This window comes from Diceros bicornis, chromosome 31 (assembly GCF_020826845.1).
Source record: "Diceros bicornis minor isolate mBicDic1 chromosome 31, mDicBic1.mat.cur, whole genome shotgun sequence".
Lineage (NCBI taxonomy): Eukaryota > Metazoa > Chordata > Mammalia > Perissodactyla > Rhinocerotidae > Diceros > Diceros bicornis.
Window position 1 is genome coordinate 19,826,479 of NC_080770.1, and position 72,089 is coordinate 19,898,567.

At 34.6% G+C, this 72,089-nt stretch overlaps 4 protein-coding genes and 3 pseudogenes across 4 annotated transcripts in view; 6 read left to right on the forward strand and 1 right to left on the reverse strand.

Annotated features, from left to right (window-relative positions):
• LOC131395409 (olfactory receptor 10AG1-like) overlaps nucleotides 1–651 on the reverse strand; it is a 981-nt gene extending 330 nt beyond the window's left edge. Inside the window, exon 1 of the mRNA XM_058527293.1 lies at nucleotides 1–651. This exon is cut by the window's left edge and continues 330 nt beyond it. Within this exon, the coding sequence (XP_058383276.1) occupies nucleotides 1–651 (651 nt within the window).
• Nucleotides 652–13,625: 12,974 nt separating this feature from the next.
• LOC131395732 (olfactory receptor 1052-like) lies at nucleotides 13,626–14,562 on the forward strand (annotated as a pseudogene).
• A 5,379-nt stretch (nucleotides 14,563–19,941) lies between these two features.
• Nucleotides 19,942–20,874, forward strand: LOC131395733 (olfactory receptor 8I2). The gene has a single exon (XM_058527568.1). The coding sequence runs from the start codon at nucleotides 19,942–19,944 to the stop codon at nucleotides 20,872–20,874; it is 933 nt and encodes a 310-aa protein (XP_058383551.1).
• An 8,157-nt stretch (nucleotides 20,875–29,031) lies between these two features.
• Nucleotides 29,032–30,038, forward strand: LOC131395410 (olfactory receptor 5T2-like; annotated as a pseudogene).
• Nucleotides 30,039–42,154: 12,116 nt separating this feature from the next.
• On the forward strand, nucleotides 42,155–43,096 carry LOC131395734 (olfactory receptor 8J2-like). The gene has a single exon (XM_058527569.1). The coding sequence runs from the start codon at nucleotides 42,155–42,157 to the stop codon at nucleotides 43,094–43,096; it is 942 nt and encodes a 313-aa protein (XP_058383552.1).
• Nucleotides 43,097–53,297: 10,201 nt separating this feature from the next.
• LOC131395735 (olfactory receptor 8K3-like) lies at nucleotides 53,298–54,233 on the forward strand. Its single transcript, XM_058527571.1, has one exon. It carries the CDS (start codon nucleotides 53,298–53,300, stop codon nucleotides 54,231–54,233), a length of 936 nt encoding a protein of 311 aa, XP_058383554.1.
• An 8,324-nt stretch (nucleotides 54,234–62,557) lies between these two features.
• LOC131395411 (olfactory receptor 8K3-like) lies at nucleotides 62,558–64,381 on the forward strand (annotated as a pseudogene).
• The last annotated feature ends 7,708 nt before the right edge of the window (nucleotides 64,382–72,089 follow it).

A 72,089-nucleotide genomic window follows, 5' to 3' on the forward strand; every position in this document is an offset into this window, starting at 1 on the left:
AAATATGTAGACCATTATCTCATTCACAAAAATGTCTCCACAAGCCAACTTCAGTAATGGGGGGATGTCACAGAAGAAGAGGTTGAGTTGGTTGGAACCACAAAAGGGCAGAGAGAAAATCTGGCATGTGTGCCCTGTCCCGACTGGAACTCCACTGATCCAGGAGACAACAACCAGCTGGACACAGACCTTGTGGTTCATGACTAGAGGATAGCACAGAGGGTTACAAATGGCCACATAGCGGTCATAGGCCATCATGGCCAGAAGGAAACACTCGGTGGCTCCAAGCATAAGGAAGAAGCACATTTGTGCAGCACAGCCAAAAAAAGAAATAGTTCCTTTCTGGGTCCAAAGGTCCATGAGCATTCTGGGAAGTGTGACAGATACATAACAGATTTCTAGGAAGGAAAAATTGCTGAGGAAAAAATACATGGGGGTCTGAAGGGTGGAATCTACTCTTGTTATTAGAATTAAGATGCCATTTCCCAACAGGATAATCATATAGATGACTAAGAATACCCCAAAAAGAAACCAGTGGAATTTGGGAATATCAGAAAAGCCTAAGAGAACAAATTCCAGCATTATAGTGAAATTTGTTTCTGTAATTTTCAAATTATTTTCTCTCTGTGGACTTACATTTTTTGGCTGCATTTCCCTCTTTTATAATTGGATTGGGACATGAGCTTTGGTCTTTATAATTTCTCAATTACTTTCTGACACTTGTATTCTGTGATTCTGGGAGATCTGATGTGAAACCAGGACCTATGAACTCATCTGCAGAAAAAAAATTAATTCAATAAATAAAAAGTTTAAATGATTTATAATGTTAGATTTGCATTCTACTTAGACCAAAAAGATCCATAAAATTAGACATTTTTATTTGACTTCACAGTGCAAGAAGGGAGAATGCAGATGAGCTAATTCTTCCAGTCAAAACCCAATTATCAATTGACTGACTTCCCTTAATTTGTTTCCAATCAATCTAGTCCATAATATAATGTCTGGCTTGTGAAATCTAACACAATGTTCCACTGACTATTTGCATGCATGTCTTTTCTGCCCTTGACATTACATCCCATGATTCATTCTATAAGGAATATAACACAAGGCTCTCCCCTAATATGTTACTCCATATATGATTCTGAATTAAACTAAAAGTAGAAATTATTATTAGAATTGGTTATTTTCCATGAAGAGAGAGGGTAGTTAAAAATACAATGAGAATATAAAAGCCAAATCTTTAATTTTCAACAGCATGAGGTTCCAGTAATTCTCATTCTGATTTGTTGAATTAAGGTGGATTTTATTGCTTAAAAAACACAACTTTTTGGCATTTAACTATTTTTAATCCTAATAATATTTAGGCATTGTAGGGGAGGAAGACAATTCCTCTACCCTCTAGGTCCTTCTGGCTGGTTTAAAAATCAAATTGACATGAGACAGAATAACAGGAGAAAATCAGACAAAGCTTTATAATGTGTAAACACGGGAGAAACCCAGAAAAACTGAGTAACTCACCAGAATGGCCCAGATTGCACCTTAAATACCACCTTCAGTTAAAGACAAAGGATGATATTGGGGAAGGGGGGGGTCAGTTATGGGAGATTACCAGAAAGGGTACATAAACAAGAGTAAGATTATTATTCAGATTTAAGTCCTTGACTTTCTCATTGATAAGAGTTTCTAGAGATAAGGTCATCCTCCCTCTTCTTGGTACAGAGAGGGAGATTCCTTTACAAATGGAGATTTCCCTTGCAAATGTAAATGTCTCTTTCAAAGGGTAACTTCTACTTGGTTTTCAGAGTTTCTCCCATGTCTGCAGTTTTTTAAAAAATAACCAGCCCAAAATAATCCTCATGCCAAAGAGACACATCTTGAGGTGGCAAATTCTGCTCCCCTACAGGCATATTGCTTTATTTTGAGCCAAAATTAAGTGTTTCTAGGGAAAAGTAAAATCAATATAGAAAATATTTAGCAAATGTAGTCAGATATTTTGACCAAATCCTGCCATGTTTATGGTCTTATTTGATTGGGTAACATAAACAATAATAGGATATGAGCCATAAAGTTGAGCCAAATATTTTTTTCCAGGAAATTATAATTTGGATGAAATTAATGCTTCATATTTCCCCAATAAAAGGAGATTCCCTAATAAAAAGAGAGTCGTCTCATAGAAATTCTTTTATTTATAATGGCACCGGTTATTTTATTATCAGTATAGCAAAATATGTTTAATTAGCTTAAAGGCAATATACCATTCTTTGAATATATTTTCTTAATATGTTAGTTCTTAAAATGAATAATTTTTAACATTATTATAATTGTTAACAATAGACAAGTTAGAAATTTATATATTTCAAATGCTTCAAACACATAATTTAACTTGTAATTCAGAAAGTCCGAAATCTACAGGTGTTTTCTTAAATAATGAATGCATTTTCAACCAACATATACTCATGATTTTAGTTGCTGGGTATTATTTATTAAATCTTCATCCTGAAATTAAAAAATCTTCTTGGATTGTAATAGAATATCAACATATGAATAATTCATATTTACCTTTTTCAATTTTGCTGAAGTTGCTTCTTTCTCATTGATGATGTTTTTATGTTTTTAAATATTAAATTGTTTAGGATATATACGATTTTTAAAGAACAACTTAATTTGGTTTTTAAAGAGCAAGTGCTCTTTACAGAGGAAATATTTACTCCTTCCCTGTGGGAATACCTCTTTTCCCTCTTTACATCTGAATTGCTAGTTAAATACGCCTGTTTGCAATTAATTTGGTGTGATTTTCCAAATAATTCTTCCGTGGTAGACTAGGCTTTCCTGCAGTCTCTCTGTGGAATATAATTTCATGAACTCTTCATTTCCCAAATACAGTCAGAGTATGTGGATGTCCCAGAAGAAGAGACACTCTTAATGGTCTGATATTACCTGCAGGAAAATGTTCTAATTCTTTATTTATTGGTGTCTTAGCTGTCTTATTTTATTTTCTATAATTCTTCTGAATAGACCTTTTCAGCAAATCATACATTGTTAACATCCTGTGGACATGTTCTACTTATTTTGTCATCTTTAAGGGATACTAGTTTGCTTTGTAGAAGAAGACACTTGTGGGTGTGGGGTAAATTTTGTGAACACAAAAGCAATTCCGTATTGTAGAAACTAAGATTACTTTATTCAAATTGATTTTCTCTAAGACACTATGGAAGTCCTTGCATAGACAAACTGAGCTCATTAATGAGCCCTATAAACAAGGATTAAGAACAAGTATTATCTATAATTTTTTTAAAACAAATTAAAAATCTCTCTTATTGCAATGTTTAATAATTTAATATTTCTCAATTTCAACTCTCCTCCATGCACTTTACGGGGAGAATCATTTCAAGCATGGACCTAATGTTTCCAGCCTCAAATTGCTGCTTTACTGTTGACAAGTTTTGTTTCAATATCAATTTGCTATTGTTTCTGTAACAGAGTCATTAACATGCCCGAGACTCTGCTCATCTTGACTCTATTGGCAGGATATTTCTTCCAACTTTGATCATCAGCATTTTTCCTTAGTCAGGAGGTTATAGTCCCTCTCAATTCTTTCACTACACTTGTTTTTGGAGATGATAGGTGCTTCCAGATCTCTGACCTCTACTGGCTGGGACAAAGCACCCCCAACTCCACTGCCAGGGATGTAGAATTAGACAGTAATGGGCAGAACAAGGAATTTGTGCTTTCTGACGCTAAATAATGTGCCCTGCCATCCCCACTGGATTCAGGGCCAGTGCTTATCAGACAGCAGGTACCAATGGGAACCTTATGACTAACTGATTGTGTGATACACCGAGTTTTGGCCAGGAGACTCAATAACATGTTCTTCACAGGAAAAGAATACCTAAATACCCAATTTACACATAGTGAGAATTTGAGGACTGTGAATAGGCTTGACACAAGCCCCCATGGCCAGAAAAGAGAAGTCGCATTTTTTTAATTTTTTTATTTTCCATACACGACACTCCATCAGTGGAAGAAACTTGACAAAGGACTCCTTGCTGAAGCTGGAAACAATTCTTGTTACCATCTGAAGCTATGTTTATTTATGGATGAAGTAGGGAAACAAGATACAGCCCGCCCTCCATATCCCCGGTTTTGAATTTGGGAATTCAACCAACCGCCAACGGAAAGGCCTACCATGGTTGCGTCTGTACTCAACATGTACAGAATTTTTCTTGTCATTATTCCCAACAATACAGTACAACAACTGTTTACATAGCATTTATGTTGTAAAGGTAGTATAAGCAATCTAGAGATGATTTAAAGTATATGGGAGGATGTGTGTATGTTATATGCAAATATTATGACATTTTATATACAGGACTTGAGCATCTGCAGAGTTTGTTATCCACAGGGGTCCTAGAACCAATCCCCAGCAGATACCCGGGACTATATACTATATGTAGTGCATGCTACTGTCTGATACTTTTTATCCCATCTTATTGCTACTTATACATCCGTTCCTGCTTTCAACAGTTTCCTTTGACAGCTGTCTGTGTTACCGCACCAGGTCCATTTTTGCCTGCAGAAAGCCAATCAAGATGAGGAGCTTGCAGAGAGAGAGGGTTTAATCACAAGGCAGCCAAGTGAGGAAAATGGGAGAACAAATCTCAAATCTGCCTCCTTGAAAATAGGGACTCAGGGGTGTTTATGGGGAAGGGGGCAAGGTGGTCTGAAATGATTGGAGGTGAGGAGAGATGAGGTCATTGATGATCTGCACAAGCGTAGTCAGGCTTCATGTTTCTTCGTAGGACACACGGTCACAGAATGGCCGCATCAGCATGCCCTGAGGGTGGAGTTCCAACCTCTTGCCACCAAAAGGGCCCAGTTGATGGGTTGGTGGTCTCAATCTGGCCTGAAGTGGACAAGGGGTTCAGTTCCTGAAAAAAATAGCTCAAACATCCATTACCATGGTAACCCAGGCTCCAGGGATATGTCATCTATAGGAACTGGAACCCAGTGGGAGTCAGATAGCATACTGCCCAAACAGCACGGTTAACAATGAATTTAAGTCCTCGCCTTCCATTCTGATAAGTTTCTAGGTAAGGCCATCCCCCCCTTCTTCCTGGTACAAGGAAGAAGATACCTTTACAAATGGAGATTCTCTTTACAAATGTAAATGTCTCCTATAAAGGGTAACCAGAACTAAGAGTGGGCTTAGCACTACTCACCCAGGTACCCTACCCGGAGATGGCTATGGCGATGGCCTTTTCTGCCGGCAGGCCTCGCATCTCAAACTCCTTTGGTCAGTGGGGGTAGGGGTCAAATGTCATTCAGGCAGAGACATATTTTGAGTTGACAAATTCCAATCCCCCATAGTTACTAGCTGCTGAATCATCAATGGCTGTTTGCCGGTTTCATCGGTGCTTCTGATTTTATTTTTGATGGATGTCTGCTTTATTTTCTACACATACCTCCATGGTCTTCTCCTTATAATCTACTGTATATATATTTTTTCCTTATTCTTTCTTCTTTCATTTTTTTCTTTTTTCCATCCTTGCACATTCAAAAAATATTTAACAACCTGTTATGTGTAAAATATGTAACTTTTTCATTTCTTTTACTTTCAACCTGATTTCATCTATTTATTTAAAGTGCAGGTCAATTTGGCACCATATATCTGTGTTCTGCTTTTTTGTTTTAATGTCTACCTTTTAATTGGACTGCTTAGTCCATAGGTATTTAATGTCATTATGATATAACACTGTTTTCTTTTTCTTTCCAATTTTTTTCTTTTGTTTTGCTACTTTGTTTTCTTCTGCCAATTTGGGGGTTATTTTTTCCATTTTATTTCTTCTCTTGCCTTTTTATATATACCACTTTTTGTTGTCATTGCAGTGATTGTTTCAGAGCTAACAGTTAAAAATACACATCATTGACTCATCAAAGTCTACCTGGGGTTAAAACTGTTCCACTTTAATCTCCGTCCTTCACAACTGATGCTTCCACTTTCCACATTCCACTCCATCCTTCCTGTTTCACAATACCCACTTCCAACCTCACACTCCACAAATGTGATAATCTTATAACAGTATAATGCCATTTCCTCAAGTTTCATTCCTTGTGTAACTGATATCATCTATTTTACTCATATCTACATGATAAACCTCAACTTACTATATCATTATTCTAGTTTTAAGCAGTCAGTTGTTTCAATAGGATGTATATAGATGGATTTTCTTATTCATTCTAATAGAGTTCATTGGGATATGTATACTGATGCTTTCCACTAAATTTGAAAAGTCCTCTTCCATTACTATTTTCTTACACTTGGCTTTCAGTTATGCATATTTTAGACCACCTGATACTGTTCCACCTGTTCTTGAGGCTCTAATATTTTCTCTCCAATCATTTTTTTCACTGATGTCTTAATAGTTTATAACATTGTGAAGTTTTGGTTGTACATTATTGCTTGTCAGCCACCCTATAAATGCCTCCCTTCACCCATTGTGCCCACCCCCCACCCCCTTGCCCCTGGTAACCACCATATGCTTCTCTTTGTCCATGTGTTGGTTTATCTTCCATATATGAGTGAAATCATGCAGTGCTTTTGTCTTTCTTTCTCCGGCTTATTTCGCTTAACATAAGGACGTCCAGGTCCATCCATGTTGTTGCAAATGGGACTATTTTGTCTGTCTTTATGGCTGAGTAGCATCCCATTGTGTATATATATATACGGCATCTTCTTGATCCAATCATCAGTAGAGGGACACTTGGGTTGCTTCCACCTCTTGGCTATACTGAATAATGCTGCAATGAACATAAGCGTGCATAAGCATCTTTGGATTGTTGATTTCAGGTTCGTTGGATAGATTCCCAGCAGTGTGATAGCTGGATCATAGGGTATTTCTATTCTTAATTTTTCGAGGAATCTCCATACTGTTTTCCATAGAGGCTGCACCAATTTGCATTCCTACCAGCAGTGAATGAGTGATCCCATTTCTCCACAACCTCTCCAACAGTTGTTGTTTTTTGTCTTGATGATTATAGCTGTTCTCATGGGTGTAAGGTGATAACCTAGTGTTGTTTTGATTTGCACTTCCTTGATGATTAGTGATATTGAACATCTTTTCATATGCCTATTGGCCACCTTCTTGGGAAAAACGTCTGTTCATATTCTCTGCCCATTTTTTGATTGGGTTATTTGTTTTTTTGTTGCTCAGATGTGTGAGTTCTTTATATATTATGGAGATTAAGCCTTTGTCAGATATATGTTTTGCAAGTATTTTCTCCCAGCTAGTGAGTTGTCTATTCATTTTGATCCTGGTTTCATCTGCCTTGTAGAAGCTCTTTAATCTGATGAAGTCCCACTTGTTTATTTTTTCTTTAATTTCCCTTGTGCGAGAAGACACAACATCTGAAAAGATTCCTTTATGACCAATGTCAAATAGCATATTGCCTATATTTTCTTCTAGGAGTTTTACAGTTTCGGGTCTCACCTTCAGGTCTTTGATCCATTTTGAGTTAATTTTTGTGAATGGTGTAGGCAGATGGTCTACTGTCATTCTTTTGCACGTGGCTGTCCAGTTTTCCCAGCACCATTTATTGAAGAGACATTCCTTTCTCCATTGTATGTTCTTAGCTCCTTTGTCGAAGATTAGCTGTCCATAGATGTGTGGTTTTATTTCTGGGGTTTCTAATCTGTTCCATTGATCTGTGTGTCTATTTTTGTACCAGTACCATGCTGTTTCGATTACTATTGCTTTGTAGTATGTTTTGAAGTCAGGGATTGTGATGCCTCCAGCTTTATTCTTTTTTTTAATGATTGCTTTAGCTATTTGGGGTCTTTTGTTGCCCCATATGAATTTTAGTATTTATTCTACTCTGGTGAAGAATGTCATTGGGATTCTGATTGGGATTGCATTGAATCTGTAAATTGCTTTAGGTAATATAGATCTTTTAACTATGTTTATTCTTCCAATCCATGTGCATGGGATATCTTTCCATTTGCTTATGTCATCGTTGATTTCTTTCAATAAAGTCTTACAGTTTTCATTGTATAGGTCTTTCACCACCTTGGTTAGATTTTTTCCTAGATATTTTATTCTTTATGTTGCGATTGTAAGTGGAATTATTTTTTTGAGTTCTCTTTCTGTTAGTTTGTTATTAGCATACAGAAATGCAATTGATTTTTTAAATTGATTTTGTACCCTGCAACTTTGCTATAGTTGTTGATTATTTCTAATAGTTTTCCAATGAATTGTTTAGAGTTTTCTATATATAAAATCATGACATCTGCAAATAGTGAGAGTTTCACTTCTTCATTGTCTATTTGGATTCCTTTTATTCCTTTTTCTTGCCTAAGTGCTCTGACCAAAACGTCCAGTACTATATTGAATAAGAGTGGTGCGAGTGGGCACCCTTGTCTTGTTCCTGTTCTCAGAGGAATGTCTTTCAGACTTTCTCCATAGAGTATGATGTTGGCTGTGGGTTTGTCATATACGGCCTTTATTATGTTGAGGTACTTTCCTTCTACACCGATTTTATTGAGAGGTTTTATCATAAATGGATGTTGGATCTTGTCAAATGCCTTCTCTGCATCTATTGAAATGACCATGTGGTTTTTATTCCTCATTTTGTTAATGTGGTGAGCACATTGATTGATTTGCAGATGTTGAACCATCCCTGTATCCCTGGTATAAATCCCACTTGGTCATAGTATATGATCTTTTTAACATATTGCTGTATTTGGGTTGTCAATATTTTGTTGAGGATTTTTACATCTATGTTCATCAGTGATATTTGCCTGTAGATTTCCTTCTTTGTATTGTTCTCCTCTGGCTTTGGTATCAGGATGACGTTGGTGTCATAGAATGTGTTAGGAAGTGTTCCATCTTCCTCTATCTTTTGGAATAGTTTGAGAAGGATAGATATTAGATCTTCTTTGAATGTTTGGTAAAATTCTCCAGAGAAGCCATCTGGTCCTAGACTTTTGTATTTGGGAGGTTTTTGTTTACTGCTTCAATCTCTTTGCTTGTGATTGGCCTATTGAGATTCTCTATTTCTTCCTGGTTCCATTTGGGAGGTTATATGAGTCTAAGAATTTATCCATTTCTTCCAGATTGTCCAATTTTTTGGCATATAGTTTTTCATAGCATTCTCTTATAATCCTTTGTATTTCTGTGGTATCTGTTGTAATTTCTCCTCTTTCATTTCTAATTTTATTTATTTGAGCCTTCTCTCTTTTTTTCTTAGTGAGTCTGGCTAAGGGTTTGTCAGTTTTGTTTATCTTCTCAAAGAAACAGCTCTTTGTTTCATTGATGCTTTCTACTGTTTTTTTGGTTTCAATATCATTTATTTCTGCTCTAATATTTATTATTTCCCTCCTTCTGCTGACTTTGGGCTTTGCTTGTTCTTCTTTTTCTAGTTCTGTTAGGTGTAGTTTAAGGTTGCTTATTTGGGATTTTTCTGTTTGTTAAGGTGGGCATGTATTGCTATGAGTTTCCCTCTCATGACCACTTTTGCTGCATCTCATATGAGCTGGTATGATGTATTTTCATTTTTATTTGTCTCCAGATATTTTTTTATTTCTCCTTTAATTTCATCGCTGATCCATTGGTTGTTCAGTAGCGTGTTGTTTAATCTCTATGTCTTTGTCACTCTCCCAGTTATTTTTTTGTAGTTGATTTCTAGTTTCCTAGCATTATGGTCAGAAAAGATGCTTGTTATGATTTCAATCTTCTTAAATTTATACAGACTTGTCTTGTTTCCCAACATACAGTCTATCCTTGAGAACATTCCATGCACACTTGAGAAGAATGTGTAGTCAGCTGGTTTTGGATGGAGTCCTCTGTGTATACCTATTAAGTCCATCTTGTCTAGTTTTTTTATTTAAGTCCACTATTTCCTTATTGACTTTTTGTCTGGATGATCCATGCACTGATGTCAGTAGGTTATTGAGATCCCCTACTATTACTGTGTTGTTGTTAATATCTCCTTTTAGGTTTGGTAATAGCTGCTCTATGTACTTTGGTACCCCTAAGCTGGATGCATATATATATATATAATTGATATGTGTTCTTGGTGGAATGTCCCTTTTATCATTATATATTGCACCCTTTTCTCTCATTACTTGTTTTATCTTGAAGTCTACTTTGTCTGACATGAGTATGGCAACTCCTGCTTTCTTTTGTTTGTCATTAGCTTGGAGTATTGTCTTCCATCCTTTCACTCTGAGCCTGTGCTTGTCTTTAGAGCTGAGATGTGTTTCCTGGAGGCAGCATATTGTTGGGTCTTGCTTTTGAATCCATTCTGACACTCTGTGTCTTTTGATTGGAGAATTCAATCCATTTACATTTAGAGGGATTATTGATATATGAGGGCTAAATCTTGCTATTTTATCACTTATTTTCTGGTTCTTTTACATTTCATTTCTTTTCCCATGTATTTCAGACTACCAATTCAGTTTGGTAGTTCTGTATGATAACTCTTTCAGTTTTCTATTTATTTATCATACGTGATTCTGTTCTGATTATTTGTTTAGTGGTTACTTTGAGATTTGTCTTAAAAATCTCATGAATGTGATAGTCTATTATCTGATGACTTCTTTTTTCCTTTAGGTCGATTCAATTCCTTTCCTCTTCCCCTTCTAAGTGATTATTATTCCAACTTCTTCCATCTTGTGTTGTGAGTGTGTTTAAAGCGATGAGGTTATATTTATTTTTGGTGTTTTCCTTCCTTTGATCTTTGATTTTACTAACCTATTCTGATCGAGAGCTACTATTTTTGTGATTTTGTCTACCTATTCTTCTCCTTGCTTGAAGCTTTGTATTACCTTTCTTTTTTCTTTTTTCAGGCATGAGGGCCTTCTTAAGCATTTCTTGTAGTGGGGGTCTTGTAGCAATGAACTCCCTTAGCTTTTGTTTACCTGGAATGGTTATTATTTCTCCATAATATTTGAAGGATATTTTCACTGGATAGAGTATTCTTGGCTTAAAGTTTTTGTCTTTCAGAATTTTGGATATATCATTCCAATCTCTCCTAGCCTGTAAATTTTCTGTTGAGAAATCTGCTGAAAGCCTGATGTGAATTCGTTTGACATTGTTTTTTGTTTTTTTCTAGCTGCCCTTAGTATTGTTTCTTTGTCATTGACTTTTCTCAGCTTTACTACTATATGCCTTGGAGAGGGTCTTTTCCTGTCGATATATTTAGGTGATCTACTGGCTTCATTTACTGGTATTTCCAGCTCCTTCCCCAGATTCAGGAAGTTCTCAGCTCTTATTTCCTTGAATATGCTCTCCCTTCCTTTTTCTCTCTCTTCTCCCTCAGGAATACCTATAAACCTTATGTTGCATTTCCTAATTGAGTAGGATATTTCTCAGAGAATTTCTTTATTTCCTTTTAGTTTTAGTTCTCTGTCCTCCTCCATCTAGAGCATTTCTGCATTCCTATCCTCATCAATGCTAATTCTTTCCTCCATATTGTTAGCTCTGTTCTTTAAAAATTCCAGGTTTTCCTTTATCTCCTCCATTGTGTTTTTCATCTCCTAAAATATTGATTGATTTTTCTTTATGGTTTCAATATCCTCTGTGAAGAAACTCCTGATATTGTTGAATTGTTTATCTTTGTTTTCTTGTAATCCATTAAGCTTTTCTTTGATAGCTATTTTGAATTCTCTCTCCTTTGGGTTATAAATTTCTGTGGCTTCAGGGTTGATTTCTGGGTGCTTGTCATTTTCATTCTGGTCTGTAGATTTAATATATTTTTGCATCGTTCCTACTGAAATTGACTTGTTTTTCCTCATCCTAACACTATCTGTTTGCAGTTTCCATCTGCTGCCACAGGGTGGGGGGTCTAAGGCTGTGTATTCTGACCCCACTGCAATTGGCAAGTGTTCTGGCCTACTGGCCGAGCTGCAGTGCTTGGTATGCGAGGGGAAGGGGCTCTCTCTTTTGCCTGCCTGATTCCAGGGGACTTGTTGTTCTTCCCTCACTATCTGCTCTCGTGTGGTGCTCAGATGTTGACGGAACCCCAGGAACAGTTCAGACTCCTCCATATGAGAATTTCCAACAGTCTGTGAGAGAATTTGGAGAGTGACGGTTTACCTAAACAAAACTAAACCAAAAAAAGCAAAGATCCAGACAGTACTTTAACCAAAAGTCATTTGTCCCATATGTCAACAGAAAGTCCAATCTCTATTTATTTTACTTGTTTTACTTTGAAAATACAGCAAACATTTAGAGAATATCTATGGCATGTCAGACAATTTTCACATATTTTCTTATTTAATTCTCATAGCTACCTCTTGAAGAAGGTTTATAGATAAAACTAATAGTTAGGCTAGGAAATTAAGAGTTAGACATGAAATCACAGCTGAAGGGTAGAGATCCAATCCCATGTCTTTCTCATTCTTTATTCAATATCAGGGAAATATTATTCCCAAAGCGTGGATTGTAGAATATTCATTAATGTTCAGGGAAAATAGATTCAGTTGTCAAATTAATTTGAAACATGCTGTATATTGATTTATCTTATTGGAAGCTCCCAAAGCATAGTAGTGTATTATGTATTCCTATAAGTCCTGCATTAAAGAAAGCTTTCCTTAAAAGTTATTTAACAAAGTGTTTCCCCAATATATTAGATATCAGAACTTTACTTTTCATGTATTCTGAGTTATATGATAAAGGCTAAAATAAAATTAATTTAATGATCTGACTTTTCCCTGATAAAAAGCCAGATCCATATGTGATCTAATGGGCCCAAGGCATTGTCCTTGAAATTAGATTTGAGACTGTTTAACTGCAAGGATTAAAACACGTTGAAAAAGTTTTCTGATTCCATCTTAATGAAAAAAAGTCTGATATAGACTAATACAAACCATTGGATAATAAATATTGGGAAATTACTGAATGAAGTGGTAAATATCTGTTGGAGTAGCAAAGAATGACTTCCTAGAACAAGTGAGTTTTAACAAATAAGTAATGCTGTTATGATAGAAAATGTTTGAATTTATTTCATTCTTCATTCTAGATACCCCTAATTCTCATTTTCCATTTTAACGGATAATATATAAATTTTATTAGATGATATTATATATATGCATATAGGTTCTACTCATTTGTTTATTTTTATTAATGTGTCATGAGTGTGATTTGTCTCAGTTAAAATGATGTCATAGAGAATAATTTTGCTAGATGTTTCAAAAATTTACCTGTTAAATACTGAATTTTTTTTGTTCTTTGATAAGCTACGTATTTCCTTAAAATACAAGGTTCCTGCCTTGTGTTCTGGAATCTGGAATAGACTGTTATCCAAGACCCGTCTCCTGAACTCTCTCTGTTAAACAGACATTCCTATTAGGGCTCTTGAATGGGATTTTAATCTCCCCAGGAGTTCTTATGTGGTGCATAATGCCAGTTTATATCCCCCGGTGAGACTCTGATCCAACTAAAGTTTTGTACCAGGCTAACTTTTCATACTTGCAAGAATTGGCTTTACTGTAGATTATTATTATTAATTAAAACTGTGTAGTTTTCTATAGATGCTAGTAGATTGAATTCACATAGTCAAGCCTTACTCTTTGGTTATTTTCTTTTTCCTCCTATTCCCTGCAGATCCCTCAGAGGGGAGACACATAAATGGCTGGGAGAAATGTCAGTGTGATAACCGAATTCATCCTCCTGGGGCTGACTGATGACCCTGAACTGAGTACTGTTCTTTTTGTGCTGTTTCTCTTGATCAGTCTCTTTATTGTGGTGGGCAGCATTTGGATTATCACAATAATCCTGGTCAGCGCCCAGCTCTATTCTCCCAAATACTTTTTCCTTAGCCAGTGGCTTTCTTGGATTTCTGCTATTCCTCAGTCTTTATTCCTAAAATGCTGGCGAACTGCATATCAGGACAGAAAGTCATCTCCTATCATGGCTGCCTCCTTCCGTATTCCTTTGTCAGCACGCTTCTGACCACCGAATGCCTCCTCCTGGCTGCAATGGCATATGATCGGTATGTTGCCATTTGCTGTCCACTTCATTACAAAGGTCTCGTGACCCCCAGGTTCTGCATCCACCTGGTGAGTGCTTCCTACCTACTAGGTTGTGCCAACTCACTCACCCACCTGAGGGGCTTGCTTAGCCTGTCCTTCTGGGGGCCCAATGTCATTAACCATTATTTCTATGATATCCCTTTGCTCTTTCAACTTTCCTGTTCTGACACCCAGTGCAGTCAGGTTTTATTTACTGTCCTTTCTGGAACCATATCAGTGACTACCTTTCTGATAGTGGTTGTTCCTACCTGGGAATTCTTCTCATTATCCTGAAGACATGCTCCACGAGGAGCAGATATAAAGCCCTCTCCACCTGTGCCTCCCACCTAATGGTAGTGACTCTTGTCTATGGAACAGTGATATTTACTTACCTGGAAACCAGCTCTGGCTACCCACAGGGTAGAGCCAAAATCCTGTCCATGTTTTATACCCTTTTGCTGCCGATATTAAATCTTCTGACATATAGTGTGAGAAACACGGAATCCAAAGAAGCAATGAAAAGAATTATTATGAGAAAAATATTTGCTCAGTGACCATGAATTTTCAAGCTGAAATATTTAAGGAATATTTATTCATACTTCAGGCAGGTACATTGTTAAATACCTGTGGAACTTGTCGGAGAAAAGAACGATGGTGTTTTCAAAGCAGCTTATGTGCAAAGATATATTCATTATTGGACTTGGGTAATAATATAATAATATGTTTGTGTGTGTGCGTATACATACATATATATGCAATACCTTCTGTTGGAGAGGAAACAACTTTCGTCTACCCTCTTAGGTCCTGTGAATGAAACTGACAAAAGACAGATGAACAGGAGAGTAGACAAAGTCTTTTCACATGTATATGAGAGTGCACAAAAAAAGTGGTTTGCTCGATAATTAGAGATGAGGTTTATATACCTAATTTAAAAAGGGAAAGGGAGAGGGAGGAAAGGCTTCTATGGGAAGAACAAATGGGCTTTTAAGGAAGCAAACGGAAGATAAGAAATTTTGTGATATTATTTGTTTATGCAGGTGCAAGGGGTCCTCGCTGTCTTCTTCCCGGCAGGCAAAACTCCCCGGGGAGAGAGGATTTATGGCAGCCTCGCTTGCAGAAGTTTCTGCCTTTAGTTAGATAAGGGAATTTCTGAAAAAGCCTCTTTCTGCATCTATTGAATCTCAACTGTTTTCCATTTGAAATAATTTTATGTCATTTTATAATTTGGATCCTTTCAATTTCCAAACTATTATTTTGAATCTCTACTAACTTCCTATATAATAAATTGACTCCATATTCTAAGGATTGGTTAGTTATAAAATAGGATCTTCAGTTCTGATAAAGGATATAGTAGAACCAGTAGGTGACAATGTCACACACATGCATACAGAAACACATGCACACATAACTCGAGAATTGATTACAGAGAATAAATTCATTCTTCCTTCTCCTTTACAATGCTGGAAGAGCTGACCCATTTTACAGATGAAGAAACAAAGGATCAACGGCATTAAAAGTTTACCCAAAATAAGACAACATCAACACTTGAGAGGTAGAATTCAAACACACATATATTCACATACTTGCACACAGGCCTCCTCCCATTTTACACAAACTGTAGACTCTCCTGTATGTGTTTTGTTTGCCATCTTTGATTAGAACTGTTAAAATTTGAATATTTACCTTTAAAAAATAATTCCACAGGCATAGAAAGGCTTCTTTTTATGGCAACTCCATTTCTACCAGTTGTTTAACAGAAATGTCAAAACAGTAATGCAAAGATATTCTATTGTATCAGAGTACCTTGGAATTTGCTAAATATCAGACTTTAGGAAACTTCCATAAAACAGTACAGTCATTTAAAAATGCTAATAATTTTTTTTAAACAAAATGACCATTAGAACCCCATTTTGCTTATGTTCATCATTCCGTATAGTGTTTCTTGCTCTGCTCACTCAGACACGCATCAAAAGCCCAGTCCAACACCGTTGTTATCATCACAATTGTTAAGAAAGCAAACACAGCCTTTGCTAAATGACACCTCTGCAATATGTAGTGAACAATGGTTTTGAGTTTGTGAAAAGAATGTTTATATCTATTAAATAGAATAATATTTAGCTCATAGCAATAAATCTTATATGTTAAAATCTATATCTATGGACTTTTTTTCTTATTACTTGACAATTAAATTTATGTAAATATGTAACAAAATGTGTTAAAGCAAATTTTATTTCATTGTCTCTGTACAGCCCATATTTTCTTCCAGAAAAATCCCATTGTCAAATATTTTAACTGCATATCACCACAACAGCTATGCTTTTCCAAAAAATAAGTAATCGTTGCTATTGTTATAAGCAAGTTTTAAAAGCAAAACTAGTATTATCATTTAATAAAGGAGTCCTTAGGACATGACAAGCAGCTTTCTGAATGATATCTCACAGTCACAGACTAAAATTTAAATCTACATAAGGGCCACCAAAGGATCCATCTCCTGGCGTTAACACATCAGGTTTTAATGTCTTACAAAGTAATTTATAGCATAATGGTAAAGTCTGTATATAACACTTCATTTTTCTAATTGTTTTCATGTCAATAAATTTCTAATAATGAAATTCTTTGGTAAAACACATGTAAATTTTTCTATTTTTATACTTTGCTAAACTACTTTCCAAAAGACTTACGTAAAACCTAATTGTTTCACCAATGTAATTATATTTACCTAAAAGTTTAGTTATTTTAACCTAATAGACATAATTAAATAATGAATGTACTGTAATAAAATCTCAAGATTGTGAGAAAAAGTCAAAACTAATAATGTGAAAATTAATAAAGATACGAGTGATCATGTTCTTCTCTCCTCAAATTATCACTTGATTTCATGAGAAAAAATTTGAGAACATAGGGTTTCTCTATTCTTTTTACTCAAAAATAAACTTGAGAACATGGTCACTGGACCAAAATCAAGAAAACAAAAGCATATTGAATCAAATATAAGGGGTAACGTCAAAAGAAATCGTCATTCTGAAATATTATAAAATTACAGATAGAGATATTGTTTAGGAATACCATTAAAACCACAAGACGTCTTTAAATAATTCTTACTCAAGCTATAAATTGGGAGAGTGAATTTTCACAATAGTTTTAGGCAGATATATAAGAGGACAACAAAAAATTCAGATCTAGCAAGATCTTATTTATATACAGAGATATTCTCTCCGACAATCACTAAAGGACCCTGGTGAAGCAAAGATTTCTCTGCAGTTTGCTTCATCTGCTTCTGCACTTTATGATGATCCTCTTTCTGGAAAGATTTTTATGTTTTTTTAAATCAAACCAGTAACTTAATCTAATTTGATGGCATGTGAGTGATTTTGTGTGTGTGAGGAAGATCAGCCCTGAGCTAACGTCCATGCCCATCTTCCTATACTTTATATGAGATGGCAGCATAGCATGGCTTGACAAGTGGTGCATTGGTGCCCACCCGGGATTTGAACATGCCACCCCTTGGGCCGCTGAAGCAGAGCGCGAGCACTTAACTGCTATGCCACCAGGCCAGCCCCAAAATAAACATTGTTTTTTTTTTTTTTTTTTTTTTTTTTTTTTTGTGAGGAGATCAGCCCTGAGCTAACATCCGCCAATCCTCCTCTTTTTTCGCTGAGGAAGACGGCCCTGGGCTAACATCGGTGCCCATCTTCCTCCACTTTATATGGGACGCCGCCACAACATGGCTTACCAAGCAGTGCGTCGGTGCGCGCCCGGGATCCGAACCAGCGAACCCCGGGCCGCCGCAGCGGAGCGCGCGCACCCAACCGCTTGCGCCACCGGGCCGGCCCCCTAAACATTGTTTTTAATGCCACATCAATTACATTTGTATTATGTCTATGAACATTTAAACTGAAATACATAAAAGTAAGGAATATGTATTTCTGCAGGTTTCCATTGGAGATGTATTCCCAAATTAGGAATAGACCTTGGGGTTCAATTAAGATACAAATCTCAAGAGATCAGAGATGCTAATTGACCAATTCCTTTATGATATAAGTCTGAGGAAGAGATTCTGGTATAAGAAGACTGTTTAACACACTAGATTTCAGAAGACAATCCTTTGTCATGTGACTGCTTTAGAAATACACTAAGAACAAAACTAATTCTAATACGAATCTAGATTTGAGCTAAAAAATTAGATTTTAATTCTCAAGAAGGCACATAAACAATTACTTTATTAATTTGGTTCTTATTTTTATCCTTTCAATAGAATGTAATATACACAATACCCAGAATTGTCATCAAAACCACCAATTTTTTTTCATAATATTAATAGGAATCCATTATATAGGAAACAGAGCTCTGTGCTAACAGCAGCAGCAGCAGCAACAACAACCACAACAATAACAGATTCAAGTCATTATAATGACAGTTCATGGGATTCAGAATTGCACATGAAGCAAATATAATTATATGCCAAAAATTAATGGTGAACTTGGTGAATATTGCACAATGTTTTCTCTTCTGGTTGTCTGGTCATAAACCTGGAAATAGGTGGAAGATAGCTGAAAGAGAAAGGGGCTTCCTCTGGATGACTAAATCCCAAGTAAGTCTAGTTTTATCATCCTCATCTTTCCCTAACTCTGTGTTTGTGGGTGTTTCTCACACTGAGAAACTTTCCCTTTTTACATGCCTGCATCTTCCAGTGAGCCTTAAGAGAAGTGCCTTTGATGACAGAGGAGATAAAATGCCTTCAGTGACTAAATATATGTTAAATAAGTGAATGAGTAAATAAATATAAACACTTGTGAACACAGGAGACATTGAGTGATTAAGTACACTCAATATAACATCAAGTCTCTGGGTTACTCAAGTAGAGTGTCAAATGTCTGAAACAAACTTATATTAATATCATGTTAGTTTCAGTTTTTATTAATCACATGCTTATGTCAATTGAATTAAGCAAATAAGTTCTCTAATTTCTAGTGAGATCACCTTATATTTTAATTCTTTATTTTAAATCAAGCAAATCACATTTATTTTACTGTTTGTAGCCTTTTTATCATTGACTTGAAAACTACTGTTTGGCAATGAATTGACTGTCACCTGATGTCATATAAAATCATGCATGTCATATAAAATCATGGAAACAAACATGTTCACTAACCACACACACAAAACAATTTGACTGTCATAGATTAAGTTCCTCATTTGGTCTTAGCTCACCAATGGAAAGACATTTCTATTTTTCTTGTGATAGAAAAAAATACATAAAGAATTTTAGCATTAACATGTAAAGTAAGCAGTGTGTTTCTCTCTCTCTTTCTCTCTCCCCCTCTATATATATATACATACACATATTTATATATTTTTTATACATAATTTAGCAAAGCTTTATTGAGTCCAAGGAACAATTAGATGTGTCTATATAAGATCTTATTAAGCTCCTAGAACAACCCTGTAAAGTAACTGTTAGATGTTGAAAAATTAAGACTACAACATGAAAGTATCATTAAATTTACAAATTACAGAACCTCCTTTCCTAAATAAACTTTATATTTTCTAAGAGTATCATATAACTGATACAGGTAGAGAAGTTTCTAAGTATATGATTTGGGGCCCAATAATAGACTGGGGTAAAAGATGGTATATTTCAGAAGGAATCTCTTCAAAAATCTTGCCAGATAGATATCTTTTAGAGTGCTACCAACTTTACACAACTGTGAACTCTGAATTTTTTTATTAGTGTCTGTCAGTTCTATTAAAAAAAAGAAAATCGTATATAAATTCTCAGTTAACTTGAAGTCATTAAATATTTGCTTTCCATCTGTTGCTCTCTCATTATCGGAGTCTAAGTCAACTTTGATTATTAGGTCTTTAGACTTGAATCCTCCTCTAACTTTTGCTGTTGTTATCCAGCAGGTAAGTCATGGGCCTGAGTTGATAAAATGGCTAAGAACAATTTCACTGAGGTGACTCTCTTCATGCTCTCTGGATTTACAAATCGCCCTGAAATACAAGTGAGCCTTTTCTTGATGTTTCTCTTTATTTATCTGTTCACTGTTTTGGGGAACCTTGGACTAATCATGTTAATCAGAATTGACTCTCACCTTCACACACCTATGTACTTTTTTCTTAGCAATTTAGCATTCATTGACGTATTTTATTCCTCTACTATAACACCCAAGGCACTGGTAAATTTCCAATCTGATCAGAAAACCATCTCCTTTGTTGGCTGCTTTGTTCAAATGTACTTTTTTGTGGGTTTGGTGTGTAGTGAGTGTTTTCTTCTGGGATCAATGGCCTATGACCGCTATGTAGCAATCTGCAATCCTTTACTGTATTCGATGGTTATGTCCCAGAAAGTGCATAACTGGCTGGGTGTAATGCCATATATGATAGGCTTCACAAATTCTCTGATATCCACCTGTGTGATAAGCAGTTTGTCATTCTGTGACTCCAGCATCAATCATTTCTTCTGTGACACCACAGCTCTTTTGGCCCTGTCCTGTGTAGATGCATTCAGCACAGAAGTGGTGATCTTTGTTTTCGCTGGGTTCACTCTTCTTAGTTCTCTCCTCATCATCACAGTCACTTACATTGCCATCATCTCAGCCATCCTGAGGATCCCGTCTGCAGCAGGCAGACAGAAGGCCTTTTCCACCTGTGCATCCCACCTCATGGGTGTAACTGTCTTCTATGGGTCCCTGATTTTTACATATTTGCAGCCTGATAACACATCCTCCCTGAGCCAGGCACAGGTGGCATCTGTCTTCTATACCATTGTCATTCCAATGCTGAATCCACTGATCTATAGTCTGAGGAACAAAGATGTAAAAAATGCTCTCCTGAGAGTCATACACAGAAAACCTTTTCCATGACAATTCTATTCTTGTTACAATTAAAACAAGCCTGGATGCTTTCAGGCATTCAATTGCTCCAACAATTAGGAAAATAGTAGAGTAACCTCAAAAGGCATAACACAAACTAAATGATAACTTAGAGTCTTGAAATTTGGGAGGTGAATTATTACTTTGTCTATATGGAATACTGATCATCATATTAGGAGTTCAGTTCAGCACATAAATTATTCAGACATAGACACCCACATGTAAGTAAAGAGGCATCTGACCAGTGACTGAATCCACCCCTGAACAGCATTGTGTGATCATGCCATCACACTGAAACACGTTAAACAATTATTAAATTGAATTTTCATATGGTTTGACATTCTGTTTTCTCAGCCATCAAAAAATTGAAAGTAGAAAATTAGTAGATTAAGAGATTATGAGTCTTAAGTGTTATTAACAACAAGAAATGATAGCTGCTATCCTGGGAGCAAGGGAAAAAGTAAGCATTAACAAAAGTGAATATAAGTCACAGGGAGGAGGGGTGGGGGATTGAGGTCATTTCAGTGAGGTGCAAACACTAAGGGTGACAACAGACATCAGGTAATATAGAGAAATCTCCTGATAATGTGGATTCATTTTGCCATAACACTTAAAATTTTGATCATTTATCTAGGAAACATGATCTTTGATTACATAGAAAAGTGATGTGTTTATGAAGTAGAGTATGTTCTCCACCAAAAACAGCAGTTTAATTTCTACAGAACCATAATGTGCCTCCCTAAATTCAAAGACTTTGCAAACTTTTAAATGTATGTGTATGTGTGTGTGTAGATAAATGAAGCACTAGCTGTAGCATAATTCTTGAGACATTTTGGAGGTGTATATAGAGATCCTCCAAATCAGGAAGAAAGATTTTGTTGTCTATAGTATTAAAATGAGAAACTGGGTTTTTCTTTTATTTTTCCTTGAAAAGAGACTTTAACATAAACTCTGTTTAAAGAACTCTCCCAGTCATTGTTACAAAATGCCCACTGGAGAAGATGTATCCCTCAGTACACTCGTTACCGTGCATGAATCATTGAGCAGAAATCAGAGGAGGTAGGCAATCACATTTAAAAGGCATATTGAAAGGAACTAAAGACGAATTTGGTGAGGTCCTCTTAAAAGACAATGTATGTGTTTACAATATTTCTCTTTCTCCAACGAGCTTGTAAGCTCTTTGAGAGGAGTTTACTTATTCATGTTTGTGCTCTCACAACATCTAGATAATGTGTTACATACAAAATATGTAAGTAAATATTTTCTTTGCTTTTTGTTTCTTGTGAAAGGCCAATGATGACTTCAATAAGGTCAAGGAGTCCACCTTACTCGTGTTTGTATTTTTCTTTGGTGTTTGGACAATCATGTGCATATTGGCTATCAAAAAATATTAGTTTAGTGGAAAATTCTATTTCTAGAATTCGTTCAAAAACATTTTTTAATTATATGTTGGAAATGGCATGGTAATTAACAGATATATTTCTTTACAAACTATTTTTTTCCTGAAAGGTTAGAATATGGAAATAAATATACACAGAATTATACATTGTATATATGATTTTAAATAATTGGACTCAAGTGGTTGGGCATTCTCATATATCATACATCACAAACAAACCTCCTACAAAGAGAATCAGTCTTCAGTCTTGGGAGTGGCTGAAGGTAACTCATGTGAAGAGCTCTGCATGCACGTATGTATACATTTGGTTTTTAGATTTTTAATTTTCTTCTCTGATCTATATTACTGGAGTCTGGCTCCTGCAAACTTCATTTATTTTACATTATAAACTATTATCAGTGACAACTTATGAAACATACTCTGCATTATTTTAGGGACATATTGAGACAATTGTCTATCTCACATTCCCTTTTATTCATTCCCTTTTATTAAGCCTTCGTGAGATTTTCCTTCTAAGCACAGTGTCTGAATCAGATTGGTTGCTCTGAAGATTTCTCGTCCTTATCATTGAGAACTATTAAACTGATTATATTTCCTTTTTTTTCTTTATCTACCAAGGATTTTCATTCATGTGTTCTAAACACAATGCTCATTTTTTTAATAATTGTGTGAAACATCATGACTTTGGCATCTTATTTTTATTTACCCTGGTTCTAATTGTATGTATTATTTTTATTTTCACTTGTATTGAATATGTATTCTTCTTTAGATAATTTCAAGACTTAATGTTTATTTAGTATTAATAAAATTGCTTATCTAATTGTTCTTTTTAAGTTATTAATGCTTTCTTGCTGTTCTCTTTCTAGAAGCAAAAACATGCCACACTTTTCTTGCTCACTATAAGCAGTAGTAATATATTTTATTTGTCCAACGTTATGAGTAAATGTCCATATACATTTTTCAAAATGCTCTTCATATTTGCCCCTGGTATCCCTCCCGTCATTCTTTCTTCTATCTGCTCTTTCTGTAATTTCCCTATAGACCCTGTGATCCACGTCTTTCCAGAATAAGCCATGCATACTTTTGCCTTTTCTTCTGCATTCTTTCTGGTGGAGTCTCCCAAAACTCTTTCTCTTGACCAATCTAGATGATCAACTCCATAGTATTTGTGACTGTGTCCCAGAAGTGATCATAGCATGTGAAATTTGCCAAATAACTTCTTCTTTTATTATGCTGAAAAAAGACATTCAATTTAAAAGACATTTGATGTATCAGGCTCAAAATAAAGACATAGTTTTTTTCAGTGTGTTAAATCTGTGGTACCTTTGTAGTGTTCCTGTGAACCATTTGTATTCCTTGAGTTTGTGTTCTATTTCACCACCTTTCAGATACCTTCTGTGATTGGCTCATTTCATTTAGCACCGTGTTCTAAGGGTTGATCCATGTTATAGCATATGGTAAGATTTTCTTCTTTTTTAAGGCTGAATTAATATAATATATAATAATATTATAATAATATAATAATAATAAAGAATATTTTCTTCATCTATTCATCTTTCAAAGGACATTTAAGGTGTTTACATATCTTGATTACTGTGAATAATGCTGCAATAATGATGGGAGTGCATATATCTCTTTGAGATCCAGATTTCAGTTCTTTTGGAAATATGTCCAGAAGTGGGGTTGCTGGATTATATGGTAATAACATTTTAAACTTTTTGAGAAATCTCCATACTGTTTTCAATAATTAATGCACCACTTTTTCATTCCCACCAACAGTGTACAAGGGTTCCAACTCCTCCACATACTCACCAACACTTGAGATCTTATTTTTTTAAATAATAGCCATCCTAACAGGTGCGAGGTTACATCCAATTCTGGTTTTAATTTATATTTGTCAAAATGTCCATACTACCCAAAAGATCAATGCAATCCTTATCAAAAAGCCAATGGTATTTTTTGACAGGAATAGAAAATTCATGTGATACCACAAAAGATCTCAAATGTCCAAACACATGTTGAGCAAGAAGAGCAAAGCTGGAGTCATCACAGTTCCTGATTTCAAAATATATTGCAAAACTGTAGTAATCGAACAGTGTGGTATTAGAATAAAAACGGACATACAGACCAATGGAACAAAACAAAGAGCCCAGAAATAAAGCCACACATATACAGTCAATTAATCTTCAACAAGGGTATTAGTAATACATAATGTGGAGGGGATAGTCACTTCCACAAACTGTGTTTGGAAAACTGGATATTCACATGCGAAAGAATGAAATTCGATTCTTATCTTACACCATGTACAAAAGTCAACTTAAAGACTTAAACATAACACTTGAAACTGTAAATCTCTTGGAAGAAAACATAAGGGAAAAGCTTTATGATATTGAGTTTTGGCAATGACACCATAAGCACAAGCAACAAAAGCAAAATTAGATAAGTGGGAACACATCAAACTAATAATCTGCAAAGAAAAAGAAACAATCAACCAAGTGAAAACGCCACCTATGGAGTGGAAGAAAATCCAAACCACTTGGACAGACATTTCTCCAAAGAAGACACACAAATGGCCAACATGCCAATATGAAAACACACCATCACAAATCATTAGGAAAATACAAATCTTAAGCATCATTATAAATCAGAGGACATAATAAAATGTGAATAAATTGAACAAATAAAAAGGCTTTATTTGTTTAATAAGTATCAACATGTAGTAAATTATTCCAGAACCATTTTCTTTTTTATTATTGAGTAAATGTTGCTGTTTTGAACCAGAAGATAATTGGGGCATATTCTCCTTAGGGCGTCTCCTGTGGGTTTCATCAACAGTTGAGTAAGTAGATATAAACAATTTAAATTAATCATATTCATAGCTTATCTAAACCTGCTTTTGCTGTTTCACAGGTAAGAGAAACTTTCAGCTCATTTGCGGAATATTTTAGAAGATGAAGCCTAAAAGATCAAGGTCAAATATGTTATGAAATCTCCAGTACTAAATGCTTTAGTTGATGCTTATTGCATAGGTGAATAAATACAATAGAGAAAATAGAAACTATGGAATTTACGTTTGCAGAGTTAAGTGAGAGTGCTCCAGATTGAGTGTGTGTTTTCGTTTCCTGATGGAAGAGGACAGATCAGAGTAAAGCAAGAACAGTAAGAAAACTTATCAATGGAGGGCAAGAAACATTTGACTATTCAACTATCTGGTGGCTTATATTTTGCTATAGTGATAATTGTTATAATTATCCTTTTATTTTGCTCATTTTGTGACGTAGAAGCCACTTCAGATTATTACTATTTCATAATATTTCTCTAGTCTCATTGTTTAAAAAATATCTAAATACGCATCAAGAATCATGTTTTATTTTACTGGAGGTGACAAGTGGGGAAGTCAGTTACAGAATGAAGTCATGTTATTATAGGAGGTGGGGTAAAACGGACAAAGTGCACCCCTGTGAGGGAGACCTGGAATTGGATCTTGGCTCTGGTCCTTGTTAGCTGTGAGGGTCGCTATAAAGGTGAAATAATGTAATGTGCATAAAAATCTATTCCTGCTGCATGTGCTCAATGCACTCCTGTTATTATTTTTCTCCTCCTTCGCAAATAGCCTTTCGATGTTGAGCCAAAGATATTTGAAATTTTCTGCCTTCTATTAAAATTGTATTTTGAGAAATGGCTTGACATTAATTTAAAAAGTTGATGCCATACTATTAAATGCTTCAAGAATAAAGGTCATTTTCTCTATAACTCTGAGTCTTTTCAATATTCTAATATTGACTTGTTATACCCAGTATCAGTTTTATTTGGCTTCTAGTAGAAATGCCTGTTTCAAGAGAAATTTAGCAGAAGTACTTAACATATAGTCTTTCACTATCTTATTTACCCAAGTAAACTTAAGCTCTCTGTAATGTAGCAAATGGAACAGGGGTGATCTGTCTGTATTTTTGGTATTAACAGATTACACAATTCACTAAACTCCATTATTCTCTAAAGAATAGTCCAGAGACATATATAGTGAGCAGAGGAAAATAAAGCATAATCAAAATGTGATTCATTGAATTTAATCTTTATTTAATTCATTGGTTTGGGTGTGTATTAATAATCACAAAACAAATATATTGCATGTAGCTAAAGAATTAAATATCTGGCTCAAGGCTCTGGTCACATATATTTTTCAATGATTAGTTGTAACACTAATTTTGTGACCCAATATTTGCTAATGTTTTAAAAATAAGTACACTGGGGGCAGGCCCAATGGCGTAGTGATTAAGTTCACACACTCCACTTTGGTGGCCTGGGGTTCGTGGGTTCAGATCCTGGCCATGGACCTATACATTGCTCATCAAGCTATGCTGTGGCAGCCTCCCTCATACTAAAAATTGGGGAATATTGGCACAGACGTTAGCTCAGGAACAATCTTCCTCACCAAAAAAAAAAGTACATCTGATGACATAAGTTCAGTTACATGGTCCTCTTAAATTTGTAACTAAAAATTGACACATTTAAAGGAAATTGCCTTATATGGTTATTGCTTTATACATTTAACTAGTCCACTTGGCTGTATATTATTTTTTCTGCTTCGCCGTTCATATATACTACTATTTAAAGAGGAGTAAACTTTGAAGAGAAAGTCTAACACTACATGTGGACTTTAATCAAAAACGTGGCCGATGAATCCATACTTGCAGATTCTAAATCCTGTTATTTGCCTTGAACAAGGCATATCATTAAAATGATGTTGAGAAGTGTATTAGGGCTGATCTTTTTCTTGTGACTCCTGATCATATTTTAAAAAATAGATTTTGCCATATTCATCAAAGTTTGTATTTTATTTCTTTTGATTCTCCTTTTACTTCATACATAAACTCTTTTACCCCTTTATAAACACTAGCCTCAACCTCTGTTCAGTTAGTATTCATATCACTGTTCCCATGACTCCTTAAGACAAGAAAAAATATATTTGGGAGTTTTCCAGTGAAATTATTAACACGTTTTTAATTAAATGGCATGTTTAAAATCCTCTTATAGTATTAGAGTCCTTCAAAAATATTCAGTTAATTAGGGTAAGTGATTTGAGTGCCCTGATTTGTTTTGTTGTAAGTTTATTTGCAATACATAGCATTCAACCTAAATTCTGCCTTCTCTGACATCTCATGTGAGTATTTCTTGTTTTCTCTGCCTTATTCGTTCCAAAGATTCTATGAAAACATTTTCTCCTGATATTGACAGTTCTTCTAGGGAATCCTGACTTTGTCTTTCCCAGAAGATTGTTGCTCTGTGCTTTCTTCTCCTTCCATCACTATTTCTAGTCCAAATGGCTCTTTCTCTTACTGATGGGATCCACGTCAAAGTATTGAAGCAGGAGCCTGACTTCTGTTATGAATTTAAATAATGTGCACAATATTTTTTGCAGCAGATTATGTGCCCTCAAGACTGACTCAAATTTCCTGTGGGTGGGTATATAAAAAACTAAAATAATAATAACAATAAGTAAATCCAATAAAATCTATCCTTCAACTTGTGCTATATTGTGGGCTAATAATTGAAACTTTGGATTCAAATATAAGTTTGATTCCTAGTGTGTTTGACAATGGGATTATCCAGGAAAGATTTTTGCTCTGTCTTCTCTCATTCTTTCTACTTTTTTGCTGGTAAATACCAAGTTCTATGTCTTGATGTAAGCATTGTTTATTTTTGTTGTTACATTTTAATCACTGTTTTTTATGAACAACTTTAATTGCGACTCAAGTAATAATCTAGTTGTTATTTAACTGGATCCACAGTAAATAATATCTAAACAAGTATAATACCTCCAAAAAATCATATATTTTTTTCAGAATAGTTCTTCCCTTTTTCACCACTGTTTTTGAGGGAGTTGAAAAGCATATAGATTTTAGATATCCAAAAGTAATAAATATGACCAATTGTCAAAAATGGGCAATGTAATTCTTAGAATTTGAGAAATAAATTTCAATGAAACATGTCAAAAATGGGCAATGTAATTCTTAGAATTTGAGAAATAAATTTCAATGAAACATAAGTTGTCCTATAATTGCTTAATTCAATCATGGCTCATCATCCTGAACTAAATATTGATTAGTTCTTTAAGATATACCCAAAAAGATCTAATAGAGTTAGAAAATGTTTAGAGATTAGCTCATAAAACGTTACAATCCAGGAGACTGCGATTCTGTACAACCAATCTAATTATGCACACTATATTTAACATAATTGTAAAGATTCAATTTTAACACATTTTGTCTTCTAATATTTACTCCAATATTGTAAAATAAAATTTATTTTCTCATTCTACAGGTGAGTAGATTGTCACAAATAATTTTACACAATTTCTGAACGGTCTAGAAGGCTGATGCTTTATTCCAATTCTCCGTACACTGCCATCTATCTCACCTGTTTGGATGACAGAGAGAATTATTTTTTAACCAATCACTTGTCATTTTAATGTGTTTTCATATGAAAACAGCTAATAGAATACAGTGATAAATTAACCAGTTGACTTGATGGCTTTAAAAATTACATGAATTCAGCCAGTGAGTGAACACCCATGTTTTCCATTTGATTCTGCAGTGAGTGGAATGAACACTTGAACCACTGTCTTGTCACTGTTTCCTTATCCACGACCGGGAAATTATACATTGCCAAAAAGTAAATATGAGCACATAGCTCACCTTCCCTTGAGTCACAATATTCAGTCACAATATTGTTTATTCTCTTTGTAGTAAATGAATTACAATTTTGTGAATATTTCAAGATTGTCCCATGAGGTGTCAACAGGAAGAATGTCGCTGAAGTTACTATATTTGTACTGAAAGGCTTCACAGACAATCTTGAGCTGCAGATCATCTTGTTCTTCCTGTTTCTAGCCATCTACCTATTTACTCTGATGGGAAATTTAGGACTGGTTTTATTAGTCGCTGGGGATTCCAGGCTCCACAGCCCTATGTACTATTTTCTGAGTGTGTTATCATCTGTGGATGCCTGCTATTCTTCAGTAATTACTCCAAATATGTTAGTAGATTTTATGTCAAAGAATAAAGTCATTTCATTCCTGGGGTGTGCAGCACAGATGTTTCTTGCTATTACTTTTGGGACCACAGAATGCTTTCTCCTGGCTGCAATGGCATACGATCGCTATGTAGCAATCTACAACCCTCTGCTGTATTCAGTTAACATGTCACCCAGGGTCTATGTGCCACTCATCATTGCTTCCTATGTTGGTGGAATCTTACATGCTACTTTACACACAGCGGCTACTTTTAGCCTCTCCTTCTGTGCATCGAATGAAATTAGACATGTCTTTTGTGATGTCCCTCCTCTCCTCGCCATTTCTTGTTCTGACACTCACACAAACCAGCTTCTACTCTTCTACTTTGTGGGCTCTATTGAAATGGTCACTATCTTGATTGTCCTGATCTCCTATGGTTTCATTCTGGTGGCCAATCTGAGGATACATTCTGTTGAAGGGAGATGAAAAGTCTTTTCTACCTGTGGCTCTCACCTAACCGGAGTGTCAATTTCTCATGGCACAGTTCTTTTCATGTATGTGAGACCAAGTTCCAGCTATGCTTTGGATCATGACATGATAGTGTCAATATTTTACAGCATTGTGATTCCCATGCTGAATCCTATTATCTATAGTTTGAGGAACAAAGATGTAAAAGAGGCAATGCAAAAAATGTTTAGGAAAAAATGGTTTCTCAATAAAGTATATGTTCACAGTAAAAATTAAATTTAAAAAATTGAGAGTGCTGATCTGTGCCTCAATAAGAAGAAGATATGATGAAAATATTTTGGGTTATTAACGTATTTTTGTTTTCCTGGATTCTTTAAAATGAAGATTATAGTCAATCCTTTATATAAGCTATATTTCTATGCAGAAAAAAACAGTATCATCATTTTGCTTCTTAATATGTTCCTATTGACATATGTATACGCACATATATGTACATATATATTCATGTAGAAGCTACTTTGATTGATATAACACAAATGCACACACACAGGCATACATGTATTTAATCTTTACTTTAGAATATTATATATTGTTTTCTTTCATCTATATATAACTCAAATATATAGGATCTAATAATTGCAAATATAAATAGCATTGTATCTGACTAGGTTGATCAAATACCATCTAATCAATAGCAAAACCACAGTTCACATAATGTCAGACCACTTTCCATGGAGGCATTAGTGTCTGACTCCAGTTCAAAGCACTCTGCTTCGATCCTTAGATCTATGTATTGGCACCAATCCAATCATTAGTTGTGGTTCGAGGACCACAGAAAATGTGTTCAAATTCCTGGCGTCATTGCCATGTTGATTTGTGAAGGTGCATTTCTTCTTATTTTCTTATTAATCCAGATCATGGGCATTAAACCCATCTTTAGTTTCTCACAGAAAACAAAGTCTAGGTATTAGCACTTATGAAGATTATAGTTAAACTCAAGAATAATGAAAGAAAAGCACAATTCAGAGAATAAGGCATACCTGGCAGGCAGATTGAGCTCTTCCCACAACTAAGCCCTGGCCTGTTTTTATGGGGTTCCTTAAGACTTGGCTCTGACTCAATTTCTAGTTCTCTTTTCCTTTGATCCCTACCCCTCTGTGATGCCCTTGCAGATCCCAAGCTCCTCGGTGCCCCAACCAAGGACCAAGATGCAGAGGAGAGTCTCTCCTATGTGCATGTTTTAGCCCTGCATCCAGCAGACCTCATGTTCATTGCAAAGATATGTCTCCCTCAAAGGTAATTTTAAGTTGTAGTGTTTGCCCTTCCTTCATTTTTATTTTTTACTTTTTAATTATTACTTTGTGAAAATTCACTCTCTTCCTCAAGGGATATCATTGTTTAATTCCAAAAAGACATTCTCCTTAGAATTAGAGACCAACCTAAGGATATTTCCCTAGTTTGGGATTATTAAATTTAAACAACAGCTCAAGTGTTCTTATGCAGAACATCTCTTACCATCATATCTTCCTACCACAAGTTCTCTGCCTTTGTTTTCTCCAGTTTGAAAAGTTCTTGCCACTGCTGTTCAAATGATTCCTTCCTTCAAATGTCAAAATTAAACCCTGGTCATTGATTCACTATTCTTGCATACCAAACCATGCAAACGGGGACTGACGTTGTGTGTGTGTGTGTGTGTGTATGATTCAGCATTGAAGAGATCTTTCAACGCAACTTAAAATCACAATGATAGATAAATTTTATGCTTTAAAATTTTAAAGGTCTGAATGAAACAAATAGTTACAAATATAGTAAAAGAAATAACCATAGACTCAAGAAAATAGACATAATTATACATCTGTTTAATTAATAAATAATACAGTAAAATCGTATAGAACTATGGACAAAGAATACACACAGACAATTCATAAGAGAAGAAAACTCTTTAGGCCAATGTTTGAGACAAGCAGGAAGCTAGATATGACCTGGGAGCAAGGTCGTTCCACCAGGTCAGCGTCCTAATTACTGGGCAGCGACTCTTCGGACGTGCAACACTTCCCTCGACCCTGACCCAGAGTAGCCCCAAGCCTCATTATACCTGTATTTGCATTGCAGTTTTGACCCCCCTTGTGGGAGATCACTGCCATAACAGTTCTGGATATGCCTATGTAAGGGAAAATATCTCCTCCTGACATGGGGGTGGAGACAATGTCCCAACTGGTCCACATTGCAAGACCCTCACCCGCCCCCAGGACCCCACATTCCAAAGCCACCAACCACCATAACTTTGGTGCAGTTGCTCACCGGAAGCCTGTTCGCCCCTCCCCTTGGGGGTGCACTTTTGCTTTGCTAATAAATCCTCCTTTGTCAAAACTTCCCCTGTGTATCCTCTTTCAAATTCTTTTGTGTCTGTGGACCAAGAACCTGGGACCCCACCGCACCAATCTGGCTGGTGCCAGTGACTCATACACTTTGTTTTAATAACGATCTGGAAAATGTGAATGTAAAATGACATAAAACACTCTTTCATACACACAAGCCTGACAAAAATTGAAAAGTCTGGGACTACCAAGGGTTGATGAGAAGATGGAGTAAGGAAATATTCCTAATCTGCTGTGGGAGTATAAAAGTTACAACTACTTTGGGAAACCATTTTTAAATGTCTAATAAGTTCACATTGCCAGCAAAATCAGGGAACCATATATGGCTAAATGAATTAACATGGGCAAGACCAAAATCATACATCTGAGTAAAAAAAACTTTACATTCAGTATATCATATAGATTAATTAAAATATCTGCAAAATTATAGTGTTTTATTAATGAGTACTTAAGTATATCGTTAAGCAATTACAACTTAAGTACGAATGACAAATTGTAGATAGTGTTTATCTCTGGTAAAAAAGATAACTTGAGAGGATCAGGGCCAGGATTAATAGGAAGAGGAAGGAGAGTACAAAATGTTTGACCTTTATAAGAAAAGAAATTTTATGAAAAAAGTAAAAGTCTAGTATGAATACCAAAAATCAATTTTATTCCTACTTAACATTCACTATGAAAAACAAGTACGTTTTAATTTAGGAAAATGCATAGTTACATTGTTAATATTAAAGTTAATAGATTCTCTTTAGTTAAAGTTTTTTTTTGAAGTTGAGTAATTTGCAAATGCAAACTGATATGACTATACCAAATCTGAAACTTCTACAAAACAAAAGATATCATAAACAAACTGAAAATACAACTATTTTGTTGCATATAATAGACCAAATTTATTATCAAGAATACATACAAATTATATGGAAAAATATAAAATCGAGGACTTCCTTAAAAAAGACACACAATTAACAAAATTTGAAATTATATTTAAATTTATTTTTAATTTATTGAAGTAAAATTCACATACTATAATATTAACCATTAAAGGGGCACATATGTATGGTGATGGATAAAAATTAGACTACTGGTGGTGAGCATGATGTAGTCTATACAGAAATTGACAACAATGTAAAACTGAAATTACACAATGTTGTAAACCTTTATGATCTCAATAAAATAATTGAAAAAAGAAATAAAAGGAACAATTCAATAGCAATTATTGCATTCACAGTGTTGTGCAACCACACCTCTATTTAATTCCAAAACATTTCTCCTCATTCCTCCCTGCTCTCCAGCCCCTGGCTACCACCAATCTGCATTCTGTGTCTATGAATTTACCTACCCTGGATATTTCAGATAAATGACATCATACTGAATGTGACCTCTTGTGCCTGGCTTCTTTCACTTAGCATAATGTTTTCAAGATTCACATCTGTTGCAGCATGTATCACTTCATACTTTTTATTTTATGTTATCTTAGTTTAGTTTAGTTTATTATTTCATTTTATTGTGTTAAGAACACTTAACATTAGATTTACCATCTTAACAAATATTTAAGTATACAATAGAGTATTGTTAACTGTAGGCAGCGATGTTGTACAACAGATCTTTAGAGCTAATTTATCTTGCATTATTGAGACTTTATGTCCATTGATTAGCAACTCCTAATTTCCCCTCTACCCCCAGTTTCTGGCAACCATCATTCTACTTTCTGATTATGAGTTCGACTATTTTAGGTAAGTCATTTAAATGAAATTTGTAGTATTTGTCCTGGGACTGGCTTATTTTCCTTAGCATAACATCCTCAAGGTTCGTCCATATTGTAGTATTTCCTTGGCAGAATTTCCTTCTTTTTTAACGAAAATATTATTCCATTGTATGTATATACCACATTATCTTTATCCATTCATCCACTGATGGACCTTTAGGTGGTTTCCACATCTTGGCTTTTGTAAATAGTGCTGCAACGCACGTGGGAGTGGGAACAGCTCTTCAAGATCCTCGTTTCAATTATTTTGCATGAATATCCAGAAGTGGAATTGCTGGCTTAATTGGTAATTCTATTTTTAATTTTTTGAGGAATATCCATGCTATTTTACATAGCAGCTGCACAATTTTGCATTTTCACCAACAGTGTACAAAAGTTTCAATTGCTTCACATCCTCATCAATATTTGTCTGTCTTTTGTTTTTTATAATAGCCATCTTAACAGGTATGAGGTGATATCTCATTGTGATTTTGACTTGCCTTTCCCTAATAATTAGTGATTTTGAACTAGTGATTTTGAACATATTTTCATACACTTGTCTGTCAATTATATATATTGTTTGGAAAAATGTCTATTTAAGTCTTTAACCATTCTCAAATAGGGTTATTAGGTTTATTTTCCTACTGAGTTGTAAGATTTCTTTATGTATTTTGGAAATTAACGGCTTATCAGATATGTCATTTGTAAGTATTTTTTCTCATTTGCCAAGTTACCTTTTCATTTTCTCAATTATTTCCTTTGCTGTGTATAAGGTTTTTTTTGTTTTTTTTTTTTAATTTGATGTAGTCTCACTTTGTCTATTTTGGCTTTTGTTGCTGTGCTTTTGGTGTCGTATCCATGAAATCATTCCCAAACCCAATGTCATGAAGCTTTTCCCTTTTGTTTTTTTCCAGGAGTTTTACAGTTTCAGGTCTTTAAGTCTTTAATCCACTTGAGTTGATCTTTGTGTATGGCCTAAGATTGGGGTCCAATTTCATTCCTTTGCACTTGGCTTCCCAGTTTTCCCATTACAATTTATTGAAGAGACTATCTTTCCATATTGTATACTCTTGGCTCTTTTGACAAAAAAATTATTGACTGTATATGCATGGACTCTATTCTGTCCCGTTGCTCTATGGGTCTGTGTCTATGTCAATGTCATATTGTTTTTATTACTATAGATTTGTAATATATTTTGAAATTGGCAAATGTGATGCCTCCAGTTTTGTTCTTCTTGTTCAAGGTTGCTTTGACTATTCGTGGTCTTTTGTAGTTCCATATTAGAATTATTTTTCTACTTCTTGGAAAAATGTCAATGGGATTTTGAAAGGGATTGCACTGAATCTGTAGATTGCTTTGTGTAATATGGACATTTTAACAATACTGTCTTTCAATTTATGAACATAGGATATCTTTCCATTTGTTTGTGTCTTCCTTAATTACTTTCATCAATGTTTCATAGTTTTCAGTTTTCAAGTCTTTCACTTCCTTAGTTAAGTTTATTCCTAAGTACCTTATTCTTTTTAGTGCTATATTTTATCCCTTTTATTGACTAATAATATACCATTGTGTGCATATATTGGAATTTGTTCATCCATTTATCTGTTGATGGACATTTGTTGCCATTCCACGTTTTGGTTATTGTGAATAGTAATGCATAGACATGTCCTTGTTTGATTATCTGCTTTCAACTCTTTTGAGTATATGTCAAGGTTGGAATTGTGGGGTCATATGGTAATTCTGTGGTTAAGTTTTGATGAACTGCCAAAATGTTTCCCATAGCAACTGAACTATTTTATATTTTACATTTTCACAAGCAATGCATGAGTGAATCAATTTTTCCATATCTTCATTAACTTTGCTATTTTCTGTGTTTTTTTTTTCCATCCTAGTTGGTGTCAAGTGGTATCTCATTGTGGTTTTGATTTACATTTCCTTAATGATTAATGATGTTGAGAATCTTTTCATGTGTCTATTGGCCATTTGGATATCTCTTTGGAGAAATTTCTATTCAAATCCTTTGTCCATTTTTTAATTGGTTTATTTGACTTTTGTTGTTGAGTTGGTGGAGTATTTTATATAGTCTAGATATTCAACAACTAAGAAATATTTATTATTTGCAAATATTTTCTTCCATTCTGTATTTTGTCTTTTTATTCTCTTGATAACACCCTTTGACACACAAAATATTTAATTTTGACGTAGTCCCAATTATCTATTTTTTTCTCTTGTTGCTTGTGATTTTGGTGTCATGTGTAAGAATCCACTGCCAAACCCAAGGTTGTGAAGATGTACCCCTTTATTTTTTCTAAGAGTTTTATAGTTTTACCTTTTATGCTTATGTTGTTGACTATTTTGAGTTAATTTTCATCTACAGTGTGAGTTAAGAGTTTGACTTCATTAATTTACATGTGGATATTCAGAAGTCTCAGTAGTCTAAATTCATCAATATTCAAAGCAAAACCATAATAGTATACCATTGTTTCTTTTGATTTAGCAAAATTTGTGTTGCTTACCATTATTAAAAGCAGCTAAAGATGTGAGTAAATTCCCCCAAATTCTTTCTAAGGATATAAACTGGTAGAATTTATTTAGAAACGTCTTTGTTGTGTCTACTAGATTTGAAAATATTTGCATCATATGACCTAATAATTTTCAAGTATCATCCAAGTATATAGACTAGATGCATTATTGTATGTGAGCAAAATGAGGAATAAAATTATGTGAACTACATTGTTTTTCTTAACAGAGAAGACTCAGGAGTAACCATAATGGCCATCAAGTTTAAATGCATGAAACCAATCCATAGCAATCAAGATAATTAAATCTCCAAATCTTATGTATGAGCAAAAATATACATATATATGCCAATTACAAAATAATGTGAACATCATAAATCCACTATGCACGGAAGGACAAATACTGCACCATGCCATTTATACGAGGTATGTAAAATAGTCAAACATATTGAAACAGAGAGTAGAATGGTGGTGTCTGGAGACTGGGAGAAGGGCAAAATGGGAGCAATGCAATAGCTATAAAGTTTCAGTTATGCAAGGTAATTGTTACAGAGATTTTTTATACAACATTGTGCCTATAGTTAGCATTACTGTATTGTACACTTAAAAACTTTTAAGAGTGTAGATCTCTTGTTAAGGTGTTCTTACCACAATGAAAAAATAAAAAGATTTGGAAAAACAGAAAAAGATTGCAATAGTTAATAGTTGTTGCTTCTAGATGGGGTAGAGAGAATGGGAATGGGGGAGGTTGGGTCAGTGCAAATGTAGCTTATATGTAGTTATGTATTACTTTAAAATAATAAATCTCATAAGATATAACTATTGTTTAATGTGGGTGATGGAAATATGTTCTCTATAATATCGTTTGTGTTTGTGTGTGTGCATATGTGTGTATGTGTATGTATGTAGACATGTATGTGTGTGTTTCTTACAAATATTTTGAAAAGTGAAATTTTGTGATCCAATAATGGTTCTGTCTTAGAATTTCATCTGCTTGACCAAGGTAAATTTATTAAATAGCATTCTCAAAACCGAGGAATTGGAAAGTACTTATTTTTTAATAAATAATAGGCTTTAAATGAGAGATCAAGCTGTAATATGAAGCATCAATAACAATTAAAAGTATAAAAGCAATAGTTTTTTAAAAGATCTTTACAGTATTATGGGAATGATAAATAGATGAGGAAGTTGGCAGAGCTGATGAGGGAGTGAAAGCATTGTTAGCTGAGCATGGTACGGACTGTCATTCATCATGTGAGAGACAATATACAAAGGCCATGACAGAGGAAGCAACAACATAACCTTCACGTGGATATTTGGACTCTGGGAAGAACCTCAAGGATTTAAAATCATTGTAAGGAGTAACAAAGTTGGTAAAAAACTTTTTAATTTCCTCTTTATTGTCCACAATTTGTCTGTTGCTTCCTTAATTTTGGAGCCTAGAATATGCAATATCCTTCTTAGATATTGGAACACCGAGGTGAAGAAGCAAAAGTTGTCTCCTGCCCCAAAGTAGTGAATATTCTAGAGAATCATATGCAAGTTGCCACTGTTTCTTTATCAACGTTAAAATCACATTAAAGATAAATTACAACACTGGAAATAAAAACCTCATATTTCATTTAAGAATTTCAGGATGTATATTGTATTCATTCATTCACTAATTCATTGTCCATTCGATCAGCCTGTCAACAATCTTTTGAACATCAATTCTTTCCTGGATATTACTCTAGAAGCAATTAATCCAAAAGCAAACTATTTAGACATAAACTCTTTTCAGTTACAAATCTTATAGACTAGAAAATACAACACAGAAATTAAAACAAAAAATGTTATCAGTGTTTAATTATAATATTTATATATGCTTGAGAAAACATCACAAGATTATATGAAAAAATATATTTTCCATCCAAATAATTTTCATTAATAACTAGAAATAGGACAAATATATGATGGGCGCCTTATGAATTTCAATAACAAAATTGATATTCAGTCTTCTTACAATCATTTATATTTTGAATTTATGTTGCCTGTTATCTGATTTTTATGGAAAATACACCAAGGCTTGTTCTTGACACAAAAATGGAGGTTTTGCATTCAATTTTATTCCCAATATTCACATGAAAATTGAACATTGGGGCCAGAATCCAGTGCTTTCTAACTGTTGGATTTTCTTCCGTCCCAGGGCCAGCAGCAGCACTTCCTAGGAAATATAGAGGTACAATTCAACACAAACAAGTGAACGGAAGGTAGAATCATTGCATGTGATTGTTATTCAATGTGATCATCTAAGAGAGTCCCTGGTCTATCTCCACATTTTTCACTTTTTGGATGAAATTTTGAATGGAGACTCAACTAATGAGCATTCCATTTGTCTCTCTTTCCCTGGGGAATTGGACTTTTATCTGGGAATTCTGGTTCTCCTGTTCAGGGACTGGGGCCATAAACAAACATATTTCAGTGTGAAGGTCTTCAGGGATTCAGACACTTGTAAAACCCTTTGGCATACTTCATGCAGCAGCTGTAAGAGTGGCTCTCAGCAGATCTCTGGGTACAGGTAGGCTAAACCAAATAATTTCCTTATTACTAATTCTGAATGTGAAGACCAAGTGTCTTGGAAGCTTTATCAATCCAATCAGACTGAGGACTGAAGTGATATCTTCTCTGTTCTCTTTTCCTAGACTCAACTCTCTGCCCACTGATTGCTAAGAGATAGTGATGGAGATATGACTTAAACAGCAGTGTCCAGCATCCCCACTGATGAATTACAAGCTTGAGCATTTATACAGGACAATGAATAGTCATTAGAGGGATTATATTTCACCTTAGTATAAAGAGGAATGTTGTCTGCCTTCGAACTGGCAGAATTGACGGAGGTTTTAGACCAGATAAGAGGCTTCTTAATGGACTTTAAAATATAGGATTCTATGTCTCCAAGAAAGACTTACTAGATGCCTTAACTTCAATAAAAACAAGTTTTTATTTTGCCCAAGGTGCTAAACCCTAAGGTAGAAAGATGCCTGTGTCAACAGTCAGTCTCTATGTTGCTGGCAGGCACTGACAGTTCATATCAAGATGCAGTTTGTCCCTAACACAACCTGGGTTTAAATAAGTTTCAGACAAATTCTACAGTTAGAGACCAATGGAACATACTCTTGACATCATTTCAAAGGCTACTTAAAAATTAATTTGCAATACTATTTTTCATCCAAATTGTAACATAAAATGATTATCATTAGGTTTCAAGTTTTATTTACTGAGAATTTATTATTTTGGTAGACCTGTAAAATATTTCTTTTCAGAAATGAACTTGAAAAAAATTATATGTAAAAAATTAAAATAGCTCTTATCAGGAACAAATGCAAAATCAAATAAGAGTCTGAAGAAAGAGGAGAAAATTGGGTTCTACAGAAACTTTATTTCAGTGACATATACTTACTGAAATTAAAAGCAACCCTAGCTTTGCCATCAGTCATATTTCAGTAGAAGAGGGGATTAATAATAGGTAAGGATAAACAAATAGAACCAGCCCTGCTGATCTAGGGGATAAGATTCAACACTCACCACCACAACCCTGGTTACATTCCTGGTCAAGGAACCACATCACCCATCTGTCGGTTGTCATACTGTTGCAGCTATGTGTTTCTGTGATGCTGAAAGCTATGTCACCAGTATTTCAAATACCATTAGGGTGCACCCATGGTGGGAAGGTTTTAGCAGAGCTTCCAGATTAAGACAGACCAGGAAAAAGGACCTGGGCCCCACTTCCAAAAAAATTGGCCAGGAGAACTCTATGAATAGCACTGGAGCATTGTCTGATACAGCACTGGAAGGTGAGAGGATGGTGAAAAAACAGGACAGGCTTCCACTCTGCTATACACAGTCAGCAGGAGTCAGGAATAGACTTGACAGCATTAGCAATAAATACACAAATATTTTCCTTTTCAAAATATAATCATCCAACATTCATAGTAGACAATCAATAATCACTCTTGTTGATGCTCTTTTTTTGTTCTTGTTAAATTAAGGATAAGTTTATTACACATATCTCAGAGTGAAACACGCACTGAATTGCTTTATGTGTAGCAAACAAAGATATTTTGATCCAAGTCAGTGGTGTCACAATGTTTTCTATCAAAAGCTTACCTATACATTTCTTTCTAGATGCAGTGGGACATGAGATAGCTGCTGCAACACCATCAGATCAGCTCCAGATACACATTTGATGTAGGGAATAAAGCATCTGTAAATTAAAACAAACACACGCCACCGATTTATGAGAGAATCAGGTTGCGGGAGAGCACAACATGATTTGTTTGTTAAACATATAGCTAGATAGCATGTGTCCCAATATTTTGAATATAAAATGAGTTACTGGCACTGAAATAAGTAACCAGATTAAAAAATCATTCAAAACACACTAATAACAATAGCTACTGATACCAATTATTTTGCGTTCATTGTTACCAGGCTTTGTGCTAGCTAAACTATGTGTGTGCATTATCTCATTTAATTCACACAACAGAAGAACAGAAACACTTGATAGAAATCACACAGCTGATCGTTGGTGGACTAAGAACCAACTGACAACTAATCAACCAAACCAGCAAATAAAACACATAAACCCGTGAAACCCTGCCGTTATCCTTTACCCTTTGAGTAACTTATTCTCATCGAGTCTCAATTGTCTCATCAGACATAGAAGTAGTTATATCCATCTTCTAGGACACTCCTGCAGAATAATGAGATCATTATTTCAAATGCCCAGCATAGTTCTGGGCATAGAGAATGCTAAATACTGATAGCACTCTCCCCCACTCATTTCTCTATACAAGTAAAAAAAAGTGATCAAACTGTAACAAATTAAAACTATAAATAATATTTTTAAGCAATCAAAACAGATTTTAAACAATTTTAAAGGAAAGAGGTATAAGCTGGGAAGGAAAGAAAGGGATGCCAGAACAAAATAGTAGAGGAATCTGGGCAACTAGAAGTCAGAGGCATAGGACAGGACTGGCTTGTTTGGCAGAAGAAAGAAAATGTGATAAAATCAAGAGGATTCAGAGTTTCTGAATGATACTAAGGAGGAACAGTACTGAGGTATACTCTGTGTGTAGCTGCAGCAGAGTGGGGTGGTAGAAACTAATAAGGAAAAACCCAGCATAATGAAAATGTTTCCCACAAAAATATTGAAATTCCTATGGAAGATGACAAGGTATGGGCTGGAGAGAACGCCTGTGACAGTTCAGAAAAAAATAACAGGAAGTCACTGACTCATCCATTTTTTATAGGTAGCTCTCTTTTACCACTGCAAACATACACACACACAGAGGCATCTGTGTGTATATGTAAATATATACAGACACACATATGCATGCATGTATATATCTTCATGTAATATCACATATTAATATGATTAATATATGCATATAAATATTAGTGCATAAATAATATAAAAATTAATATATATTCATCCAATATAAAATATATCCAACAGTGAATATAGAAAATAGTAACTTGGTCAAACAGTTCTAAGATTCTGAGATTGGTCTCTGGAAAGTTTATATTTCTGAATTTCATGAAAGGATGGAGAGAAAAACACTTAAGATCTGAAAATTTTAAGTGTTTGTGAACAAAAATAATTTTATTTTAAATGAAACATTTAACAATCTGGCATCTAAGAGAGAAAATCAATTTTACCATCTATTAATCTCTTTCCACTTTCCCCATTAAAAGATGAAAGCAATAAAATAAATGGCTCCAGGGAATCAAACTCGGGTGACTGAGTTCATCCTCGTGGGAGTCTCGGACCATCCAGACCTCCAGACCCCACTCTTCTTTGTGTTCCTGGTCATCTATGGGCTGACTGTGGCCGGGAACCTGGGCATCATCACTCTCAGCAGTGTTGACTCTCGACTTCAGATCCCCATGTACTTTTTCCTCTGGCACTTGGCTGTCATCAATCTTGGCAATTCTACTGTCATTGCCCCTAAAATGCTGGTTAACTTCTTGGTTTCAAAGAAAACTATATCCTACTGTGGATGTGCAGCCCAACTGGGTGGATTCTTAGTTTTGATTGTGGCTGAGATTTTCATGCTGGCTGCAATGGCTTATGACCGCTATGTGGCTATTTGCAACCCCCTGCTCTACATGGTGGTGGTGTCCCCACAGATCTGCCTTCTGCTGATGTCCCTCACTTACCTCTGCAGTCTGACCACAGCACTGACTGTCTCTTCCTGTGTCTTCTCGGTGTCATATTGCTCTTCCAATGTTATCAACCATTTTTCTTGTGATAACTTCCCTTTGTTAGCATTATCTTGTTCTGATACCTATATTCCAGAAACTGCTGTGTTTACCTTTTCAGGGACCAACTTGTTTTTCTCTATGATTATTGTTCTAATATCCTACTTCAACATCGCCCTTGCCATTTTGAGGATACTTTCCTCAGAGGGGCGACAAAAAGCCTTTTCCACCTGTGCTTCTCACATAATGGCTGTCACTGTCTTCTATGGGACCCTTCTCTTCATGTATTTGCAACCAAGGACCAATCATTCATTGGATACTGATAAAATGGCCTCGGTATTCTATACCCTAGTGATACCAATGCTGAATCCCCTCATTTACATCCTAAGGAACAAGGCTGTGAAGGATGCATTGAAGAGATTCCTGATAAGCCATGCCAGTTGTTCAAACTAATGTGAATTTAAAACTAGAACTATCTTCATTTAAGGGTTTTCATTTACTCCTGAAAATCCTACTGTTAAGTGAAGAAGCAGTAAATAGTTAAAATGTCCATAAATTTCAATGGAAAGAATATTAATCTTTTTTATCCCAATCCCAAATACCCAATTTTATCTACAGAAAAATACCTTAATCGACCAAAGAAAACACACTTATATAGGTAATAAACAATAATTTGAAAGTAAACACATTTTAAAATAAAATGTAAGTTACTAAAGGGTTTTTATAATTTCTAAACAAGGAAGAGAGAGCCTGAGACCAGTTGGTGGAGGAACGTGAGAGTCACTTCCTGGAAGGTCGTCAAGAGTCAGATCATTTTGGGGGGCTGGCCTGGGGGCGTAGCGGTTGAGTTTTCACAGTCTGCTTTGGTGGCCCAGGGCACTCTGGTTCAGATCCTGGGCACGAACCTACTCACCACTCATCAAGCTGCACTGAGGCCGCATCCCACATAGAAGAGCTACAAGTCTACAACTATGACACACAACTGTGTACTAGGGCTTTGGGGAGCAAAAAGAAAAAGAGAAAGTTTGGCAACAAATGTTAGCGCAGGGCCTATCTTCAAAAAAAAAAAAAAAGAATCAGATGATCTTCCTTGCCACAGATAACTTTTGCTCAAATATTAATGCTTCATTATTTTTTGCAACATTTTATCCATAAATTTCTCAACCTTTTTGGACTCATTGTGCTTAAAATAAATTTATATCACAGAAAAAATAAACTTTTAGGGGAAAAAAAAACTTGAAAAATGCTTAGATATACACGGAAATAGGACATGTGGCAAAATAGACTAAAAAAATATATAAAAGGATATTCTATCTTTTTATCCCTCTCACTTGGTGCATGTACACAAAGCAAAATGTTGACATTCATCCCAATAGAAGGTATAATTAATTTTGTCCATATCATATTCTTGTCCAAAAATGGCTGTGTGGAATTAATTGTCTTTTTTATGAAATCATAACAACAAACATCATATCTTTTAACACTTTTATTTAGTGTGATTTTGGAGTGAAAAGTTATTAGATAAAAAAAAGTCATTGTCCTCAAAGTCACACCAATTCTCAAGGGCACTCATGGCCAAAAAAAAGTCAACAGTCATTATGTGCCCTGTCTCTGTCTGTACATGTAATACACTACTAAATGGAGTGAGGGAGAGTGGACAGGACATTGAAGTAAAGATAACAGAAATTGTCATGATTTCAGAATTTTTTTTATTCAAAAGTAAAATTGAGGAATTTTAAGGTTTCCAATAGAGATCTGCTTGTCCCTGAGGGTCTAGATAAGTTTGGTTTTAGCAGCTATTGCCCTCTCCCTGGAAGTCCACAGGCCTTTAGTCCAGTTGTCTGCATTGTCATAGGTCCCACCTATCATGATTGCTTTCCAAAGGGCTATTTCCACAAGCCACTTCCATGGAAATGAAAAAGTCCTTTCAAAGAAATCCTTCAAAAAAGAAGAAAACTTCACTGCACACATACAGGGAAGGAGGCAAAGTAGAGGTTTATATTAAAGCACCATGCCGCCTTACTCTTAGAGTAACTTAACTGTGCACCACAAAAGAAGTTTCCACTTGCTTTTCTTATTTCTTCCTCCAGCCTTAAACCATTATACTGGCTTCTCTCTCTAACTCCTTCTTGTCTCTCCTTTCTTTTCTCTCTGCGTGTCAATTAAAGGCTATAATTTTTTTCTTTCTTTCTATTAAACACAGCTATTGCTTTATGAAGCTTGAGATCTTTTTATGAATTATACCCTCAGTTGTCATCTTCTATTCCAAGCTTCTGTCCAGGATTGGCTTTGACTCTTTCAATACTTATAAAGGCATTTCTATAAACAACAACCATTATCTTGGTTGGAGAAATTATGTTGAGAAAAACAGCTGAGATAACAAACTCTTTACCTCTTCTCACAAAATGTACATGAATTTGGGTTAACTAAAATATCAAACTAAATATTAAAATATATAATATGATATATAGTAATAATAAAATATCAAAATATCTACTTCTTAAAAAGCAGTTCTAACCACAAAAACTATTTGAGGTATAATGGTCAGAGGAGGTTACTAATGATTTTAGAAAAAATACTTCATAAAATGTATATTTCAAAGACCTAATAGAATATAATACTGAATGATAAAAGTTATTAATGTTTACACAACTATAAAAGTGGTTAATTTAAGACATAGATTCATGAGATTATATTATATTAATTTAAAATACTTTATGAACTATCTAAGTTAGAAACTTTCATATTAAGATATGGGGGCTTAAAATATTGAAGCCTTGACCACTGAATAATCAATATGACTGCAAACAAACAGTTCCTTGATTGTGGAGGCATCTTCATTTCCGTTGTAATCGCTTTTCTCATTGGTTGCTTTCTCTCTCACAATTTTTCACCATTTTATCAACATTTTATGGTTCAACAATAGGAAACTATAAGCTCTAAAACATAAATGCTCAGTGGAATGCCATTCAGGACAAACCCACAGTGGTGAGAGAATGGCTTACAGAAAGAAAGAAGCTGTGATACCACAACTTACTTCAAGGAGGATGAGAAATAGTCTAGCCATGTGTGTCAGTTTTGTGTGTCACTTGACTAGCTACTTCATCAGTATTATTCAAAACTGTCCATCTTATCACTATTATAGACATTAAAATATTAAAACTAAATTACAATCATGTGTTTATCTGTCTCTGTTATAATCTTTGAACTTCTTGGTTGAAATGGATTGTACTTGATGCATCTTTCTATTTCAAATCCAAACCAATATTTGGATTATTTTAAAAAAATAATACATTAAGACAAGTAAAACAATTTTAGCTCTATAAAGTTAAATCTCAGTTAATTAATTATTACAATCCCTTACTATATGTATAAACAATACATATTCATAAGTTGGATATCCAGAGTAGGAAATTCTTGTGTTCTGATGGTAAAATGTATATAGATAAAAAAAAAACCTGGATCCATACTTATTTAAATGAATTAAAAGTGCTTATTTTTCCATATCAGGGACCCTCTCCGGGAGATATTTCACACACTGTTTCATTCATGGATCAGTGAGGACCAAGAGTTGGTAACTAACTAAATGCCTATTCCTATGGGAACAAGCGTATATTAAATGAAAGCAGAGCCATATGATAACAACAGATGTTAACAAAATATTGGTGCGCGTGTAGTAAAATGAATATACTTCAGAAACATACAGTTGAGTGAGAACATTCAGGTATCAAAATGAGTTATATAACAGCATACATGTAGACATTAAGACATACATTATATTTACTTTATAAGATTGTGTTCCTTTTTAAGGGCATATATCAACTTTGTAGAGGAGGTACCCCTGTGGGGAAGGGAAATTGACTCGGGGATGGGAAAATAGGACTGATGATGATTATGGGATACGGCATTAGGGTATCATTACCCCAGCTTAAGTCCTTTAAGTCACACACACAAAAAATAAAAATAAAAGTTACACACACATTCAGAATTTTTATTCCTTCCAAATCTTTTATAACACTATAGAACATGTTTAAAGAGTTTTGTCATCATCCTTAGGCATAAAACTTGAGAAGAAGATATTGTGGAAAATGGTGAAAGTTGAAGTAATTTGGGGGTGATTAAAGAATGTATCCAACAAATAAAATACTTACATCCAAATATTTGAGTGGATGAAGTAAAAGTAATAACAAAGGAAAGAAGGTGAATTGTATATAAAAGAACATTTCCTCAGTAGGAAATTCACAGGTACCCTGGATAATTAACAAAGATCAGAGGCATCATTTCCTGTTCTCACACGCTTTGGGAATAACCAAGAAATCGCATTCAAGCCCGCAAGGGACAGTCAAGCCCCGAAAGGAGTGTCTCAAAGGGAAGAGAAGCTTAAATTCTTCCAACTGCAGTTTGGTTATTAATCATGTGAGGGAACCAGACTCATTCTCGCTTTGGGTGAGTAGATGGCACTGATTATCGTTATTAGTAGATGACTATTTTTGATGGCTGTCTTCAATTTAAATTGTAGATATAAGTATAGTCACCAATGCCAGACTCAATACATTTCCCCATGTATATTAATAATCTCTTTTCAGAACTATGTTTTCTGGAGTAATGATATGTTTTTGCCATTATTATCATGTTCATTGAGGGTAGTAAGAGATCTAGTTTCTCTTCATTATTATTTCTGTATTTATACTGGGATTCTAGACAAAAAACATTCTGAAGGGGGAGTATTTTTTGAAAGCTCCACCAAGAATGTCGTCTAAGCAAAGATGCTGCTCATCAGGTCAGGGTTATTGGCGCCTAGGGAGCGTCTATGCCTCAGAGGGTAATAGTTTCTGATAGGGCTTCCAGTTATCCAGTCATATGATACCATCATTATCCCTTACTATCATGCATCCATAAAGCATCATTTGTGCTATAGACGTGTGGCCTCATTTTGCTAGTACCGTAAAAGAGACTGAGATTGTCAGAGTGTAAATTCTGCCAAGAGCAGACCCTGAGGCAAGGACTTGATGTTTATTTGGTAGATGTCTATCTGGTATATGATGCTTATTTGGTAGATGATTTCAGGAAGCAAAAATGAATAGAGAATGTGAGACCAAGAAGGAAGGAAGTTAATAGACAGCAATAAAGTGTAGATGACTGCTGTAAGCAGCTAAGGTTCCATCACTCAAGATGCTTTGAAGTATCCTTCAGAGCTCTTCTAGGAATTGTCCAAAAGAAGGCTAGGAAAGCTTGGGTGTTTATCAACCTGTCCCTTACCAGTTGAGTACTCCTCCTTGACACATTAAATCTCAGACACTTCCAAACTGCCTTGCATATGTTCTGAGTAAGCTTTCAAGACACTTTGCCCTCAGGAAAAGAAGTAAAACACTTGAGATGGGAAGCTGCCAGCATGCCAGAAAAAGTCTGCTATGGCTGTAGGCCAAGTCAGAGGTGGCCCAAAACAAGAAGATATGGGGAGACAGATGTGTCTGATACAGTGATATTTGCAAAGGTAAGATGATGGCAAAGCCAAAATAATATAAAATAGACTTTTTCACCTAGGCTAATATGTTCCCAGCACGACAATACTAAGATGCCTTTGTCCCTACTATCTTTGTGTTCAATTTGTTTTCATTTGGACAGTGAGGCTAAAGACTTTGAAGTATCTCCTTACATATTCATAGTGGGGGCAAAACCAAGTTTAAAGTCAACACAATTAAAGAGTCAAGGAAGATCAATCCTTGGAAAAATTATTAATTGGCTACATGTGTTCTATTTTCATTGTTGGCGAACTTACCACACCTTAAACACTTCGTCATCCAAGGCTTGTGTATTCCCTTTCCTCTCTCACGATGTACCTAAATGTATGAAGGGAAATTTTTTTCTTGATCTGTTGTCCTTCATGTTATAAATTGCACATGCCACAAGTGAATAACAAAAATTATATTTGAAGGATGGGAAGAGGAGGGTAGGAGACCTTCCCATCCCTCTGCACAGGTCCCGGTTATATGGCACAGGTACAGCGCAAACCATGTCACTCAGCACACAAAATTTTGCCCACATGTTTGAGAATCTAGCATAACAGGATGTAATTATAATCAAGTACACTTTTTAAAAGTTTTCAGTGATCATGACAAGCTGCATAATAATGGTTTGGGGATTGGCATTGAATCCTGCAGCTGGTGAATATAACTCTGCAGATCTTAAGTTACAAAATTCTGGTATTCACATAGTGGGATTGGCCAAGTAGCACATTTAGTCAGGTTTCAAATTGTAATTAGAAAAGATTTCTATTGATTTCATATCCTCCACTAATGCCACTTTATTGCAGAGTTAGTGTCCCCTTATGGAGTTAATGCAGTGTGTTTTAAACGATAAGGGGTGGAAACATATATAAACACTCATGGCCTTACTAGCAGTGTTGGATGGGAGAAGTATGGGTAAATTTAAATTTTATAATTTAAAATAATAGTGCGCATATTTCTGCTGATGCTAACTCACCCAAAGACTGCTGAGTCTGACATATTTATAGAGCCATTCAATATCCTTCCTTCTTTTGCTCTCCTTCATTCTGTCTTTCCCTGCTTTGAATGGGAAGACAATGGGTTGGTAAATGACCAACCCATTTACTTCAGTTGAGGCTATTTGCAAAATCTTACAGAATACTTAGTTGAGTTTGGGTATTTGCATAGGAGGACATCCTTAGGCTTCAGATCCATTCCCCAAGTCCTAGTGTAGTTCTGGAGTTTGAGGTTCGTTCAGATAAAACGTATCTGCCTCGGTTTCCCTGTTTCTTTCCAGGCAGTGCTTGGGTAGGGGTGGTGGTGGGAGGAGCACATAAATTATCAACACAGTTGTGTTTCAGAAGATCTCCAGGGATTTGTAAAATCACAACACTGTGATGTTGGAATGAAGAGGTTGGCCAACTGTACAAACTGCTGTGGAAAATTTATTATTTTGGGTATAACTTTTTGTATCTTAAAGCGTTACACTTTGCCATTTTCTTTTTTTGGTTACTGCTAATGAATGTTTATTTTTACTTTTTTGTTGATATTTTGTTAATATTGTGAATAGATTTTTGCATAGAGCAATTTCGTGAGGCAGATTTAATCCGCCAGATTAATCTTGAATTTCTGTTCTGATTTTCTTGAAATTTCTGCTTTTTTAGAGACATCCAGAGGTTTTAGTTTTTAATGCTATAAGAGTTTAAACATTTTCTTATAGCCTTAAGTTCTTGACAGGTCTAGGATTGATTTTTATATGGATGAACTAAACATCCAAATTCATCATCTTCTATAGGGATAATCACTTTCTCAAGCTACATTTATTGAGTAGACCATTATTGCCTCACTGTCCTAATATGCCACCTCTGTCATACACTGCAGTTGTGTACAATTATGGGTCTTTTTCTGAGTTCTCTATTCTGTTCCACTGATGTATTTGTCCATCCTTGTGCCAATGCCACATTGTCTCAATAACTCTGGCTTTATTAGTTTTAATACTTGGTACCTCAGGTCTTTTCAAAGGTTTCTTGCTTATTCTTTATAATTTGCATTTCCTAAATGCATTTTAAATCAGTATCAAATTCTACAAAAATCTCCTAGTGAGATTTTGATTGGAAAGGAATTGAGCAAATAGATTAATTTGAGCAGAATTGACATTTTTATAACACTGAGTTGTGCAATCCAGGAAAATAGTATTTCTATCAATTTATTTAAAACTTCTACAATGTTTCTAAATAAAACTTTAATTATTCTCCTTTTAAGAGTAAGTTATCTGATTTTTATAAGATTTTCTATCATTATGAAATTTCCATTTTAATCTTAATTTTTATTGTTTTTGTCCTATCTAAATCGTATTACTTCATCTATTCAAATGCTTATATTATGTTTCCTAATTCAGTCTATGTGGTGAATTATGATTATAGATATTCCAGATTAAACTATTCAGCCAAACATGGATCAACCCAGCTTGAATATAATGTACTGTAATTCTTATACATTTTTAAAATAGTTATCAATAATATATTAATATTGTTTACATCTATATAAATGAAGTGCTAGGCCTGAATACATTGTTTTTTATTATATATGCATATTTTAATCAGGATTTTTCTGGATGAGTTGCAGTGTGGTTCATGTTCTTTAAACTCTGAAAGTGTTTATCATAAATATGGATGATCTTTTTCCATGAAAGTTTGGAAGCACCTGCCTTTAAAACAATCTGAAGGGGAAAGGAGTTGGGAAAGTAGAGGTAGAGAAAATGCAGTCGCTACATTAAAATATGTTCATTCAAAACATTTCATGTATTCTTGATGGAAGCTGAAATAAAGGTATAAGAATAATATTCTAATTGAAATATAGTGCATATACTCTCTTTCTATCAATGCCATATCCAATTGGCTTTATGTGGATCAACTAATTTTCTGTCCTGCTTATATACATTTAAACAGTACAATTTACATTACACTCTGGTTTTACACTCTAATGTAAAATTTGAGTGAATTTTCACACGAATCACTCAATATCATATTCCCCCTCATTGCCCGCGACTTTATCTTTCACCCTTAGAAGTCATACAACAATATTGTTTTCCAGCCCATGAGGCATTTGAGATAGCATTCTCTACTTTAGCGTGATGTTTCTCTTTGTTGGCTAAGCATATTCATAGTAGTTTACTAGATGATTTTAGGTGGTACATTAAGAAATGTGGGTTTTTTTTCATTTTTTAAAATTTTTTATTTTATTTATTGATTGATTTTTTTATTTTTTTAACTTTATTTATTTTTTTCCCCCAAAGCCCCAGTAGATAGTTGTATGTCATATCTGCACATCCTTCTAGTTGCTGTATGTGGGACGCGGCCTTAGCATGGCCAGAGAAGCGGTGCATTGGTACGCGCCTGGGATCCAAACCCGGGCAGCCAGCAGTGGAGCGCACGCACTTAACCGCTAAGCCACGGAGCCAACCCCATGTTTATTTATTTTTTTAATTGATGTTTTAATAGTTTATAACATTGTGAAATTTTGGGTTGTACATTTCTGTTTGTCCATCACCATATATATGTCTCCCTTCACCTCTTGTGCCCACCCCCACCTCCATTGCCCCTGGTGCCACAATACAGTTTTCTCTGTCCACGTGTTGGTTTACGTTCCACATATGAGTGAGATCATACAGTGTTTGTCTTTCTCTTTCTGGCTTATTTCACTTAACATAATACCCTCTAGGCCCATCCATGTTGTTGCAAATGGGACAATTTTGTCTTTTTTTATAGCTGAGTAGTATTCCATTGTATATATATACCACTTCTTTTTGATCCAATCATCAGTCAAAGGACACTTAGGTTGCTTCCACATCTTGGCTATAGTGAATAATGCTGCAATGAACATAGGAGATTCCTCAAAGAATTAAAAATAGAAATACCCTATGATCCAGCTATCTCGTTACTGGGAATCTATCCAAGAAATTAGTTTTAATAATTTTTTTACTTAAAATGTGTTAGAAAAATATACCCACAGCATTAAACCCATCATTTCAGAGATATTAGTGCTAAGGTCAAAGCAAATGTGGGGACACCTGCTGATTATTCTTTCTCAGAATGAATAAATTATAGATACAGGCCTTACTTGGTATGTAACATAGTAAAAATCAGAAACCTCAAAAATCAGCAAACAAGTACTGAAATTTCAAATACACTGTTCTAGAGGAAATAAAAGAGTTATTTTTGTGCATTAGAGTGGACATGTGGGGGACTTTTGCGTGGTAGTTAAATTATTTTCTATGATTGTAAAAAATCATTAAACAATGTTTAAAACTCATAACAGCATAACAGAATGAGAATATAATTTAAAACATCAAATGGATAGTGGAATGAGAATACCACTTAGATGTGTGGGATCATAATGAAGATGAGTAAATCGAAGTCTATTAAATAGGTTAACTGTGGTTTTCTTTGGAGATTGGGACTGAGGGTGCTGGGACAAGAAGCAGAGGGCTATTCCTTTTTCTTATATTTCCTTCTAAAACTTGATATGTTTTAACTAATTATATGTATTTTAAATGAAAAACATTTTTGAAAAAATATCAGGATTCTCACTCTAGGCCAAACTTTTCTAATGTTATATTGTTGACAGAACCATACAAGGACGGTATATACCTTGTAATGAGAAGCAGTATGTGACACAAAAAATAAAATGGCTACTATATATCTTAGGCAGTAATGGTTTCTAAATTTGGTTCTAGGTTTAATGATGGGGGTGAGTCTTATTTTAAATCTCTCCAGCTAGGGGGCTGGCCGGTGGTGCAGCAGTTAAGTGTGCACACTTAAGTGTGCAGCTGGCCCAGAGTTCACAGGTTCAGATCCCGGGTGCTCACTGACTCACCACCTGTCAAGTCATGCTGTGGCAGCGTCCCATATAAAGTGGAGCAAGATGGGCACGGATGTTAGCCCAAGGCCGATCTTCCTCAGCAAAAAAGGAGGAGGATTGGCATCAGATGTTAGCTCAGGGCTGATCTTCCTCACGAAAAATAAATAAATAAATAAATAAACTTCTCCCGCTAGAAAAGATTAGATTTACCTTACACATAATTGCTTTGCATACTAAAAGTTTAACTGATGATAGCTCCTGAAACCCAATGACTCTTCTGATGGTTCTTCCCACAGTAATTTTCCATAATGGCCTGGATGGACAACCACAATCACACAGTGCTGAACGAATTCATTCTCATGGGAATCACAGATCGCCCTGAGCTGCAGGCTCCATTATTTGTGCTCTTCCTCATCATCTACATCATCTCAGTGGAGGGCAACTTGGGCATGGTCATCCTCACCAAGATGGACTCCAGGCTACAAACCCCCATGTACTTTTTTCTCAGACATCTGGCTTTCATTAATCTTGGTTATTCAACAGCTGTGGGACCCAAAATGTTGGTAAATTTTGTAGTTAATCAAAATACAATCCCCTATAATTGGTGTGCTACACAGCTAGCTTTCTTCATCTGGTTTATCAGTAGTGAACTTTTTATTCTGTCAGCAATGGCCTATGACCACTATGTGGCCATCTGTAACCCTCTGCTCTACACAGTCATCATGTCACAAAGGGTATGTTGGGTGCTGGTAACAGTCCCCTATGTCTACAGTGCCTTTCTGTCTCTGATAACCACCACAGGGATTTTTATGTCCTCCTTCTGTGGCTATAATGTCATTAGTCATTTCTACTGTGACAGTCTTCCCATGTTAACTTTGCTGTGCTCAAGCACGTGTGAAATTGAGTTGATGATACTGTTCTTTTCAGTATTTAATTTAGTTTCCTCTCTTCTTATAGTCCTTGTATCCTACATACTGATCCTTGTCACCATCCTCAGGATGAACTCTGCAGAGGGCAGGCACAAGGTCTTCTCAACCTGCGGATCTCACCTGACACTGGTAGTTGTATTATATGTGACTCTACCCTTTATGTACATGCAGCCCAAGTCCAGTCATTCCTTTGATACTGATAAAATGGCCTCTGTATTTTACACTTTGGTTATACCCATGCTGAACCTCATGATCTACAGCTTGAGGAACAAAGAGGTAAAAGGAGCCCTGAATAGGATATGGAAAAATCTGTGAAACTCCCTGTATAAAGTTCAGTATAGAATGTATATACAATAAATTAGGTTCTAGACAACTGTTAATTATACATAACACGACTTTAGGAGGCAGTAATGTGTAAAAGGCGTGGGAAACTAGAAATGTTTTTCTTATTTTCCACTTAGAGATGTTCAAGCAGTGATCATCCTTCTGGTATCAACTTTGATCTTGTCCTCAATTTTCAGTACAAGAGACTGAAGTTGGGATCACTGTTCTCACATTGCCAAGTGCTTATGTTACAATTGAAGGGAAGTCTTTCTTAGTGCATCTCCCATTAGATAATCTTTTTTAAAAGGCATTCTTGTGTCTTTTAATAAAATATTTTCTGTGTCTCATGCATCATTTAAATACCAATGCCCATCACACTGGCATACTGACATATAGATGACGGCAGATACTCTTCTGTGTGCTGGGCATATATACAGCAATGAAGAAGACATCAAAATATCTGCCTTAATGATACTTTCATTCTATCTCCCTTGTGGTGGGTGGCATCTCAGATTTATGTTAAATTATGATATGTGAACATGTAAATGCTTGAGGAAGCAGAAATAAAAGTGTAATTATTTTGAGTGGCATGTTGTGTGCATTAAAAGTTGAAAAGAATCTTCAAGCTAAAATATTATAAATAGTAAGTAAATTTTGCAAGGTTAGTGGATATACGGTCATCATATAAAAGATCAATTATTTTGCTATATACTAACAAAAAAACGTAAAAATAAAATTTTAAACTATCAATTACACTAGAAAAACATCTGTAAAGAACTTGGGAAAAATCTATTGAACAGTTTGTGTGATATTGCTAGAAAATACAAAAACATTACTGAGTTATTAAAGAATACATAAATGTAGCAATATACCATGTCCATTTATTGGAAGAAATAAATGTTGTGATGAGGTCAGTTCTCCCTATTCACAGCAGGTTAGATATTACAGAAGAAAATATTAGTGAATCTGTAGGTATAGCAATGGAAAGTATCCAAAATGAGGCACAGAGAGTGAAAAAAAGCAAAAACATGGAAAAAGCATGAATAAGCTGGGAGAGAACTTCAAGCAACTAAGTATACATGTAATTGAACTCCCCAAACTAAATTATTAATTAAAATTATTCAGAAAATATATTTAAAAAAAATAAATATGGTTAAAATAAAAAATTCTCAGATTCAAGAAGATTAACAAAACCCAGATCCAAGAAACATGTAGATAACTACTTGAAGGCATATCATAATCAAATTACTCAAAGCCAGTGATAAATAAAAATCTTAAGCAGTCAAAGAAGAAAGGTGGTTTGTATACAGAGAAACAAAGAAAAGAATAACATTATATTTGTCATCAGAAGCGCTGCAGGAGAGATGTCATAGGAGAAACATCATTCAAGTGCAAACAAAATGCCTGTCAACCTAGGATTCTGTACCTGGAAAAAGATCTTTCACAAAGGAATGCAAAATAAAGATTTTTCAGATGCACAAATGCTGAAAGAATCCATCACCAGCAGGCATTCACTGTACGAAATGATAAAGGAAGCCCTTGAGTCAGAAGCAAAAGGATACCTGGTGGAAACCTGAATCTAGACAAAGGAGTGAAGAGCACCGGGACTAATAGCCACATATAAGGTTTCTAAAAATTTAAATCTCAAAGGCAATTAATTGTTTAAAAATAATAAAAGAACATAAAATTTTGTAAATGATATGAGGGGAATGGTTAAATACTGTAAAGTTTTTATTTTATATGTGAAGGGATATGACTGCCCCTGAAGGTAGACATGAAAGGTAAAATATTTATACCACATACCCTAAAGCAAACGCTAAAATGACAACAACAATAAAAGTTATAGCTGTTAAGTCAGTAAAATATAGAACAGAAGGAAAGGAAAAGTGAAACAAAAAGATATACGGGACAGATAGAAAGCAAATAACAATGCAATGGACAATGATATCAGTAATCACAACACTAAAACTCTAAAGGAATCTACAAAAACAAACAAAAAACAAAAAAAAATAGTCATAAAGGTGAGTTTAGCAAGATAATAGGACACAAGATCAACAGGTATATATCAGTCAGGTTTCTACATATCATTCAGAAATAAAAAACACAACAATCACCCCAACGGCAATGAAAACTTAGGTAGAAACTAACAAAACATGTACCGGATTTGTTTGCTGAAAAGTATAAAATGCGGAATAAAGAATTTGAAGGAGATCTAAATAAATGGAAGAAACTTTATTTTCGTAGATTAGAAGACTAAATATCAATTTTTCCCTAGTTGATTTATAGGTGTAATGACAAACCAAACGCTATTTCAGCTATATATTTTGTAGATTATAGATGATTTTATATTTAAATTTATATGAAATGTCAAAGACGAAGATAACTAAAACATGTTTTTAAATCAGAATAATGTGGAAAGAATTAGTCTGTTAAGGTTTACTGTATAGGTACAGTTTTCAAGACTGGTTAGTATTGGTGGAGGGACCAATAGTAAGACTATAAAAGACTATACAATTTTAGACAAAAATATAACAGAAAAGCTATCTGCAGAACCTAATGCTAGGTGAATAGTTCATTGACATGACATTAATAATATGATACATAAAAGTACAAATTGATAAATTGCACTATAAGATTAAATTAAACCACCAATCACACTCTTGGACATTCATCCCAGAAAAATGAAAACTTATGTTCATACAATCACCTTTGACAAAAGTTCATAGAAGCTTTATTTGTAATAGTTGAAAATTGGAAACAACTTAAATGTCTTTCAGTGGTTAAATGGTTGAAAAATCTGTGTCATCAGTCACATGAAATAACACAGGAACAATAACATAAGGCAATGATAAAGGAACAAACAATTGATACGCAAAAACACAATGGACATCAGGACAATTATGTTGACTGAAGAGAACCAAGCTCGAAAGGTTACATACAGTACTTCATTTATACAATATTCTTCAAGTGATAAAATTACAGCAATAAAAAATGGATTAGTGGTTGACAGGAGTTAAAGACAGGGGAACGAGAGAAGGGAAGGGGGCATGATTGCGAAGGAAGGGCATAAAGCATCTTTATGGTGATGGACTATGTCTGTATGTTGACAGTTGTGGTGGTTACACAAATGTACACATATGATAAAATTGCATAAATATATATATGTATGTATATATATAAACACACACGAACGTGTGCATGCACAACTGGTGAAATTCGAACAAAGTCAGTGGATTGTACCAATGTTAATTTCATGGTCATGACATTGTATTGTATTTATGTAAGTTGTCACTCCTTGGGGAAACGAAGTGGGACACAGGAGCTCTCTGCTCTTTTCTTGCAACTTGTAATTCTATAACTATTTCAAAATAAAATTAAAAAAATTAAATATAAGGCTGTCTGGGACACTATGGGGGACAGAATGAAAATATTATATAGAGAGGCACTAAGACACTTTGGGGGTGATAGATATGTTCATTATCTTGATTGTTCTGAAGATTTTTCAGATGCATACATATGTCAAAACTAATCAAACTTTACACTTTATATATGTGCGATTTATTATTTTCAGTGATACCTCTATAAAGGTGTTTTACCTAATTACTAAACATGCAAAGAAATCAAAACAAAAACAAGGAAAAAGTCAATAATAGAAACACACATTTTACAATATTATTCAATTAACTAATAAGAACATGAATCAGATACCTGTCATAGACGTGAAGATCCAAGAACCTCATCTATTTGCTGGTGGAAGAGGGTATTGGTACAACCGATCTGAGATATTTAACAAAATTAAATGTCTTATTATATTTTCTCATTGCAAGAGATCTCATTACTGTGTCTGTGCTTATGTATGGGTATATGTGTAGGTGTAGGTGTATCTGTATGTGTATCAACACACACAAAGAGGTAGATATGTGAAATGCATATCATGGATAATTTTGTTTACAACATACTAACATTGCAAGCTCGAGACTTTTCATTCAACTGTATGTTGTGGCAGTGTTAGTGATGACTGAGGTTGGAGACAAATATCTACCAATAAAGAGTAGATCCATGAGATTTGTTATATATTATTGACCGTAATGAAGAAAGAAGCAAAAAAAAAGTCACAGCATGGATATACCACAAATAATTAAAGTGACTTAAAATGCAACAACACAATTTACAGCAAAATAATATAGCAAACAATGCACATGAAGTCTTGCATTTTACAGAGTATATTGATCATGCAGGCTATATCTCAAGCACAGCAGAAGATGTGTCGAGTTAAACAAGAAAAATTGGAGTCAGTATCGGACATGATGAAAAAATAAGAAATATTGAAATGTAATACAGGCAAATGTAGTGAAAGAAAAGACCTTAACAGATGATGCCAACTCACTATGAAATGAGAATGAAAAGTAGGAGTAACTAATTCCTCTCGCAACGGTCGAAAAGAAAAGAAATTAGAATATCAATCCAAAAAAAAAATTAAGGAAAGAACATTTTATATAAGCAATGTATTATTACTCTTAGTTCATCTAATCATTTAACTAATGCAACAGGACAGCATTTAAAAACATCTCCGTTGTGTCATCTATTTGAGGAAACCTATGTAGAATTGGAGGAACACTGACAAGCTTGTTGTAAAGATAAAATATATGAATCCCTTTCCTTATATAGTTGTATTAGTAAGGGTACTTCAGAGAAACAGAACCAAAAGGAGATTATATTTATATATATTATATATATGTATGGTGTATATAAAGAGAAAGGGATTTTTAAGGAATTAACTCATGCAATTGTTGGGACTGGCAAGGCAAAAATCTGTAGGGCAGGCTGGCACTGCAAGAGTTGATACTGCAGTTTTGAGCACAAAGGTGGAAAAACTAGGGAGAATTTCTTTTTCTTTGAAGGATCTCAGTCTTTGCTTTTTAAGGCTTCAACTGATTGGATGAGGCCCACCCACATTCTAGAGGGGAATTGGCTGTACTCAAAGTCTATTGATTTAAATGTTAATCACATCTAAAAAAAATCTTCATAGCAACATCTAGACTGAGGTTGGGCCAAACAGCTGGGCACCAAGCCTAACCAAGTTGACACAAAAATTAACCATCAAAGTGGAAAGAAAAAAAGTTAATCAAGAGTAAAATGTAGGAATGTGATACACAAACAAATAGATAAATCTGACTCACTTGCTGACAGACACCAATTATTTTAGACAATTAATAAACACCCTTGTTGTAGTCTGTTAAGCTTTCAAATGCTTTAGGGATAATCAATAAATTGCTTGGCATCTCCTCAGGGAGAGTATCAGAAGGTGAAAAAGAATCTATAAATTGTTGTCAGTATGCCATGTTATGAAGCACATGGGGAGCAAAGACAGGTTTCATTTCAGGTAAACAGAATATTTCATATGGTGCCATATTATACCAATATCTAAATAGTTTTGGTGACATTGCAAGCTAACACCTTTATTCTATGGCAAGACATAGTAAAATATTAGGATTTCTCATTCACTTCTGTATCCATTCTCCTATTGATAATGCATGAACAGAATAAGACTACTCTCTTTTTTCTTCAGATTAATTATTAACATATTTTCAGAAATACTATTAAGAATATTTGAAATGTCAATATCATATTGCTTATGTAATATTTATGTTTATACAAATACTTAATCATATAAATAATAGAGATTGAAACCGGGAGACAATAAACCTTAACTAAGAAGTCAGGAAAAGATTATGGATATGGAAGAATTATAAAACTGCAGGTATTCAGTTTCTAGTCTGATGTTCTTCCAAATCCGTAGTCACTTAGTGACTCTAGGCTCCACTTATTCTCTTCTCAAATATATAATAATAATTAATATATATTTAATTCAATGTGTAAATGTCAAGTTTTTTCTGATATCTTGATGAGCAAAAAGGAAATTTCCACCTGACACTGAGATGTGAAAAGCAATTTTTGGAGGTTAGGAGACTTTTAAGTACTCAGTTTTATGGTGATGGTACAATGTACAGCATGTTCAGTTTCCAGCGGAATCTGGCAGAAAGTGGATACAATTTTCTCAAAAAGTATAGATTTAAAAAAATCTTAATCTGATAATCAACACTGATAGTAAACAATGGAAAGGTAATTTGATACTTTCCATAGTAACTCTAAAGCTGGTGAGAGAAAAGCCCTTCTATTCTCCCTTACGTTACAGGAAATCAACACTTGCCAATGTAATTTGTGTTCTTTAACACAAATTTGTGTTCATTGCACCTAAACAAGATTTATATTGCTTCTTATTCCCTTGATTTAAAACGTTTATTCCTAACAGTAGTTCACTATTTCTGGCATAGAAAGATATGTACATGGGGACAGGGTAGGATATCAGAAACTCACAGAGAAAGTATGGATTTCCTGTAAACACACAGTTTAATATGTTAAATGCTATATTTTTCTATTTGTTTTCTTAGAGCTCACTCAGAGGCTCTTCACACTGCTATTTTCCTTGTAGCCAGGATCAATTCTTTTTTTCTTTAAAGGAAGCACAGATATAATTTTTTGAACCCCTAATTCTTTTATCTTAGCCTGACATTTGCATTTTACTCTGGTGTTACTCTGGTATTTTTTTTGCTGGTGACTTATTAGGGATATTTATATGCATCTTCATTTAATTATACTTATTTATGTCTGCATTAAATCCTACATCATAATATGGAGGAGTTTTTGTGGCCTTAATGTACAGAAAGACTTAATCTCACGGAATCCATATACATATTTGTATATTTTATCTTGCCAGTGTGATGTTGTATAATATGGTGATTTTAAACATTTGTTCTGTACAGAATCTGTTTATTGAAAGGGAATGTTTACAAAAGTCCATATAAAATCATTCCCAATGACTTCACTTTCTCTCAATTTGCTCAATTTCCTCATACTAGCCTAGTTTCCTCCATGACAAAATATATTTTATGTGTTACAAATAAATTAGTATATGTAAGTTACATTGAAAATGCACTTTGGGTGGAAGAAATACATTAAGTTTTAGGTAAATTTTTATTAATAATTTTAAGTAAGGTAGAAGATAAATTATACAAAAGAACAGCACTTTGATGTTCAAGTTGACGTGATGGTGTTGGGTCATGGTGGGGGCACTGGGGACAGTTACCTGGGTAACACACTGCTCCATCTATTCATCATCATAGCCCTGACAAATAACATAAATATATGTTAAATAATCCATTTCATGTAACATAGTGTCTCCCCTTAAAAAATAAAAACAAGCACACAAAATAACCTGTATGTACTTGATATTTGAGGGATATTTCCAGGTACCATAGACACATTGAAACATTTACTCCTCACTTATCTTCCCAACAAGCCTAGAAATAAACAGTTGATTTTGCTGATGTGTATAGAGATTAAGATAACTTACAACATTTGCCCAAAGTATTCCTTTGTATGTATTACAAATACAGGATTAGCAGAGACTATGGCTACCTATGTGTATTTCTCCATATAAAGACAAACAGTCTATACTCTGATCTTTTAGAGTTTCCTTATTTATACACCTTTGTCCAATATAGGCCGTGTGTTAATTGTTTCATCCTGCACCACCTGTAGGCATAATGACTTTCATAGGAATATGTTTTAAAGTAGGGGCTTTTAACGTTTCCACACATCATTGAAATTTGGATTTAAAAAATTCTGTTATGTAATTAACATATGTACTGTCATGATTTATGATTGTAACTTGATAAATGTATTTATGCGTTTGTCATTATATAAAAGACACACACAAAAGTTTAACAAATACCTATAAACCTAAAGCCTAAAGTTTTTACCATTTTTCATTTTTGCTTTCGTCACCTGTGTTTATGTCCATCTACATCTACACATGTATCAAGATTTGCCAGTCTTGGCCCTATTGGCATTTTGGGCTGCATAGTTCCTTGCTGTGGGGGCTTCCCTAACACAGCAAGTTAGTTAGCAGCCTCACTGCACTCTGGCCATTGTGCCAGTAGCATCCCTCCTCCAGACGTGATGACCAAAATGCCTCCAAATACTATCAAATGTTTTTACAGGGACAACCATTCCCCAATGGAAAACCACAAATCTCTATCTTCCAACTCTACCCCTGCCTCCATCTCTGTTTCTATTACTAAATATGTGTGTTTTACTTGTGGGAGGTGGATTATTTTATGAGAGTCTAAATGGTAAATTGTGAATTATTTTATTTTACCAACTTTGTATACTAAAAAAAATACATTATATTACATGAAAGTTATTGACTATGCTCGTGTTTCTATCTAGAATAAGTTTTCTGCTAAACCTGGATGGAAAAACCCAATCTAACAGTGCTGAACAAATTCATTCTCACAAGAATCACAGACCTTCCTGAGCTGCAGGCTCCATTATTTGGGCTCTTCCTCGTCATCTATGTGATCTCAGTGGTGGGCAACTTGGGCCTGGTCATCCTCACCAAGATGGACTCCAGGCTACAAACACCCATGTACTTCTTCCTCAGGCACCTGGCTTTTACTGATCTCGGTTATTCAACAACTGTGTGACCCAAAATGTTAGTAAATTTTGTTATGAATCAAAATACAATCTCCTATTATTTTTGTGCCACACAGCTGGCTTTCTTTCTTGTGTTTATTAATAGTGAAATTTTTATTCTGTCAGCAATGTCTTACGACCGTTATGTGGCCATCTGTGACCCTCTGCTCTACACAGTTATCATGTCAAAAAGAGTATGTTGGATGCTGGTGGTAATTCCATATCTTTACAGCACATTTGCGTCTCTTTTAGTCACCATAAAGCTTTTTAATTTGTCCTTCTGTGGCTACAATGTCATTCATCTTTTCTACTGCGACAGTCTCCCCTTGTTTTCTTTGCTCTGCTCGAACACACATGAAATTGAAATGATTATTCTGATATTAGCAGGTTTTGATTTGATAGCCCTTCTCATAGTATTTGTGTCTTATCTGCTCATCCTTACAGACATTCTCAGGATGAACTCTGCTGAGGGTAGGCTCAAGGCTTTTTCCACCTGTGGATCCCACCTGACAGTGGTCACAGTGTTCTATGGGACTTTAATATTTAGGTATGTGCAGCCCAAGTCCAGTCATTCCTTTGACACTGATAAAGTGGCTTCCATATTTTACACCCTCATTATCCCCATGTTGAACACCTTGATCTATAGCTTGAGGAACACAGATGTAAAATATGCTCTACAAAGTATATTCAGTGAATAATTATGACTTTCATAATAGAAGAGGTAAAAAGTCTCTTATATCTGGGTTTGAAAAAATAAACTGACTAAACATAACCCAATATCCCACTACTAAAATAAGTCTTCATGTTCTTTTTAATAGTCCCTCAAATTATGACCCAAAGAGAGAACAAAATGTATTAAAATTTATAAATATTGATAATATATTTCATTTTAAAAGTTATTCTCTTTTTCATTATTAAGTAGATATATTTTATTTCAGAAAGGTTTATAGTTTCCATAGAAATTAAAAATAAAAAAATTAAGAATTGATACTAACTGAAATTTTTGATGGAATATTTTGAAGATCAATAAAATTTAATGTGTAATACAAAAATAATATTAAAAAGTCAATAATAATTAGGATAAGAAAAATACAAAAGAAATTTTACTCACACTAAGATTATGAGTAAAAAAACAATCTGTGCTTTAGGTCAGGATGATAAGAAGATAAAAATGAATGTGTATATATGTGTATATATATGTATATTCATGTATATGGACCCTAAAAAACACTACAGAAGAAAATTCAAGAATGAAGAAGATCTCAAATAGAAAGTCTGCATTATAAATAATTCCCCTCCACTCCCAAATCAGGTCCAGATGGCTTAGTTAAACCTAGATTTCCTTGACTAGGAACTCTGTTTAGGCACAAAGAAGTAACCAATTAGCTACATATTCTTTCAAAAAACTAAAGAGGAGGTGTATTTCCCAAATTTCTTTATGAGGAGAGCTTTCCCCTGATATCAAAAACAGACAAAGCTGCTATAAGAAAAGAAAGCAACAGAGAAATGTCAGTCATGAACATATATTCAAAAATTCTAAAGAAAATTTTAGCAAATTGAATCTAGCAACATTGAGAAACAATAATGTACGATTGGTTTAACCCAGAAAAGTATGCTTGGTTTAGCATTCCAATTCAATTCATGTCATTCATCATGTCAAGAAACTAAAAAATAAAAATTATATGACATCTCAACAGATGCAGAAAAACGTTTTAAAATTCCAATTTCCATTAAGGATAAAAATTTTCACCAAACTAGTATTAAAAGTATTCTTCCTAAAACCGATATAGGGCATTGATGAAAAAGCTATAGCTAACATCATACACAACAGTAAAAGATGACATACAGTTCCATCAAGATCAGGAACAAGGCAAGTAGGATTGGTCTTTTTAATTCTATTCAACACTGTACTCAAGGTTGTCTCCAACTCTATAGGGCAAGGGAAAAAAAGGAATAGAAAGCATCCAAATTGGAAAGGCAAAAGTGAAACTATTTTTATTAGTAGATGACATGATTAGGCACATAGAAAATCTAATAAAATCTATAAAGCATTGGGAGAACAACAAGTGAACTTAACACAGTTTCAAAATGAAAGATCAATATACAAAATAATGTATATTTCCACATACTACCAGTGAATAATTAGAAATGAAATTTTAAAATATCTGTTTTACGAAATACTTAAAGATAAATCTGAATAAGTATATGGAATCCTGTACTCTAAAACTTAGGAAATACTGGTAAAAGAAACTAAAAAAAAATCTAAATAAATGAAAGATATTCCATGTTTATAATTTGCTTAAATATTCAACATTGTCAAGAGAGCAAATTTCCTCAAATGTATCAGTGCAACTCCAATCAAAACCCAAGTAGGCATTTATTTTCATACAAGTATAGAAACTAAGACAAAAACATATAAAGAAATGCAAAAGACCTGGAATAGCTGAATCAAAAAAAAACCCTTGCACTATACATACTAAGAAGACATCAATCAATTTCCAGTCGTATTCCAAAGCTACAGTTATCATAACAGTGTGGTACTGCCATAAATATTGGCAAATAGATCAATGAAAAAGTATTGATTGTCCAGAAATAGACCCATGCATATATGAACAGCTAATTCTCCACAACAGCAAAGGCAAAAAAAAGCAATTCAGTGGAGGAAAGATAGATTTATCAACAAATGGTCTTGGAATAATTGAATATACATATGCAAAATAATGAATGCTGATCCATAACCCATTCAAAGATTCACAAACAATGGATCATAGATCTAAACGTAATACCTAAAAGTCTAAAATTTCGAGGACAAAACCGAAAATCTTTGTGACATGGTCACGCAAAGATTTCTTAGAAACAACACCAAAGACAAATCTGTCTGATAAAATGAAAATTTGATACATTTGACAACATCAAAATTTAAATCTTCAGATCTTCAAAAGACTCTCTAACAGTGTGTAAAACCAAGTTATATTCTGGGAGACAGTATATTCAAGTAATTGATTCCACAATATACAGGGGTCTCAAAACTCAATAATTAAAAAAAGACCCCGAGAAGGGGCAAAACAATTATAAATCACTTCACCAAATAACATAGGAGGAAGGCAAAAACATAAAATGTTGCTCAACATTATTAATCATTAATGATTAGGTTTAAAACCTTAATGCGTGTTGATTATAGTTAACAATACTCTTGTATAATTTAAAGATGCTAAGAAAGTAGATCGTAAGTGTTCTCTCCACAATGAAACAATGATAATTATGTGAAGTGATGGAGGTGTTCATTAACCTCTCTTGGTAATCATTTCTCAATATGTACACATATCAAGTCACCACATGGTTTGCCTTAAACTTACCCAATATAATACGTCGACTACACCTCAATAAAGCGGGAGAGAAGCTCAGTGAGGTGGCGCTGTCCATCAGAACATCTAGCTGATGAGCATGTGGAGGAACTGACACTTTCACACACTGCTGACGGAGAAGGAGAATGGTGTAAATATTAGAAAAAACATTTTGTATAAGCATCACTGTCAAAATTAAACATGCATCAACATAATATTTAGCCATTCCACTCCCACGTATTTACTCAAGAAATGACACCACATTTCATTACATGTGTTTATGAGCAAATGTCCATAGCAGCTTTATTTGTAATAGCCTAAAACTAGAAACAACCCAAATGGTTATCCACCTGAGAATGAATAAACAAATTTTGGGATTGCCAAGCAAGGGACTACAACTCAGCAATAAAAAGTAATGAATTATTGGCACACACAAAAATAGGGATGACTTTCAAAATAATTATGCTGAGTAAAAGGCACCAAATAAAAAGAGTGAATAATCTATAATTACATTTACAAAAAAAAATCAAACTAATCTATAATTACACTAAGTAGATAAAGCTAGAAGTTCCAGAAAGTGCTAGAAAAGGGCATAAAGACATACAGCTCAGAAAGGAAGAAACTAAGCTGTCACTATTTGGAAATAACGTGGTATCTAACAGAAAATCTCAAGGATTCCACACACCTTAACCTAAATTAAACAACCTAGAATAAACATGTGAGTTCAGTAAGGTGACAAGGTGACAGGATACAAGTTCAACAAACAAATATCAATCAGATATATACCTCAATAACCAAAAAAATTAAAATCACCTTCAGTATAATGAAATACTTAGGTAGAAACTAAGAAAAGATGTACAGGATCTGTATGCTGAAAAGTACAAAATACTGATTAAAGAAATCAAAAAAAGATCTGAATGAATGGGTGACATACTGAGTTCATAAATTAGAAGACTACATGTAGAAAAGATATCAGCTCTTCTCAAAATGATCTACAGGTTTAATGCAAACCTAATTAAAAACCCAGTAAGATTTTTTGTAGATATAGCCAAGTTTACAGTAAAATTTATATGAAATACCAAGGACGTAGCATAGCTAAAACGCATTTCAAAATGTAGACTAATAAGGAAGGAAACACTCTACTCCATGTTAAGACTTACTATATAGCTACAGTAATCAAGACTGTGTGGTATAGATGGAGAGACTGAAACATAAATCAACAGAACAGAATTGAGAACCCAGAAATAGACCTTTGAATAGTTTGATAAACTCTTAATGGTACAAAGATAATTCCATAAAAGAAGGATAGCCTTTCAAAAAATGGTGTTGGAGTAATGGGAAAAACAAACAAAAAAATAATGTTGATCTAAACCTGATACAACTTAAACTAATTAAAATAACACAAATTAGAAATCAAATGTAAAATGTAACACTATAAAACATTTACGCAAAACCATAGGGGAATATCTGTATCTGGGATGTAGAGCTAGTAAAGAGTTTACAGGCACAACCTATAAAGGTAAACATTGATAAGCTGGACGGCATCAGGATTAAAACAACCTGCCAATCACACTCTTGGACACTCACCCCAGGGAAATGAAAACTTCTGTTCAGAGAATCACCTTTACGAAAATGTTAGTAAAAGATTTATCTGTGACAATCGAAAACTGGAAACAACCCAAATGTCTTTCAATGGGTGAACGGTTGAACAAACTTTGTCATCAATACCATCAAATACTACACAGCAATAATAAAGGAACAAACAACTGATACCCACAAAAGCATGGATGGACCTCAAGAGAATTAAGTTGAGTGAAAACAGCTTATTGCAGAAGGCTACAAATCGTATTTCCTTTGTAAAACACTCTTCAAAAGATAAAAGTATGAAGATGGAAAACAGATTAGTGGTTGACTAAACACATGGGAATGAGAGAGTGGAAAGGGGTGTAGCTGCAAAGGAAGTGCTTAAAGGATCTCTGCAGTGATGGAACATGTCTATGTGTTGACTGTTGTGGTGGTTACATAGGAACACATATGCTAAAATTGCATAGAACTATATATACAGAAACTCGCAAATGAGTGCATGGAAAACTGGTGGAATCTGAACAAAGTTAATGGATTGTACCAATGCTAATTTCATAATCATTATATTACACTGCATTTATGTAGTATTTATGACATTTATTACCACTTGAGGAATCTAAGTGGGACACAGGAACTCTGTGTGTGGGGGGGGGTTTTAATTTCCAGTAAATCTATAATTACTTAAAAAAAAAAGTAAACCAAAGGCTGCCTGGGACAGTGCGGTGCAAGAAGGAGTTAGAATGGAAGTATTATGAGGACACTGACGAACTTCGCAGGTGCAAATATGTTCATTATCATGATCGTTTTAATTGTTTTTCAGTGCATACCTATGTCAAAACTAATCAAATTGTAGACTTTATATGTGTGCTGTTTATTATTTTCAATGATATCTTAATAAAGTATTTTGCTAAATTACTAAAGCTGCCAGGAAATCAAATAAAAATTAAGAACAAAAGTCACAATAGAAACAAACATCTTGTAATAATACTCAATTAACAAGTGAGAACATAATTTAGGCTCATGTCGTGAATGTTAAGATCCAGGAAACCATGTATTTGCTAGTGGAAGAGTGTATTGGTACAACCTTTTTGAAATATTTAACAAAATTAATTAATGTATTATATCTTCTCTTACCAAGACGTGTCATTACTGTGTGTCTGCATAGTGTGGGTTTATATCTAGATGTAAGTATAGATATATCAATATCTATATCCACATAGACACACACAGAAGCAGATATTTGATATGTATCTCATGGAGAATTTGTTCACAACATATTAACACGGCGAACACAAGGTTTTTTGTTGGACTGTTCATTGTAGTGTTGGTGATAGCTGAGGTTACAGACAACAAAATATCTATCAATAAAGTACAGACCCACGACATTTTTATATGTTATTTACTGTAATAAAGAAGCAAAAAAAAAGTCACAACATGGCTTCATCACAAATAATTAGTGAGTCAAATTCAACAATACAGTTTACATCAAAATAACACAGTAAAACATATGTAATCAAAACATTACATTTTTTGCAGAATAGATTGCTCTTGTGGGCATATATCACGCACAGCAGGACGTGTGTGGAGGTGGACAAGAAGGACTGGAGTGGATGTGGGACGTGATGGAAAAACAAGAAACATCGAAATGTAATAAAGGCAAATATAAAGAACAGATGCACTAAACTGACAGGTGATGATGATTCATTATAAAGTAAGAATGAGAAAGAGGAGAAGCTAATTCCTCTCCCAACGTTCCAAAAGAAAGAAAGAAAGAAAAAAAAAGAACAATTGAAAAAAAAGAGAGAGAGGGAGAAACAAACAACATCTTATATACAAAATACTTTATTAGTTTAGTTCATTTATTTTTTAAATAATGCAACAGGACAGTGTTTAAATACATCTCCATTGTGTCATCCATTTGAGGAGGTCACTAGAACTAGAGGAATACCAACAAGCTTATCATATAGAGAAAACATATTAATCCCTTCTCTTATATGGTTGTTTTAGTAAGTGTACTCCAGATTCAGAGAACCAAAAGGAGAATACACACACACACACACACACACACACACACACGTATACATGTAGAGAGAGAGAGAGAAAGAGAGAGTGAGAGCAAGAGAGGTAGATGAGATTTTAAGGAATAGGCTAGTGATTGTCAGGGCTGACGAGGCAGAAGTCTGCGGGAAGCTGGCACTAGAATTGTTGATGCTAGTGTCTTGAGTACAAAGGTGGGAAAATAAGGTAGAAATTTCTATATTGCAGTCTGGAGTCACAATTCCTTTTTCTTTGAGGATCTCAGTTTTAGCTCTTTAAGGCCTTCAATTGATTGGATGAGGCCCACCCACATTAAGGAGGGTAGTTGAATGTATTCATAATCTACTGATTTAAATGATAATCACATCTGAAAAACACCTTCATAGCAATATCTAAACTGATGTTTGACCAAACAGCTGGCACCAAGCCTAGCCACATGGACAAAAATTTAATCATCAAAGATTAAATCAAAATCATCAAAGATTAAATAAAAATTTAACCAAAAATTACATTAATGAAGAGTACAAAGGTAGAAATGCAATACACAAACAAATGACTCTAACTTGCTTGTAAATACAAATTGTTCTAGACTATTAATAAACACACATTACCCCCTTGCATTCTGTTGAGCTTTCAAATGCTTCGGGGACAGTCATGGAATTGCTTGGCATCTCCTCAGGGATTGTCACAAAGGGTGAATAAAAATCCATAAATTGTTCTCACCGTGTCCTGTCATGAGACACACGTGGGAGCCAAGACAGAGGTTTCATTACAGGTAAACAGACTATCTCATGTGGTGCCATATTTTACCAATATCTGAATAGTTTAGGTGACATTTGCAAGGACACTTTTATTCTATGGCAAAGCATAATGAAACATTAGGATTTCTGATTCACTTCTGTGTGCCTTCTGATATTGATAATGCATCAGCAGAATAAGACTGCTCTCCTTTCTCTTCAGATGGTAAAAATATTTTCAGAAATACTATTAAGAATATTTGAAATTTTAACGCAATATTGCATATGTAATATTTACGTTTATACAAATAATTAATCACGTGAACTATAGAGGTCAACATGAGAGACAATTAAGCCTAACTGAAGAGTTAGGAATAGAAAAAATATATATATATATGGCAGAATTATGAACCTCAGGTATTCAGTTTCTAGTCCGATGTCCTTCCAAATCCTTAGTTATTTTGTGACTCTAGGCTTTTCTTATTCCCTTCTTAAAAATATTGTAATAATTAATATATATGTAATTCAATGTATAAATGTGAATTTTTTTCTGATCTCTTCATGAAAGAAAATGAAATTTCCACCTTACATTGAGGTGTGAAAAGCACTATTTGGAGGTTAGGAGACTTTCAAATACCCAGTCTTATGGTGATAGTACAACGAACAGCATGTTCAGTTTCCAGTGGAGTCTGGCGGAAAGCTCATGTAATTTTCTCAAAGGCGGTAGCTTTAAAAAATTATAATCTGATAACACAGATAGAAAACAGTGAAAGGCAATTTGCTGCTTTCCACAGACCCCTAAAGCTGATGAGAGAAAGCCCTTCTATCCTCCCTCAGCTTACAGGAAATCAGCACTTGTGAATGAAATCTATTTTCTTCAGTTTTTCATCATTGCACCTAAACAAGATTATAGTGCTTCTTATTCTGTTCATTTAAAACATTTTTTCCTAAATGTAGTTCAGTATTTCTGACATAAGAAAAGAAAGTACATGGGGACAGGGTAGGATATCAGAAGCTCACAATCTTATAAGCAATGATTTATGTGAGAAAGTGTGGATTTCTTGTAAACATCTTTATAATACAATGTTATAAATGCTGTATTTTTCTATTTGCTTACTTAGAGCTCACTCAGAGACTCCTGACACTGCTCTTTTCCTTATGAATCTATCTATCATCTATCTATCTATCTATCTATCTATCTATCTATCTACCTATCTATCTATCAAGGAAACACTTATACTCACAATTTTTAAAAACACTAACTCTTTTACCTTAGCCTGTCATCCTCATTCTACTCTGCTAGGTTTTAAACATTCTACTCCCTAGGTTTACTAGGGATATTCACATACATCTTTATTTCATTATACTTATGTATGTCCACATTAAATTAAATGTGCAGTGAAGTTCTTTGTGGCCTTAATGTGCAGACAGACTTAAAATATCATCCCAGAACTTGTAGTCTGTGCATTTTATCTTCCAGTATGCTATTGTGTAATATAGTGATTTTAAACCTATTTTTTATGTAGAAAATCTCTTTCTCCAAAGAGAGTTTATGTGAAACTTTATTATATAAAACCAATTCCAGTGACCTCACTTTTGCCCAATTT

Excerpts from the sequence above, each read along its gene's own strand:
- LOC131395733 (XM_058527568.1), top strand. The coding sequence starts at position 19,942 with ATGGCTAAGAACAATTTCACTGAGGTGACTCTCTTCATGCTCTCTGGA.
- LOC131395734 (XM_058527569.1), top strand. The coding sequence starts at position 42,155 with ATGGCTCCAGGGAATCAAACTCGGGTGACTGAGTTCATCCTCGTGGGA.
- LOC131395735 (XM_058527571.1), top strand. The coding sequence starts at position 53,298 with ATGGCCTGGATGGACAACCACAATCACACAGTGCTGAACGAATTCATT.